General features: G+C 45.4%; 5 protein-coding genes across 6 annotated transcripts; 3 read left to right on the top strand and 2 right to left on the bottom strand.

Moving 5' to 3' along the window:
- The first annotated feature begins 28,067 nt into the window (after positions 1–28,067).
- LOC127313379 (histone H2B.1) lies at positions 28,068–28,845 on the top strand. The gene has a single exon (XM_051343893.2). It carries the CDS (start codon positions 28,150–28,152, stop codon positions 28,612–28,614), a length of 465 nt encoding a protein of 154 aa, XP_051199853.1. The 5' UTR covers positions 28,068–28,149; the 3' UTR covers positions 28,615–28,845.
- Positions 28,846–37,507: 8,662 nt separating this feature from the next.
- LOC127313366 (uncharacterized) lies at positions 37,508–43,003 on the top strand. Its single transcript, XM_051343890.1, has 16 exons — positions 37,508–37,644; positions 37,780–37,864; positions 37,969–38,109; positions 38,197–38,330; positions 38,424–38,699; positions 38,901–39,040; positions 39,526–39,572; positions 39,848–39,922; positions 39,992–40,057; positions 40,144–40,203; positions 40,288–40,407; positions 40,494–40,621; positions 40,700–40,975; positions 41,088–41,218; positions 42,520–42,552; positions 42,644–43,003. The coding sequence occupies exons 2-16, from the start codon at positions 37,789–37,791 to the stop codon at positions 42,744–42,746; spliced, it is 1,806 nt and encodes a 601-aa protein (XP_051199850.1). The 5' UTR covers positions 37,508–37,644; positions 37,780–37,788; the 3' UTR covers positions 42,747–43,003.
- A 4,174-nt stretch (positions 43,004–47,177) lies between these two features.
- On the top strand, positions 47,178–49,128 carry LOC127335199 (F-box protein At3g62230-like). The gene is made up of 3 exons (XM_051361809.1): positions 47,178–48,182; positions 48,281–48,442; positions 48,522–49,128. The coding sequence occupies exons 1-3, from the start codon at positions 47,178–47,180 to the stop codon at positions 48,888–48,890; spliced, it is 1,536 nt and encodes a 511-aa protein (XP_051217769.1). The 3' UTR covers positions 48,891–49,128.
- Positions 49,129–51,695: 2,567 nt separating this feature from the next.
- On the bottom strand, positions 51,696–58,177 carry LOC127313353 (MADS-box transcription factor 21). 2 transcript variants are annotated; one of them, XM_051343882.2, is made up of 8 exons: positions 58,001–58,177; positions 56,993–57,195; positions 53,240–53,321; positions 52,933–52,997; positions 52,721–52,820; positions 52,536–52,577; positions 52,400–52,441; positions 51,696–52,292 (listed from the first exon to the last, which is right to left on the bottom strand). In XM_051343882.2, exons 2-8 carry the CDS (start codon positions 57,172–57,174, stop codon positions 52,032–52,034), a joined length of 774 nt encoding a protein of 257 aa, XP_051199842.1. In that variant the 5' UTR covers positions 57,175–57,195; positions 58,001–58,177; the 3' UTR covers positions 51,696–52,031. The 2 variants fall into 2 exon arrangements, with proteins under 2 accessions (XP_051199842.1, XP_051199843.1); XM_051343883.2 differs by lacking the exon at positions 58,001–58,177 and adding an exon at positions 57,665–57,973.
- A 3,501-nt stretch (positions 58,178–61,678) lies between these two features.
- On the bottom strand, positions 61,679–66,353 carry LOC127313343 (uncharacterized). The gene is made up of 3 exons (XM_051343878.2): positions 66,082–66,353; positions 62,559–62,823; positions 61,679–61,990 (listed from the first exon to the last, which is right to left on the bottom strand). Exons 1-2 carry the CDS (start codon positions 66,173–66,175, stop codon positions 62,600–62,602), a joined length of 318 nt encoding a protein of 105 aa, XP_051199838.1. The 5' UTR covers positions 66,176–66,353; the 3' UTR covers positions 61,679–61,990; positions 62,559–62,599.
- Between the last annotated feature and the right edge of the window lie 4,643 nt (positions 66,354–70,996).

Raw genomic sequence — 70,996 nt, 5'->3', positions numbered from 1 at the left:
CTTCCAAGACGCAACAAAATATTAGCAAAATAAAAACATGGGTTATCTCCCAAGAAGTGCTTCCTTTATAGCCATTAAGATGGGCTCGGTGATTTTAATGATGCTCTCGCAAGAAATAAGAGTTGAAGCAAAAGAGAGCATCAAAAGCAAATAAGAAACACTTTTAAGTCTAACCCACTTCCTATAAAAAGGAATCTTGTAAATAAACAAGTCATGTAAGCATAATGCAACAAGCATAGAAAGGCAACACAAGCGCAACTTCAAGATTCTCAACATAAAGAGGGGAAACTTAATATTATTAAGATGCATATAACCATGTTTCCCTCTCTCATAATAACTTTCAGTAGCATCATTGATGAAATCCACAATATACCCATCACTTAAAACATTCTTATCATGGTTCATATGCATAAAAGTATCATTAATTTTGGCATAAGAAAAACTCTTCTCATTAATAATAATTGAAACGGGATCATTATCAAGAATTTAAACATGGTAAACAAGTTGCATACTAAGGGAATGGTTTTTGGCAATCCCAACATAACTATTACAAGTTTCATAAGGATAATTATAACCTGTGTCATAGCATTCTTTATAATAATTGTCAAAGATTGGAGGCATAGTGTCATCATAAGAAATAGAATAGTTATCTTCCACAGTATGTTCATTTGTAACCATACCATCATTGTTACTAGAAGGAGATGTATCAAACATATAATCATCAGTAGCAAAAGGATTTTCAAACACCTCATCTCCAAGCTTAGAGCTTTCTATATCATTATGGGAAGAAGCATGGATAGTACTAATACTATGGCAATTATTAACATCATCATTTTCAGAATTAGTTTCCCAGAGATTTTCAATATCAAAAGTAGTGTGCTCTTTCAAATCATGATCACTAATGTAGGTAAAGGGCATAGGAAGATCATTGTACTCAGATTCATTATAATAATAATCATTAGGAGCAACATACTTACGGTTACCTATCGTTATCTCATACACGCGGGGATATGCCGTTACCTCTTTCTTTTTATTCCCCCTCTTCTTCTTCTTCTTCGTTCCCTTCTCCTTCTTATTCTCCTTCTCCTCATTCCCTTCTTTAGGAGGGAGAGGCTTGATGGGAGGCTTCTCCACATAACCTGATTTATTTCCAGAAACAATAGAATAAACTTGGGAGGATTCCTCCTTTTCATTAATAAGTTCAAAACACACAGCGGTCCTATCATATTTTGGCAAAGTGTCATCTTCTAAATTATTTTGTACGTAAGTATTTGTATGGCAATTATCAATGCAATAAGAAAGACACCCATGCAGGACACTATTAATATCAAGATCATTCATATCTAACAAAGAAATTTTTCTTGATAACTCTTCACACCACCAAAATAAAGTAAGTTCATCATGCTGATTAGGAGTAATTTCATCATCACAATACAAATTTGCAGCACTCATGAGGTTTTAATTATCATTGGAGGAGCATTGAAAATTAAAATGGCCCACTCTATGGCAAAGTTCACAAATAAAAGGATATATGGCACAAACTTTTTCACCAAGATCATCTAGAGCCCTAGACCACTTTCTAGTTTTTTCATTCCTATGATGGATACAATATTCTTCTTCAGTTTTATTCTTTTCACAAGGTCTATGAACTCCACAAAAATTAACATGCTTATAGGAAATAGCATTTTCAGAAGTTTGAACATGTTCATTGCAATCATTAATAACAGTTTGATCCTTCTGACAAGGTATCAACTTGTCAATGCCGACGGATTGTAGACTAGGGTTTCGTTGGATGTAGAGGGCAAGTAGATCTCGAAGGTTTCAGCCGAAAAGTACTCGACGAATATGAAACTAGGGTTGTGTTGACAGTAAATTCGATCCTTTCTTTGTCCCTCGACTCCCCCTTATATAGGAGGCGGAGCCGAGGGTTTCGTAATACACAAGTTTACAGAGTCCGGGAGGGTTTCTGACCCGTCCCGCAAGATTACAAGTTATACTTCCTAATACAACTCTAACTTTCCTTATTGACATCTTGGGCTTCCGAATCTTCTTATTCTTCGAGTCGTGGGCCTTCAGTAAACCCCGGGTACCATCTTCGGCAGGCCCATTGGGGATGCCTATGTCAGTAGCCCCCGAGATTTTGCTTGAATCGCAGAATCAGGGAAAATCTCCAACTTTATATTCGTTCAATAGCTCTGAACTTTACCACATATCTTTCGATACAAAATTTTTATATTGAACAGGGATAATGGTAGTTGGGTCTAGTTCATCTGACGGATCAGGTACTAGTTAACTGCTCTAGTGGCAATCCGCAAAAACCTACTTCAAGATCACGTCCCTGGACATGATCTCGGGATACTGGTGCAAACTACGACAGGTGCCGCTTAAGGTCTTACCATTCTGTCGAGTCCCAGTCATATTTTATCGGGTACCTAACGCGTCCGTTAGGATTTTTCTTCGTATCTGTTGATACGGAAAAAAGTAGCGAACCGACGTCAGAGACGGCGCTACGCCGCTCAGAACGGATCTGGGGTCTTACCTTCGCAAAGTTTTGCGGCATTCAGAGATTATTCGCTACTTTGGCGCTCTGAGAATATATTGTCGAGTGCTTTTTCGGCTGTTGGAATAACACATGTTATTGAGTCAACAGATGACTTATTTTGCCTTCCCGATGGGAGTATATGTAGAGTTATTTGTATAACTCGAAATATGCTCACTTCTTCTTTTTTCTTCTTTTTTTTTTATAATTTCATCGGGCACGCGAACAATGTTCCCGATGGGAGTAGCCCCCGAGGCTACAGCCAAGGACTTGTGCTTGGTTGTAGGCTCAACACTTTATTGCCTCATGTCAATATATTTTCATTATTTCTGGATCTTTTTATATCTATCGGGTGCGCGACCAGCGCTCCCGATGGGAAGTAACTTGAGGCTATGAACAAATGCTTGCATTTGGTCATAGGCTCTCGACATTTCTATTTTTTCATACTCGAATTTTTATTTTTTCCAAAGTAGCCCCCGAGCATTTGGGCAAAAACTTGTATTTGATCAAAGGCTCTCGAAATAATCAACAATCTTCTGCTGTCGCCATTCTTACGAACCTTCGCAGGCGAGATTTTTTCTTGCCAAGGTGACATCATTGCTGACGATAGCCACGATCAATGTATCGAGAAAACGCGAGAACTTCCCTCCCACTGTCTTGTGGGCCCAAAATTTCTACCACGTTGACACGTCGTGCAAGTGGGGGACACACGTCCTCCGCTTTTCCTGGCGCACGCACTGTAGCGCCCGTTCGTTCTCTTCTCAGTGAATTTACAATTTTACCCCTTGTCCACGTGTCACCATCTATTCCGCATTTTCTCCATCCAACGGCTCGTCGATTCACCGCACCTCTATTTAAGGTCATCGTCTTCTTCCTTGGACACTTTCGCTCGCGCCGCTCCTCTGCTTTCCTCTGCCAAAATTCTCCCTTGCGCCCCACAGTTCTTGAGCTCAACTACACCTCGCACTTTGCTCCAGCGCCATTGTTGATGCCTCCACGCAGACTCACCAGGCACAGCACGCCCGAGTCTAAGATGGCGACCGAAGATCTGGGGAACATGGAGTGGGAGAGATCCAAAATCTCTCCTCAAGACATCAACCTGCTGAAGAAACTAGGGATCAGCAAGAAGCAAGACGCGCTTCGCTTCCCTAGTGAAGAAAGCTACCCAACCCCTCCAATGGAGTATCGGGTCAGTTTCGTCGACCACCTCATCCGTGGTCTTTCTGCCCCCATTCACAATTTCTTACGGGGGTTACTTTTTATGTACGGACTGCAACTGCACCATCTTACTCCCAACTCCATCCTCCACATCTCAATCTTCATCACACTTTGCGAAGCTTTCCTTGGAGTCCAGCCTAACTGGTCTCTATGGAAACGCATTTTCTTTTGTCGCCGTAATGGCTCTGCCAATGTTTCCTATAACATTGGCGGCGTTGTCATCTGCGTCTACCCTGACGTTGAGTACTTTGACGTCAAATTCCCTGACTCAGTACAAGGGTGGCGCAAAAAGTGGTTGTACATTCATGAGGAGAATCATGGCTCTGTTGAAGACAACATCCCTCCTTTTGATGGTACCGAGAAAATCTGTCGCCGTCGTTCCTGGGACGCAGAGGCTACCGACGAAGAAAAAGCGGCGACAGAGGCCTTGATGACACGCATCCACCAGCTCCAAAATACCCGAGGACAAGAACTATCGGGTATTCAAATCACAGCGTACTTCCTTAGGATTAGAGTGCAGCCTCTGCAAGCTCGCAAAAATCCCCTTTGGATGTATGCTGGCAATGAAGATGTAGATCGCTTGTCGACAGATTTATCGGTCAAGCACTTGGAGAAACTTGTGCGAAAAATCTCGTCGCTGAACAAAAAAGACACCGTTCCTTCATCTTGCCGCGTGACGCCATACAACGCCACCAACGCGCTCCCTCAGGTGATATATTTTTGTCATATGTTTATTCATGCACTCTTTCCTTTTCTCCTTTGGTACTGCCATTTCTTCGATTGCTATTACTGATATGAATCCATGTCGATATTTTTCTATTTTTGTGCAGAACCATGATACTGCATCTCCTCTTCCTCCCCTTCCCGAAGGTGGGGAAGTCGAAGAACGGGCCGTTGTCACCGACGACAACCAAGGTACTTCTCGCCTTGAGAGTGAAGTCGCGGGTTCTCGAAAATCCGCGGCATCCTCTGAAAAAGAGATTGAAACTGAGGCTACCGCATCGACACACTCTTCTCTCCCCGCTGCTTCCCCGAAGAACAAGCGAAAGAGGGACGAGGTTGTTGGTTCCGGCACCTCCAAAGCCGGTGCTGCTCGTGCCGGAGAAACTGCACCTAATGTTGGAAAGAGAGCTTTCAGTCCGTACGAGGATGCTCTTGTCAGCTCGTAAGTTCTTGCTGCCCTAAGTTTTTTTTCCTTCTCGCTAATTTTCTTTTTTGTTTCTTATCTTGTCTCTTTATTTGTTGTAGTGGCGATAAGGAGGAGAATGCACCTATTGACGCGACTGCTCGAACGAGCACGTCCCGTACTATAGTTGTATCCGAAGCTCAACCTGATGGAGATGAGACTTCGCCTCCTCAACAAAACACAGAGCATCCAACACCAGTTGAAAGCCCCCGAGCCTCTTCACCAAAGAGAGCTAGGGTAGAACCAGCCAAGGAACCTCTCCTACTAACTGGTAGTTCCACGACTCCTTCATTGGATGATGTAAGTTTTTGACTCTTCCTTTTCCGAACATTTCAGAATTTGTCGACTCCCCTTTGTTTCTTGCTTAAGTCCTATCGAACTTTTCCTTCCTATATTGACTCTCCTTTTTCTTTTGGTTTCTCTTCATCCTTTGATGAAGGAGTTTATTCGCCTCGGTACCCAATTCGTCGGGTACCGTGACCATGCCAAGAAGCTTGAAGGTACCTTTTTTATCTTGTTCATGCTTTTTCTGTTGCACGCCTACCATTTAAGCAAGAAATGAGAGGCAAAAGCTTTATAAAGATTTGCAACAACTTGAGAGTCAAGACCATAAGTAGCACTCATATTTCGAAATTTATCAGTATCCATAAAAGTTTCAATGCATTCATAATCATAATTTATACCTGACTCTCTACCTTTGTCGTTCTCCCATCCTTCAGTATTCTCCTGAATCCGATCAAGAAGGTCCCATTTAAACTCTTCTTTGTTGTGTGTGAATTGATCCAGAACAAGTAGTATCCAGCAAGGTTTTATCTTGAAAAGAAAGTCTTGCATAGAAATTATCAATGATGATATTACCAGGAAGCTCATGAATGGGGCATTTGAGCATTAAAGACTTCAATCTCTCCCATGCTTGGGCAATACTCTCTTCATCATGAGGCCAAAAATTATATATGCGGTTTCGGTCTTTGTGAATTTCACTTGGAGGAAAGAATTTAGAATAAAATAGAGGAACAATATCCTTCCAGTCAAGAGAATGCCCATCCTTCAGCAGTTTATACCAATGCGCCGCTTTACCAGACAATGACATAGAGAATAATTTCTTCCTAACTTCATCCATAGAAATACCTGCACACTTGAATAACCCGCATAATTCATGTAGAAATAGTAAATGATCTCCAGGATGAACAGTTCCATCCCCTTCATAGCGGTTATCCACAACAAGTTCAATAATTTTCATAGGTATCTTGAAAGGAATATTTTCAGTAGGTGGATTTAAAATATCACAAGCATCATTAGAGTCATCACATATGGGAGATAAAGTATTATCAGAGCAATTTTTCTCCCCTAAAGCTGGAAAGCTACAAAGATCATAAAAACTAGCTTCCCCAAGCTTAGACTTTTCCATAGCATTAGCAGTAATTGCGTTCATACTAATAACATTGCTACTAGCATGCAAATAAGGTTCCATAGGTTTTTTAATTTTCGCATCAAACAGTCCATGTCTCAACTCAGGAAAAAGATTAAAAAGCTCACTAAATTTTTTGTTGTTTTCCATTATGCCTAACTAGTGAAAATAAAAACAAGAAACAAAAAGATAAAATTGCAGAATCTAAAGGAGATACCTTCGAGCACTCACACACCGGCAACAGTGCTAGGAAATAGCTTAGTAGTCGGAGGATGTGAATACCTTTTACCTTACCTCCCCGGCAACGGCGCCAGAAAATAGCTTGATGTCTACGCACGCTTCTATTCCAGTAGACAGTGTTGGGCCTCCAAGAGCAGAGGTTTGTAGAACAACAGCAAGTTTCTCTTAAGTGAATCACCCAAGGTTTATCGAACTCAGGGAGGTACAGGTGTTGCTGCCAAAACCCACCGGCGGGCAGCGACGGGCAACACAGTAGAGCCGGGAACAACCTAGGGCTGCGGCTGGCCGAGGTCCCTCCGAGCGACGGCCCGCAAAGCCTTCTGGTACACACGTCCGATGCTGATGCAAGGGCGTGCCACCTGACCTATACCTGGTCAGGAAGGTGATGGAGATGCCTCGCTTAGTTTCCTGCATGGCATACACGTAAACATTAAATACGAGCCTCGATCGGCTCTCAGGTTATCCTGTGAATCGGCTCAAGGAGCCGATCCACCCATGATTCGTACGAGGTGCACGAATATATGGTGGTCCTGCTTGATCAAGATAAAGCTAATGAGATCTACGACGATTTAGGGTTTTCACCGCATAATCGGATCATCCTACTCAGGATTGGGCCTCGCGGCCACGCACGGTGATCATAAGCCGATCCTAGACAAGGCCTAAAAACCAACACGAGGTTGATCCCCGGAACATCCTGTCTAGGACTAGCGAACGACACCCTACGTGCCGCTGGATCCTCCAGCCCTTTGTAAGGCCTAACTATTGCAGATATTAAACTAATCCTTGATGAACAAGGAGCAACCGTAACGGATCAGATCTACTAAATAATGATCAAGCGGGGTGCCGCCCCTACACCTAAGATAGGTGTAAGGGCGGCTAGACATGCAAGGGTTGCACTACGATAGCATGTTACGCGAAGAACTATGCTAACCCTAACACATCTATGATAACTACGTTGCTCGCCATCAAAAAGGCTTCAGTACGAGCAACGCATGAACAACGTGGAGCTTGTGCTGCCTAGATCGCAAGATGCGATCTAGGCAGCATGTTGCTTACCGGTAGAAACCCTCGAGACGAAGGAGTTGGCGATGCGCCGAGATTGATTTGGTTGGTTGAACGTTGGTTGTTGTTTATTTCATAAACCCTAGATACATATTTATAGTCCAGGGGACTTTCTAACTTAGACGTGCACCTAACCGCGCACGGGTAAAATTCTAACTAATCGACACGTATCCTAATATGGTACAGATACAAAGGCAAACTAGCCCAAACTCAGCATAACAGGCCGATTCACGTAATTTTTCCATGTATATTCTTCAAGTCCATCTTGATCGCGGCCCACCTCTGACTCGGTCAAATTCTGGTGATAACACATGCCCCCCTGGTTTTGGAATTGGTAATTCCAAAATCACTCTGCTTTTCCTTCGTCGGGTCATGTTGTGGCAGAGCCGTTGCAGTATCATGATGCCTTGTCTCCTCAATTTCTTGTAAAATCTGATAACTTTAGCACCACTTCCTTGGAAACTGCAATGGCTTTAAATCCCCATTAGGCTCCTCCTTATTAAACTGTGCCGATTGACTAGCCTCCTTCATCCCCTTCCTCTGTTCTAGCTACCGGCACCAAAAACCCTCTTTCCCTGTAGCAATGTCTTCTTCTTCCTCCGTCTCCTCCGGCCTCTCTTTCCAATCTTCTTCCCCAAGCGAGCCAATACCGGAGCCCGAGTGGGACTTCGATCTCATGTCAGATGGCGACATGCCCCTGACCGATGAGGAGGGCGACCTCCACCTCCTCGTTGAAGGGGAACTGGAGAGCGAAAACGAGGATGACCTCCCCTCATGGAGGAAACCCACTTCCTCCGATAAGGAAGAGGAAGACAAGGATGTGGAGGAAGAAGAGGGGGAAGATGATTCCTCCTCCTCCGCTGGGTACCCGCCGGCGAAGCGCCTCCGTGCTTGGGCAGATAGTGAAGATGACGATGATGACGCAGAGGAAGAAGCTCCGGTCGAAGGCTGGGGCAGCAGTGACGAGGAGTTCTCCGGCAGTAGCGCCGGTGACAGCTACGATACCGACGACGAGGGCAGCGAGGATTAGTGACATAGGATTAGTAGTATACGAGCAATCGGCTCTCCTTTTGTTTCTTTTTGAGCAATCGGCTCTTCATTGTAAAAAACCCTCCTTTGTTAATGAAGAAGTATTTCCAGTCAACTGTCTTGCCGATAGTCAAAGTCACAAAATCTCCAAAAAGAGCCGATGGCATCGCACCGGTCTCTATCATAAAACACGAGTAAAGTCGACCTAGCCGCCCTTCCAAACGGTAACCTGCGACCTCCATCTGAAAAGGCAAACTCAGATCCCCAAATCGCCGCCTGAGCAGTTCCAACTCAAAACCATCTACACGGATCTCGACCGCGCCGCCCCCAACTCCTTCAACGCATCCCATGGCGGAATCATCCAACACCGACACCACGGCTTCTGGTCTGAAGGTAATCCTCAACCTCCTCTCGCCGTTCAGCTTGACATGGGATTAATGGCAAACACCTGGATTAATGTTTCGCTCCACTACTAATTTAGGTTTCAGACATTCTTCTGCCACATCCTTCTCTCGCAAATTCGATGTGCCTCGGTCCTCGTTCTTCCGAGAGTCCCGCCCTGTTAATTTCGTGTGAAGCTAACAGAATCCCCTTCGTGAGCCAGAACCTAGATCTGACTTCCTGGGCCGACTGCTTGCGAGCCTGGCCTAACCCTCCTGAGGGTTGGGTAGCATGGTACAATAGAGTATCAAAAACCCATTATGCCACTTGGGAAACCATAGGGATAGCCGATGCCTTGTCATTATCATTATCTCCTCTTGAGAAGAATGAGAACATCCTGAAAACCATCGGCTACTTCTGGTCTGATGCACTGAACTGCTTCATGTTTGGCCATGGCCCTATGACACCGACTCTGCTGGATGTGGCCATGATCACAGGCCTAGACATTGCATCCCCAAGCCCTTCTGCATTCAAACTGCCCAAAGTCCCTTTCACTCTTTCCTCTAAAAAAGAGTGTACCAGGTGGGGCGCCTATCTCAATCGTTATATGAAAAACAAGGGCCCCGTGACAGAGAGGGAACACACAGCCTTCCTGAATTTCTGGCTGGAACACTTCATATTCTGTGGCCCATCACTTGCTCATACCAAGAATTACCTCTCCCTGGCCTATGAACTTGCTAAAGGCACCCAACTCGGCCTAGGCAAACTGTTTCTTGGGGAGGTCTACCGATCCCTTCAACTGATGTCTGTCAAACTGTTTTCTCAAAAGACAGTTAAAACTGGCGGCCCCCGGTGGTTTATTCACCAGGGCCCAACTCTACTTCCAAAACCAAATCCCAGACTTCCCACCGCTGACCACCTGCACCTTTCCGGATGTAAATGGAAAGGAAATTCGATGCACCAGCTATGGCCAAGCCCTGTATGGTCTCCCAGGCAGCAGGCTGATCCCTAAGGAAGCAGCAGGGTGGTTTAAGATTTTCTTCCAAGGCTTGGACAACCCCTTGTTCCACCCTTATACTGAATCGGCAAATTTTGAAAACCCAGTCTCTTTCCGATTGGATGACTTTGCCGATGACGCCAAAGACTCAAAGATTTGTACTCCCTCATGATTCGTCCTTGCTTCCTCCCTGTTGGCATGAGTACCCCGAACCGGATCATCAAGCCCGGTTATGAGTGTTATCAACCGGTAGTGGCAGCCCGACAGCTTGGTCTCGGACAGGTGCCTCCACACTTCTTCTTACATCACCTGACAGCAAGTAGAGCTGAACTGCCTGACATCCTTACTGCTCAAAGGTGTTATACCTTCTTTGACGCTTTGGCCATTCCAATTCCTCGCGACCTCCGTTTCTCCTTTACTACCGATGGTTTTGAAACTTGGTGGTCCATGTGGAAGACCCACGTCTTCAGGAGGGCTCTAGGGCCGCTGCTGAGAGAGCTTGATGCCGAGTATGACATCCCTGCAGACCAGGTATCATCACTTAAACATTTCTTGCAACCGTATTATGGTGATCGTTTGTGACCTGACTCTTTCTCCTGGCAGCAACAAGATGGTCCGGCTCCCACACAAGCCGACGGTTCCCCTTTCGTATTCCTTCCTCCGGCACCCGTGGTACTCTTCTGCCAGAGCTCGCCACCCCTGAAGAAAGTCATAATGCAGAGTCAGCCGATTTCACCGAAATCGGCTCCCAAAAGTAAAGCATCTCCGAGGCCAGTTGCCCCCCGAGCCTCGACTCAGGCGAGGACAGCAGTGAGGAAGGTGGCTGCCAGGAAAACCCTGAAGCGTAAAGCTCCTGCACAAGAAAGCTTGCGTGTAAGTTGGTTCAGGCCCTGTCCACGTTTATCCACTTTCCAAATCCTTTACCATACGCTCGTATTCTTTCCTACAGCCTTCCATCGAAGAAACCTCCAGCGGGGCCGAAGAATCCAGTCAGGGGGACTCGAGCTCGGGCAATTCCGAGAGGTCTACCACCCAAAGCCAGACGGCTTCACCAGCGACGGCTTCTAAGAAAAGGTCGATCCCTGAACCTCCTGCTCCCCAAGCCCCGACCAGATCGGGGTCACGCACGAAGCGCCGCTGCGTCAAAAGGGCTCGTAAGAACCCACGAGCCTCTTCATCAAGCCAGGAGGTCTCAAATGTAATTATCTCCCTGGTCACACTTCATGCTAACCCATTGTCATTTGGATCGGCTAATCACTTCCTCCTGCAGACTGAAGAAACTTCTAGCGGGGATGTTGAGGAGGTACCGATGCCGTCCGCCACCCTGGACCTAGCCACCTCGACGATCGCGGCTGCCCAAGTGGCTGACCCATCCAAGTCCACAGAAAAGCCGATCGTAACTACATCGGCTGTTCCTCCTACCCTGGGAGAGGTATGCCCCTCCTCCTTGGCTCCATCAATTTCTTCATTGCATGCTAAACTCACTTTGTTTGCCTTATCAGGGTTGTGATCTCTCGAGCTTGCTGACGTTCGATCCAGAATCCATCGAACCAACTTCTTCCAAGGCAAGTGGAGAGCCGAGTCCTAGTACGGTCCATGGTCCACTCCAGCGTCTCAAAGACTTGCTTTCTTCCTCAACTGAGACCCTGATTGAAAATTCCGAGGAAGTCAAAGGCATCCTCGAGGATATCCAGCCCCATCTCCCTATGACACTGCAAGTGAAGCTCTGGCCCGCTGTTACCCTGTCGGTCTTTAAGTCAAGGGTGCAATCGGCTCGACAAAGGATTACTCTTCGCCACACCCAGCTTCCACTGAGAGCCGATATTGCTGAAAAGTGTCGACGGCTCAACGAGAAGAAGGCTGCTCTGGACGCCAAGACGGACACTTCTGCCAATCGCGCCGAACTCGAGACCTTGCGCAAGGAGCTGGAGAGCCTTGAAGAGAGGGTAAGGGTGACCAAGCAACTCATTCACGACAAGGAAGCCCTTATTGCCCGTTCTCAAGATGAAGCAAAAGGCCTCACAGCCGATCTGAAGACCGATCTGGCTGAAATTCGTACCCTGAGCAGCCAGCTGGTGACGGTAAAGACGAGGACGACGAGGCTGAGATCGCTGAGGTAGATCGCATCCGTGTTGACGCCCTTCACGCCCTCGACGCATTTCTTCAGTAGGGCCCCCAGAGACAAATGTTCCGTTGAACTTGAGAAGTACCGATGAATCTTCGACTGTACTTGCTACATTTTTTTTTACTGGCCGATTTTCCATCAGCTCCTAATATTTCATTGCCTATGCATTTGTCTGCCTGATCATGCCCCCCCCCCCCGAGCCGAATCTGTCAGATCACTGCAGATATCGGTTCTGCGGTTATCGGTAGGATTATTCCTGAACATCGGCTCTGCAGTCAGGACCAATGCTGATTTCCCTGAACTTGCCAGCCGATGTAACCCCCATACTCCAGTCTCCCGTCACCCGCTAGATCGACGCTGAATGCAGGCGAAGCATATGGCTCAAAAGAGGCTTACATCTCGTCGTGTCAGCCGATGTCTCATCACCGGCTTTCCTTCGTTTGGGGTGTCATACTCCCCTTTTGCGGTCGACGCTCGTATGTGACAGGAGTGCCGTCCGCCATCTCAGATGTAGATGGCGAGGTGGTTGATGTCGAAGCTGGTCCCACCGAGCGTGCCAGAATGTGTTGCTGCCAAAACCCACCGGCGGGCAGCGACGGGCAACACAGTAGAGCCGGGAACAACCTAGGGCTGCGGCTGGCCGAGGTCCCTCCGAGCGACGGCCCGCAAAGCCTTCTGGTACACACGTCCGATGCTGATGCAAGGGCGTGCCACCTGACCTATACCTGGTCAGGAAGGTGATGGAGATGCCTCGCTTAGTTTCCTGCATGGCATACACGTAAACATTAAATACGAGCCTCGATCGGCTCTCAGGTTATCCTGTCAATCGGCTCAAGGAGCCGATCCACCCATGATTCGTATGAGGTGCACGAATATATGGTGGTCCTGCTTGATCAAGATAAAGCTAATGAGATCTACGACGATTTAGGGTTTTCACCGCATAATCGGATCATCCTACTCAGGATTGGGCCTCGCGGCCACGCACGGTGATCATAAGCCGATCCTAGACAAGGCCTAAAAACCAACACGAGGTTGATCCCCGGAACATCCTGTCTAGGACTAGCGAACGACACCCTACGTGCCCCTGGATCCTCCAGCCCTTTGTAAGGCCTAACTATTGCAGATATTAAACTAATCCTTGATGAACAAGGAGCAACCGTAACGGATCAGATCTACTAAATAATGATCAAGCGGGGTGCCGCCCCTACACCTAAGATAGGTGTAAGGGCGGCTAGACATGCAAGGGTTGCACTACGATAGCATGTTACGCGAAGAACTATGTTAACCCTAACACATCTATGATAACTACGTTGCTCGCCATCAAAAAGGCTTCAGTACGAGCAACGCATGAACAACGTGGAGCTTGTGCTGCCTAGATCGCAAGATGCGATCTAGGCAGCATGTTGCTTACCGGTAGAAACCCTCGAGACGAAGGAGTTGGCGATGCGCCGAGATTGATTTGGTTGGTTGAACGTTGGTTGTTGTTTATTTCATAAACCCTAGATACATATTTATAGTCCAGGGGACTTTCTAACTTAGACGTGCACCTAACCGCACACGGGTAAAATTCTAACTAATCGACACGTATCCTAATATGGTACAGATACAAAGGCAAACTAGCCCAAACTCAGCATAACAGGCCGATTCACGTAATTTTTCCATGTATATTCTTCAAGTCCATCTTGATCGCGGCCCACCTCTGACTCGGTCAAATTCTGGTGATAACAACAGGTCAAAGATATCCCTCTCAAGCAACCCTGCAATTAAGATACAAGAAGTCCCTTGTGTCCCCAACACACCTAATACACTTGTCAGATGTATAGGTGCACTAGTTCGGCGAAGACATAGTGAAATACAAGTATAATGGATGATTGTAAGTAGCAATTGCAATCTGAAATAAAGATGGTAGCAAGCAAACATGTAACAGAACTTGTTGGAAATGGTGTTTCAATGCTTAGAAACAAGGCCTAGGGATCATACTTTCACTAGTGGACACTCTCAACATTGATCACATAATTGAATAAATAAATGCTACTTTCTACACTCTCTTGTTGGATAACAAACACCATTCATTATGTAGGGCTACAAAAGCACACCTCAAACCGGAGTAAACAAGCTCCACAACATCCGGAGTTCATATTAGAGTAACCTCTAGAGTGCACAATAGAACGTTGCAATTTAGACCAAGTACTAACATAGCATACACACTGTCAACAATAGCTATGAAAGGGGGAATAGATCGCATCAATACTATCATAGTAATAGTTAACTTCATAATCTACAAGAGATTACAATCATAACCTACGCCAAGTACTACATGATGCACACACTGTCAACATTACATCATGGAGGAGGAATAGACTACTTTAATAACATCACTAGAGTAGCACATAGATTAATAGTGATACAAAGCTCATGATCACATAAAGATCACACCATGGGAGAGAGAGATGAACCACATAGCTACCGGTAGAGCCCTCAGCCTCGGGGGAGAACTACTCCCTCCTCATCATGGGAGACAGCAACGGCGATGAAGATGGCGGTGATGTCGATGGAGATGACTCCGGGGGCAATTCCCCATCCTGGCGGCGTGCCGGAACAGAGACTTATGTCCCCCGAAACGGAGTTTCGCGATGGCGGCGGCGTCCCTGGAGTCTTTCTGGAGTTTCGTCAATTGTTGTAGGGTTTTCACGTCACGAGAGATTATATAGGCGAAGAGGTGATGTCGGTGGAGTCCCGAGGGGCCCACACCATAGGGTGGGGCGGCCCCCCTCCTGGCCGCGCCGGCTGATGGGGAGGAGGCCCTGGGCCTCCTCCTCTGGCCTGGCCCTTCTGGCTCCGTGAGTCTTCTGGCGGAATAGAATTTATGTGATTTTTCTGGATTTTTCCGAGCACTTTGGTTTTTGGGCCTTTTCTGCAATAAACAGACATAATAAACAGAAACTGGCACTGTGGCATCTTGTTAATAGGTTAGTCCAATAAATGCCATAATATGATATAAAGTGCATATAAAACATGTAGGTATTGTCATAAAACTAGCATGGAACATCAGAAATTATAGATACGTTGGAGACGTATAAGGCCCCTCCTCGCCAACAACGACGATCCAGAGGACACATCAGGGCGCGATGCGCTGTGGATGGAGTCGCTGAATGGCCACCGCGAATGGGAGGGGAACATCCGACAAGCCCCTCATTGAGCTCACATATGATGATGACAACGCTGGGCCTAGTCGCGCCGTGAAGGGCGAGCTCGCTCACGAGCCCTCCGACCCACACGGGAATAACGAGCTCACCAACAATGACTACCTCTACTTCGAGCACAACTACTGCGGTGACCGCCGCGATCGCTAGTAGATTTTAGTCTAAGTTTAGAGAAATTTCATTCAAAATCATGTAAAATATAGCAAATTTGAATAAAATTGTTAATTCTCGTTTGTAGCTTTCCCCGAACAACAATTAATATGATACTTATGTGGGAGTCATTCGAAGATACAGACGGAGATATTCTTGCCTAACCTCCTTTGTCGGCGACACGCGGGCGACCGTGGACTGTGAGTGGAAACCACCGCTGAGGTCTTGAACTCGAGCTAGTTCCTTCGATTCCCTCCAACAAATCAATCCGGCCTCCTATCGCTCTCTCTCTCTGGTGCTAATCTCTCGTGAGTTTCGGGGTGAAAAAGGGGCTTTCCTTGCATCGCTACCCACCCTTGGCTTCCGTCGAGTTGGGAGGCAATGGAGTGAGCAGATGTCTGGAGCCGGGGATCCCGTGGTGGAGGGAAGAATGGCGGCGGCTGCCCAAAGCCAGGGCGGTGGAAGCGGGGGTGCCCCAACGGAGCCCCACCGAGCGGTCACGGGGGAAGCGACGGCGGCCCAAGATTCTGCACGGGACCCAACCCCGACGCGGGCTGGGGTACTGATGGCGGAGACGATGGCCCGCCTGCGCCTCACTGCGGTGGAGGCGACGGCGGTGGTCCTGGACGACGAGGAGGACGCGGATTTGGTCGATCCAGATATTGCAATGGTGGGTAAGGTTCTTTCCCCCAATCTCCTCCACATTGAGACAATCAAGGCAGCGATGCGACCGGCGTGGGGCAATCCCAAGGGGTTGGTCTTCAACTCAGCCGGGGACAACTCGTTCTTTGCTGAATTTGGCTCCAACGCTGACCGAGAGCGGGTGATAGATGGCTCGCCGTGGAGGGTGGGCAAGCATGCTGTGTTGATGCAGAGGTATGATGGGGATATCAAGCCGCCTGATGTCAAGTTTACGAGTCTGACACTCTGGGCTAGAATTTATGCTCTGCCTCCGAGATTGATGAGGGTTCAAAGGGGAGAAGGGATTGCCAAACCTGTGGGCAGGGTGCTTCGCATCGAAGCTGATGATCTTGGTCGCTGTTGGGGTGGGTTCATGCGCCTGCGAGTGGAGGTGAACGTCACTGAACCACTGATGAGGATGGTTACTGTGCACTCATCCAAATTCAAGACGACGGAGGCGTATGAAGTGAAATATGAGCGCCTCCCTTTTTTCTGCTATTCCTGTGGGTTGCTGGGACATTCTCATTTGTTGTGTCTGAACCCAGCAGCGAGAGAGGAGGATGGGAGTCTCCCCTATGCTGCAAGCCGGCTGTGTGTCGACGAGTGTCAACACCCGGATTTTTAAGTCCAGATGCCTATTATGCCGTACATCGCAATCCCAGGAATATTGTTTTTGCGAGACATAATAGATTGATATCACAACACATCATTCATTACATACCATAATCGTCTTACAACAAAGGATTACATGATCCAGTCTTAATACAACCTAGTGGATCTAGAGATCCTATTACAAAACACATAGCGGAAGCGAAGTAGCGGTCGTGGTCCACTTGTTCCACAGGCAACTGTTGACGTTAGGAGTGGTCCTAGTTATCATAGACGTCCTGCTGTCCATCTTCACGGTACTGGTGCTCCTCTTCATAGTCTGGCCATTTGAATAGCCAGGGACAAAGCCGTGAGTACTTTAAAGTACTCGCAAACTAATACTAGTGTAAGTACTAACAAGTTTAGTAAGAGGATTCTAAGCTCTAGGTTCATTTGCATAAAGCCAATTTTATTTCGTAAGCATTTAGAAATCAACAACTCTTCATTTGCCTAACTTAACTCAAGTGGGAACATTAGTGTCATTCCCACAACTCTGTTGTGATTCAAGTCAAATTCATCTTTCAAGTACAAATCACAAGTCACCCTTCACATGTCACATTTTTGAAAATTGGTCTGATGATGGAACAGTATGGCCTTTCCAACCGTCCTTAACCGTGGATGCGACTATTCGAATAGGTTTACACTCTGCAGAGGTTGTACACTCGTGCCACAACTTTTGATTACATCCGTCAGGGATAGCCCTGAATAATCATACTCAGTATGCGGATCATCAACCATAACCTTTCACTTACATACCCTAGTATAGGCACCTCTCCCCATGAGCTTGGCCTCCCAGTGAAGACAAACCGTCAGCCTGGGAACTGCACATGGCTTGGGCCGGACATTCACCTCATCTTTAACGTCGTTTCTTTTGTTGTGGAGGCAGCTTTCGGCATAACCCGATGATGCTTGTTTAGAGGGAACCCATACTAAAGTACATAAACTTCCAGTTAAGCCCTACCCATAATCAGGTATTGTGGGGGTACTCTAAAATTGGAATGGTATCGCATCCGAACCCAACCATCAGTTTTTTTAAAGTTCACCGTGTCATTCACAAGTCATATTCACCTTCAAAATCTTTCAATAGAATGACTCATCATTCCAAGGTTTTCAAAGTCATTTCATTTCACATGTTCCCATCTAGAGTAGTCAATTTTATCTGTTAGCACTAGCAACTAGTCATGAGGGGTGCTAACTAGCTTATAGCTTTCTAGGCTAAGTGTGATGCTCTTATACTACTGATGTCTACGGGTGCTTCTATTCTTGTAGACAGTGTTGGGCCTCCAAGAGCAGAGGTTTGTAGAACAGCAGCAAGTTTTCCTCAAGTGGATCACCCAAGGTTTATCGAACTCAGGGAGGAAGAGGTCAAAGATATCCCTCTCAAGCAACCCTGCAATCACGATACAAGAAGTCTCTTGTGTCCCCAACACACCTAATACACTTGTCATATGTATAGGTGCACTAGTTCGGCGAAGAGATAGTGAAATACAAGTGGTATTAATGAATATGAGCAGTAGTAACGGCGCCAGAAAAGTGCTTGCTGGCGTGCAGTTGATGGTAGTAATATTGCAGGAAGTAAACATGCAGTAGAAAAGTAAACAAGCGGCGTTTGCAGTATTGGAAACAAGGCCTAGGGATCATACTTTCACTAGTGGACACTCTCAAAATTGATCACATAAATAAATAAGTTCTCTTCTTTTGTGCTACATATACTCTTGTTTGATAATGAACACCATTCGTTGTGTAGGGCTACTAGAGCACCTCAATGCCGGAGTTAACAAGCTCCACAACATTCGATATTCATGTTTAAGTAACCTTAGAGCATAATAGATCTTTGCAATCTAAACTGAGTACTAACATAGCATACACACTGTCACCTTTACACTATGAAGGGGGAATAAATCACATCAATACTATCATAGTAATAATTAACTCCATAACCTACAAGAGATTATGATCATAACCTACGCCAAGTACTACACGATGCACACACTGTCACCATTACACCGTGAAGGAGGAATAGACTACTTTAATAACATCACAAGAGTAGCACATAGATGAATAGTGATACAAAGCTCATCATATGGATCTCAATCATGCAAAGCAATTCATGAGATCATTGTATTGGGGTACAGAGAGAGAGATTAACCACATAGCTACCGGTACAGCCCTTAGCCTCGATGGAGAACTACTCCCTCCTCATCATAGGAGACAGCAGCGGCGATGAAGATGGCGGTGGTGTCGATGGAGGAGCCTTCCAGGGGCACTTCCCCGTCCCGGCGGAGTGCCGGAACAGAGACTCCTGTCCCCCAGATCTTGGCTTCGCGATGGCGGTGGCTCTGGAAGGTTTCTCGTACCATGGCTTTTTTGTCTCGAAGATTTAGGTCAGGGGGCTTTTTATAGGCGAAGAGGCGGAGTTGGAAGGCTGACGAGGCGGTGACACAATAGGGGGGCGCGGCCCAGGCCCTGGCCGCGCCGCCCTGTTGTCTGGTGGCCCTATGGCCCCCCTCTGCTGGCTCTCGGGTGTTCTGGAAGCTTCGTGGAAAAATAGGATGCTGGGCATTGATTTCGTCCGATTCCGAGAATATTTCCTTACTAGGATTTCTGAAACCAAAAACAGCAGAAAACAGGAACTGGCACTTTGGCATCTCGTTAATAGGTTAGTTCCGAAAAACGCATCAAAACGATATAAAGTGTGCACAAAACATGTAGGTATTGTCATAAAACAAGCATGGAACATAAGAAATTATAGATACGTTTGAGACGTATCAACTACTCCATAGCTAGACCAAGTGAATCATGAATCAAAAAGTAAACTTTGATAAACCAAAGTCAAAAACTTGTAAGGTAAAAACTTGGGATACGATCATTAAGCATAAAGGAATATGTAATGGTGCCTTGCTCTGGTAGAGCTTTGCACTAGGTCAACTTGCAAGAATATTAGCTTGCCTTGGTTGGTGTACTGAATCAAAGTGGTCTTCTTCTCCTTGGAAGTAGACCTCCTCCTCCTCCTGGTACTCCTCAGTACTAGCGTCTAAAAACGGATACGATGTACACAATCACCAAGCAAATCTTAAGAGCTAGACTAAGCACAACAATTGGTTCACACAAGCTCTTCTAGCATCTCAACATTATTAACATGTTGGTTGACTTTGTTTTCTTTTAAATAAAAATAATTTCCTCTCATTACAAATATTGATTAGGGTTGCTTTTTAAATGCTTTGGAGAAATAATTTCCTCTCATTGAATCTTGTTAAGATTTAATCTCCTCAATTAATAAGTGTGAGATCATGTTGACCAAGGTCAATACTTCACATTTATCATTTGAGAAAAATGATTTAAATGAGGTACTATACCTCGTGCAATATAAATCCTACTTTGATTTAAGATCCTCAAGTGAGCTAATATGAGACCATGCACAAGGGTCATCACAATTCTTCACACAACTTGGGAAGATGATTTAAATGAGGTGCTACACCTCATAGATTTAAAATCCTAAATTTGAAAATAATTTAGATGGGCTAGTATTGACTACATAGCCAATTTTTGATTCTAGTCCATGATCATATGAAGTAACCATGTCATATTTTTACCTAAACAAATAGAGTATTTGAAAAGTGAATTATTAGAGGTGGAAACACCTCAAAATCATTTATGGTTGATTTTATAAATTTATTTGAATTCTGAAAACTCTCTGACTTGTTATTTTTACTATTCAAAATCTACAATAGATTTTGATTTGAATCCAGTGTGGTTGGATGGAGCTTTTCACAAGCTTTCCAACAGTATCAAATTGGTCAAATTTGGTGCAGTGGATTTGAAACTATTTAAATTTGAATTGGACACCAGTATGCCATTTAACTGAAAAGATTTAAATCAAATTCAAAATCTGGGCCTAGGCGGGAAAATAAACGGGCCAGGAAGGGAGAGAGGGAGTTGGGCTGGCCCAACAGCGCTTCCCGCGCGGCAGGCCGCCTGACAAGGTGGGACCCAGCGGTCAGTGCCACTTAACAGCGAAACGGTACGCGGGGATATAGGCCGTGGGATTAAAGAGGATCGGACGTCTGTGGTTCGTCCCCATCGACGACGAGCTCCGGCGAGGGCTAACCCTAACTCCGGCGAGGTAGGGGTTGGAGGTTCACCTAGGGGCTGCTGGTTGTCGGTGAGGATGCTGAGAGGTTGAGGAAGCTCTGGCGACCTGACTGGTACCGACGGCAGGGACGGAGGTGCGCTGCAACTCTTTCTCCCCTTGCTACTGCTCCGGTGGGGCTCCGGCGACGAATTGGACTAGCTAATAGCTAAATTGGTACTGGGCGTGGCTACTGGTGCTTCTACGGAGTGAGGAGAGTGAGACTGGGTGCTTAGATCGATCGAAGAATGCCTCTATTTATAGGGCGAGGGGGTGGTCGTGGCGAGCGGGGCAGGTCATGGTGGCGACGGTGCTAGGGGTCGCGAAAGGGCAAGGTACGGGGTGCGTCGGGTTGGCGATGTCACCGCGGACCTATCGCGCGTCATGGTGAGGACAGGGGTTGACGAAGGCGGGCATGCGTCGTCATGTACTGCAGGACCCGTGGCGGATGGCGTCGACGGCGTCGTCGTCTACAGGGCGCGGGAGAGCCAGTGGCGGTGTCTGGGCGGCTGCTGGTGTCGTGGGGAGCAGGTGGGTGAGAGGAGAGAACGTGAGGTGGCCGGAGGCGTCGGGGGCAGGTGGTGCTCTGTGGTGGTCGTGGCATGTCCTGGCGTGATCTGGGCGTGGTGATCACGTCGAGGCACGTCACGTTCTGGGCTTTGGCGGCTTCTCCTTGGCCACGGACCTTGTCTGGCGTGTGCAGCAGAGTATGGTGAGGCTAGATGACATGGTGGAGAGGACCAGAGAGGGCAGGGGCAGGTGATGACTTTGTGGTGATGAAGGTTGGCCGACATGGTCTTGTCCTTGGTGTTTTGGTGCAAAAACTTTGTCTCTGGGGTCATGGCCTGCTAGAGTGAGGTGAGAGGAGTTGGTTTGGCAAGGTTAGCATAGTTGGAGAGGGCTGGTGTTGGCAGAATTAAATCAAGTCCCACATGTATGTGACACATGCCAGAATTTGGGCATGGCTTTGGTGTGAGGGTGACCATGCAATGCTAGGTGAGGTCATAGGAGTGATTGTGGTACATATTGCACTATGGATGAGCTCAAGGTTGAAAAAGGGTGGTGGTACATAGTGGTTGGAGTAGGTGTACTTCTATGTAAAAAGTGGATTCTCATGTAAAAACCTCATGTGTGGGTAAATTTTGCTAGGTTTCTTCATGGATGAGTTATAAATGATATTTGGCAGCAATGGGTGGCATTGGTTTGGGATTTGGAAATGATTTGTGAAAATTTTATAATTTGGGGGAATCTCGAATTTGTGTTAACGTGGCATTTTGGCTTGGCTATTGTGAGCAATGGTCAATGACTTGGTCAAGGTGGTCAACACGAAAAATGTTCATCTTGATGAGGTCTTGGATGAGGTGCAAAGAGTTGAGAGGGTTTGGTTTGAGAATTTCTTGATACAAGGGCTCAAAGTGGGTATGAGGTTAAAAATGGCAAATTTGACCATTACCTCATGCACTCTGGGTTTTTCATTTTTTTTTCATTTTTCTTTGATTTTATTTGAACCAAGTGGTGTTGTGTTATGTTCTTATGTACTAATTGAGTTTAGATTGGAGTTTCATCATTTCAAACCAAGAATTAGGGTTTAGGCTTAAATTGGCAATTTGGCCATTACTCTCATATACCTCTATGGATATTTTTATTTTCTTTTTATTTTCTTTTATTTCACCTTAGATTTAGTTGGTAAATGATAAGTTGGTTTTGTTGAGGTTTTGCAAACCATCTTGAAAGGTGAAACATGGCATAATTGATTATTTGCAAAAAATAGCCATAGGCTTACCTAGGCCTTTTCTTTTTATTTTGTTTTCTCTTGGATGATGAAAAGGAGCAAGGTTTAGGGTTTAAGAAACATTTGATAAGCATACCAACAATCATCATGGCAAATGCACAAGGTTTAAGTATGAGCACTATGCATAGGCATTGATTTAATAAAAGTTTTTGTTGGTTCTCATTTTTGTAAAAAGGGAAATTCATTTTCTCTTTGTTTTAAAATTTGGGATGTTACAACGAGGAAGGTAGAAAGGCCAGTGGTACCAAGTCTGGTCATGCCTCTAGCTCGGCGGGTGCGGAGCACTTCGCAAACAATTCCAAGGCTTCATCTGGGGGTTCCTCTCACCCAGTGAAGGGGAAGGCAACGACCCAAAATGGGCTCGGAACTGATGGGGAAGTGTCGTCGCCTGCAAAGGGTGGACGTGGTGCTGGCCGTGGCCGCGGGCGTTCAGCCAGGGGTCATGGCAGAGCTCAAGATGAGGCGATTGGAAGAGAGCTTTTTCCAAGCCAGAACCCCAAGCGGGGGACAGCCGGGCTGAAACGCAAATCGGCCAAGGATCCAAAAGTTAAGTTTGGTCAGCTGATGAAGGAGACTGTTCAACCAGTTCTTGCACTAATGCCATCGAAGAAGGCAGGTACATCATTTGCGATGGATATGCAAAAGGGGAGACGGATGAGGAAGTCCTTAGCAATGACTCAAACAAGAAACAAAGGACCCAGAGTGGTCGATCGGCGGATCTGGCGGAGGCTGATATGCAGCCCCGCCAAACGCAATGAGTATCTTATGCTGGAACTGTCGCGGTTTGGGGTCGAACGCGACAGTAGGTGAGTTTCGCTAGTTAGTGAAGACTTTCCGACCCTCCCTCCTTTTCCTCTCGGATATGAAGATGGGGGATAAAAAAGCAAGAATTTCATGTGGTCTCTTGGCTACTCTGGTTCTCTTGCTGTTATCTGCGAGCGCCTCAGTGGAGGTCTTGTGCTGTTCTGGTTGGGGCCATACTTTGTTTCCGTGGCTGCAATCCACATTGTATGGATGTGCTGGTCTCCACGGTTGATGAAGCACCATGGCGTGTGACCTTTGTGTATGTGGAGCCACGTCGTGAGGCTGGCCATGAATTTTGGAGTCTCCTTCGGCGGCTTCACCGTGAATGGAAGGGTCCCTGGTTATGCTGTGGTGACTTCAATGAAGCCATTAGCCAGGACGGACACTTTGGTGCTAGGGACAGGTCCGAGGCTCAAATGGAGCTATTCAGGAATTGCTTGGAGGACTGTGGCCTGACTGATCTGGGTTTTTCGGGACCAAAGTTCACTTGGACCAACAAACAGGATGCTTGGTGCAGTGTGAAGGTAAGGCTCGACAAAGCCGTGGCTAATGATGCTTTCTCTGGCAGGTTTGATGCTTGTCGGGTGGAAAATGTGATCACCACTACATCTGACCACTATGCGATCTCTATCGCACTTACTGATATACGCGCCCAAAACGGCACCACACCAGTCGAGTCAGCTTTTCGCTTTGAAGCTATGTGGCTGCGAGCTGATGATTACAAAGGGGCGGTGGAGGACGCGTGGATCTCGGGCAGGGATGGGTTTGTTTCGCTCCAAGCAACTTGGTCGAATCTGAATAGTCTTGCCACCTCTCTACGTGATTGGAGCAAGGTCTCCTTTGGCTCTGTCCGCAAAGAAGTCCTGAGACTGGAAAAGAAGTTAAAATACTTGCGCTCCTGCTCAGTTTGTGACGCGGTGATCTGTGATGAGAGAGCGACTGAAAAGCTGCTTTGTGAACTCTTTGAGAGGGAAGAAATCATGGCACGTCAAAGATCTCGAGTGGAGGTGGCTGAAGGAGGGGGATAGGAACACTGCCTTTTTTCATGCACGAGCTTCTGCTAGAAGGAAAACTAACAGAATCAAAGCGCTGGTGCGGGAGGATGGCTCGAGATGTGATGATCAAAAAGGGATGAAAGGTATGGTGGAGGTTTTTTTTGGAAGCCTTTTCTCTGCGAACCTTGTGTCTCCATGGATGAGGTCCTTGATGCTATTCCTGTTAAAGTGGATTCGCATATGAATGCAGACCTGTGCAAACTATATACGGACGAGGAGATCCGAACCGCCCTCTTCCAAATGGGCCCTACCAAGGCGCCGGGACCATATGGTTTTCCGGCTTTGTTCTACTAGACACATTGGGAACTGATCAAGGAGGAGATATGCGGGGCTGTGAGGAGCTTCCTAGGTGTAGATCCTATCCCTGATGGCCTTTGTGATTCAATTGTTGTTTTGATACCAAAAGTCTCTAACCCTGAACATCTCTCTAAGTTCAGACCTATTAGCCTCTGCAATGTTCTTTATAAGATTGCTTCGAAGGTTTTGGCTAATCGACTGAAATTTGCTGCCGGATGTTGTTTCAGAATTCCAGAGTGCCTTTGTTCCGGGGCGGTTGATCACTGACAACGCACTGGTGGCCTTTGAATGTCTGCACACTGTTCGGAAGTAGCACAACAAGAAACCTCATTTTTGCCCTGAAGATTGACATGATGAGGGCCTATGACCGCATAGAATGGTCCTATCTTCATGGTTGCTTGACTAAGCTGGGTTTCGACACAGGCTGGATCAATGTGGTGATGCGCTGTGTGACCTCTGTTCGGTATGCTGTCAGGATCAATGGTGAGCTGACAGAACCTGTTGTTCCTTCGAGAGGAATTCGTCAAGGGGACCCCATCAGTCCCTACCTGTTTGTGCTGTGCACGGAAGGTTTATCCTGTCTTCTGCAACGACAGGAGCGTCTTGGTGAGCTACAAGGTATCCATAATGGAAGGCAAGGCCCCCCGATATCCCATTTACTGTTTGCAGATGACAACATTTTCTTTGCCCGCAGCGATGAAACAAGTGTTCGTGCTTTGAAGTCTACCTTGACTTTGTATTGTGAAGCCTCTGGCCAGAAGATCAATCTCCATAAATCTTCGGTCTTCTTTGGCACTAGATGCAAAGCCAATGTGCTCCAGGAAGTGAAAGGAGTCATGGGTGTGGATACTGAGATCCTTCAAGACACCTACCTCGGTATGCCGACAGAGATCAGCAGGGCGGCTACACATTCCTTCAGATTTCTACCGGACCGCATTTAGAAGCATATCAATGGGTGGATTCGGCCTCTATCCCGGGCTGGAAAAGAAACTCTCCTGAAGTCCGTGGCACAAGCCATCCCAAACTACGTGATGAGTTGCTTCCGGATTCCTGTTGGCATCTGTGATAGGATGAAAAACAGTGTGGCCGACAATTGGTGGGGCTTCGAAAATGGCCAGAAAAAGATGCATTGGAAGGCTTGGGAGTGGATGAATGCGCCTAAATCGCTGGGTGGCATGGGCTTCCGTGACTTTGTGATCTTCAATCAGGCTATGCTTGGGCGGAAATGCTGGCGTCTGCTGACTGAGACAGACTCTCTATGTGCCTGTGTGCTCAAGGGTCGGTATTTCCCTGACTCAAATTTTCTGGTCTGCCCCTCGACCTCGCTCTGCATCCTATACATGGCGCAGTATCCTCTTCGGGAGGGAGTTGCTTGTCAAGGGGGTTCGATGGAGCATTGGAGACGGAAAAAGGTGAGAATCATGGAGGACAACTGGATTCCTGGTTTCTCTGCTGGTATGTACCGGCCTGTGGATCCTCTACCTGCCAATGCTAAGATTGAGTGCTTGTTGGATCATGATAATCAATGTTGGGATGTGAACAAGGTCCAAGGCTGCTTTGGGAGTCGGGTCCGAAGCGATTTTGCAGATTCCCATAAGCCAGATGGGTAGGGAGGATTTCGCTTTCTGGCCACATACAAAATTTGGAATTTATTCTGTGAAATCAGCCTACAACCTGGCCAGGTCTGTGAGTTTCTTTGAGGCTTGCAGTGTTAATGGTGGGGGTCTGCCCTCTGATACCAGCGCTGATGAGAAGTTTTGGAAGTCCCTTTGGGCAATCAAGGCACCAGGCAAAACGAAGATCGTCCTGTGGAGAGTTGCTCACGACTGCCTACCGACGGGCTTTCAACTTCAACACCGTCATATCCCTGCCGTGGACAGCTGTGTGTTCTGCGGAAGGAATGAGAGGGTGGAGCACGTCATCCTCTTCTGCCCTTTTTCTCATGGCGTTTGGGAGGCGGTGAAGATCTTCCCTTTGGAGCTGTGCAAAAAAGAGCTTGTCAATGCAAGACAATGGATATCTAACTTCATTGCTCGGGGCTCCAATGTGCTTTGCACTGTCCTGGCTGTGACTATCTGGCACATTTGGGATGCCAGGAATGACGCACGCAACAATGCCACTGAACCAAGTTGCCGTCGGGTGGTGGAAAAGATCAAGGCTTATGTGGAAACAATTACGCAACATCTAACCAAGGCGGGCACTGCCTCTAGGTGTGACTCCTCTTCATCAACTCTGCGATGGAGTCCACCGCCGGTGGGTTCGGTCTTGATCAACACGGATGCGGCGCTGTTCGCGAACTCTCGATGCATGGGAGTGGGGGTGGTTGTCAGGGACCATCTGGTCGCTGCCTGGCAGCGTGTAATGAGAAGCTGGAGAATGCCACAGTGCCGGAGCTGGTAGAGGCGCTGGCTTGCCGCCGGGCGCTGAATTTTGCTCGTGACGAGGGATTCTCCAAGGTTGCTCTGGTCTCCGACTGCCTATCTTTGATCCAGAGAATTCAATCAAATGAATGGGATCGATCGGGAGTTAGAGTTGTTGTTGCTGATATCAAGAATCTAGCAACTAGTTTCATTGTTTTTTTTTTCTCATGTGAAACGTTAGTTGAACATTCCTGCTCACATTCTTGCTCGTTCTTGTGAGCATTCTGTTAGCAAGGTCTACCGTGGTGTTATCCCGGAATGTATGCAGGAAAGTCTGTGTAATGACTCTAATGTCTAAATAAAGTTCAGACTTTCTCTAAAAAAAAAAACGGAGATATACTCTTACCAAAATATCCCGACGGCAATGTGGACCATATTTTTTTTGAGATGGGCAATGTGGACCATGGTATGTAGCGCACGGTGAACAGTCTTTATTTTTTGTTGGACGGGGTCGCCCGCTCTTTTTTGCGTGAACAAACTTTTCCGATCCCGCCCGCGAGATCTTTTTTCTTCGAGTTAATCCCGCCCAGAAGTTCCCCACGTCATCGATCTGGGCCGAAACGCATCCCACCCGTCCAGCGAAAGCGGCGCGAACCGCCTCATACTGCTCCACGTCACCGATCCGCGGCACCAACCCTTCAGCCAATCACCGCCGACCGCCTCACCTCTATAAATACATCGCCCCCGTCTCCTTCTTCCCCGCACCGCAACCCAAATTCCCCAATCCATCTCCTCGCACACGCAAGCCCCAAATCCAATCCCCACCACCACCACCAGCCGCTCCGATGGCACCCAAGGCCGAGAAGAAGCCGGCGGCGAAGAAGCCCGTGGAGGAGGAGCCAGCGTCTGAGCCGGCCGCGAAGGCGCCCGCCGCGAAGAAGCCCAAGGCCGGGAAGAGCCTGCCCGCCGGGAAGACCGCGGCCAAGGAGGGCGGCGGCGTGGACAAGAAGTCGAAGAAGAAGAACAAGAAGTCCGTCGAGACGTACAAGATCTACATCTTCAAGGTGCTCAAGCAGGTGCACCCCGACATCGGCATCTCCTCCAAGGCCATGTCCATCATGAACTCCTTCATCAACGACATCTTCGAGAAGTTGGCTGGGGAGTCGGCCAAGCTCGCGCGCTACAACAAGAAGCCCACCATCACCTCCAGGGAGATCCAGACCTCGGTGCGCCTCGTCCTCCCCGGGGAGCTCGCCAAGCACGCCGTCTCCGAGGGCACCAAGGCCGTCACCAAGTTCACCTCCGCTTAGGTTAGGTTAGGTTCGCCACCCCCTCCTGGAGAGTCTCTGTTATCTGGAACCACTGGTAGTAGTAGTATTAGTAATTGTTGCGATGTGTGGATGGTGCCTGTAAGAAGTAAATCCCAGGTGCTGCTTTTGCCTGATGGATCTAAAATACTAGTAGTACTTTGCTCTGTTGTGCGGTACGTTTGCAATGCTGTGCTTATATGCCTCAATTAATAGTATGATGTTCGTATGCAATTGTGGAACCATGTGATGGCGCGTGCTATATGATCATGTGCATCCATGTGAATCATATAGATCATCTGAATCGATAGGAACTGGATATATTATCTCCTGTTTGGACATCAGTGGATTTATGTGTGGTTGTAAGAGATTGTTTAGTATCATTCTTGCCTAGGGTATTGCTAAGGTTGTATTTCCTGTTGATATCTCTTTCATGTTCAAAGAATACTTGTTTTGCTCACAGTAGAATAAACTGTATTTCCAGTTCAAGCATAAGGCCATAGTATACTTGCTCGTGTTCATTCTTGCCATTGGCATCCCCTATATATTAGTGTACTAATTGCCATGTGGCCTACTGTATGGGTTACTGCTAGTTACGTAGCCTTATTTTGCTGTTGATGCTGAAGATGTAACTGTGTTTAATAATCAAGAAAACTCGCTGAATGACTTTCCTTAAGAAAACTTTATGGCTTTGGTTACCTGCACTGCAGCAGTGTAGGCATATATACATTAGAGAACATTCCAGCTGGATGTTCATCTGATGATTTTAAATGCCTCGTGTTCCATTTATATTGTGTTTGAGAGTTGAGAGTAGACATTTCCAGTCTCTTATACCTACTGCTTGTATCAGACTAGAAGTATGCAGTGGTGTATATATATGAACTCTTATTTGCAATAGGTCTTATCAGAATCAATCAGTACATTATGTCCTGTTTGATGGGTATTGGGTGTAGTGGTGCTGCTGGTTTTTTCCTGTTTATCTGAATTTTTAATAATGTATTTCAGCGTGTTGCTCTGGCTGTGCATTGTATACCTGTGATGGTTGGATTATTTCGTGGATTTCTAATTTTCTGCACCTGTTGAATTTTGTAGTAGTCTGCAAGAACCATACATGTAGATTGTAGCTGAAGTGTCTAACCTGATGCAGAATGCTGTTCAGTAGTATCAATCTTGGTCTATTGCTAGGGTTGTATTTCCTGTAAGATCTCTTTCATGTTTAAGGAACCAACATTTTGCTCACAATACAATTATGTTCTGTTTCCAGTTTAAGGAACACAATTATTTTGGACTCAGTCAACAGTATAGCTGCACATGTTCATTATTGCCACTGGCAAGCACTGATGTTTTTTCTTTTTGGGAATTTGCAGCACTGATATGTTATTGGACTAGTTGCCATGTAGCCAACTATATACCTTACTGTCATTTACCCGCACTGGAGTAACTTGTAGAGAATGGAAAACCGTCCAGCTTGATGTTTATCTTTTGATTTTGCATTCATTTTGAATGTCTTTTTTTTGCGGGAATTGTATTGCAAGTGCTGTTGTAGTATGTTGGGATTAGAATCTTAATACCTACGCTTGCTAGAAATTGTTTGCACGCCTGATGTGCCTTGTTGGAATAAAATATGCACTAGCATCCGTATCCAATGTAACCTGACAATCAGCTCTTACAAATACATGGAAACAATCTTGCAGGAAGTAAATCAATGTGCATGCAAATTCTCTGTTGAGTGATGTATAGGTCATTGTCGGTTTTTCTTGACTAGACGCATGGTAGAGTTTCAGTTCTGCATCAAGCTTGGACATGGTGAGTGCGATTTCTGTTTGTTAAGCTTGGACATGGTGAGTGCCATTTCAGTCTGTTTGTTCTTTGCATGAAGCATGCTGGCCGCAATTGTTTTGAGATGAAATGATAGGGGAAACCTGTATTGTAAAGGTAAAAAAAGGAGTCTATACTACCAGTATGTACTCCATTATTGCAAAATCTAGTATTATGCCATTTGTGTCCGCTTCGGTCTGTTTGGGTCGGGCCGTGGACACTAAAGTGGTCGTTTGGCCATGTTTATCTGTTTAGCTTGGGGTTAGCCCTAGTCGCCCCATAGAAAGGCCTGACGTTGAAAAATTAGGCCTGAGCCTGGCCGAAAGCCCGTCGGCCTGTTGGGCTGGGCCGCTTCATTAAAGACAGTTTCCGGGCTACCCAGGCCTGACCAGGCCAAGCTGTCGGGCCAAACAGTTTCAGACCCAGGCCTGGGTTTTTTGGACCGGGCCTCGGGCTGGGCTGCCCATGGCCAGGAATTATTCTCGAATGGGTGGATTATATTAGGAGTCTATTGATTGGTACATGTTTTAGAATTATTTAGAAGTAGACGTCAAGAACCATATAGGCCTTAGCTAAATGTGTCTGACCTGATGCGAACGGCTGTTGAGTAGTATCATTTTTGCCTAGGGTATTGTTAAGATAGTATTTCCTGTTGATGTCTGTTTCATGTTTAAAGAATATGGGTTTTGCTCACAGTAGAATACTGTATATTATATTTCTAGTCTAAGGATCAGACCATAGTATACTTGACTTGCTCATGTTACCTATTGCTTGCTAGAATTGGTTGCATGTAAGATGTGTAGTTGTATCAGACTAGAAGTATGCAGTGACATCTGTATCAACTCCCATTTGAATCAATGGCTCTTATCTGAATTAACCATTACATCATGTACTATTTGATGGGAATTGATGGAGGGATGATTTTTAGTATGTAGTAGTGCTGCTGGTTTTGCCATTTTGATCTGATCTTTTAATAATGCATTTCTGCTATTATATGTGACTAAAGTGTGTTGCTCTCGCTGTCCATTGTATATCTGTGATGGTTGGATCACTTCGTGGATCCCTACTTTTCTGCACCTGTTGAGTTTTGTAGTAGTCAGCACTCAGCAAGAACCATACATGTAGGCCGTAGCTGAAGTGTCTAACATGATGCATAGTGCTGTTCAGCAGTATCGATCTTACTTGGTCTATTGCTAGGGTTGTATTTCCTGTAAGATCTCTCTCATGTTTACAGAACCAATATTTTGCTCACAATACAATTATGTTCTACTTCCAGTTTAAGGTACAACCATTTTGCTCAGAATGTTTGAGCAAAATCCACAACAGTATAGCTGCACATGTTCACTATTGGCACTGGCAGCACGGATGTGAGGGAATTTGCAGCACTGATATGTTAGCGGACTACTCCCTCCGTTTTTTAATAGTACTAGTTGAATGCCCGTGCGTTGCCACGGTCACTAATTTTCTTTGTCTCGCGCGCAAGAGTAAGTATTTCATATGAAAATTTAAGGATGGCTGAATGATATCCCAAACATATTAAGATTTAAGTTAGTTTGAAATGTATTTAAATAAAAGCTTATATGCGTACAAAGAGAGGACCCATCCAATTATCTCTTATTAACAAAGAACTACTCACTTCCTTTTGACATAATAAGCATGATCACTTAATACAAAAAAGAAAGAAAACCACATGGCTTAGTGTGAGTTGGAGTTTTCTTCTAGAGGATATAGGAACTAACTTTGGTTTGGCAACTGTTCCGCTACCCTGAGCAAAACCAATATATATGAGCTACGCTGAGCAAAAGCAATATAGGCTTCCCCTATGATCAGACATCTTTATAGAACTGTAAGATCTCAAGAGATCATGTTGTGCTGACAATAATTCTCTCAAAACATGGATCGGAACCTAGTCTTATTAATGTCAACATAGACAATGAAGGTTGGCTTCTAGAACGGCAATCTTATTTTTTCCGCTTTGGTATGTAGAACTCATTATTTTCAATGGATTCAGCAGAAAGCATGTTTTATGATTCAAAAAAACATATTGTATTTATGTGTATCGCTACATCTCTTATAATCTAGGATGGGCATGCATACAAAAGGATTGCGGGTAGAAAACCGAATTTTCAAAGCTCATGCATATCACAAGTGTTGATCATAGTATCTCATTTCAAATCTGAAACTTGATCTTCCTTATCTTCTAAAACAATTTCTACGAAGCACTTGACGAACAATAATTTATCTTCCTTCTAGAGGAGAAAATTTAAAAATAAAATAGCAAGAATTATTAAAAACATATAAAATATGATTTTAGAAACCAGGAGCAATTAACTCGAATGCCTGGTGTGTCAGGAGGATGGGTAGTCACCCTCATCTCTGCCCCTAGATGGTGTTTAGTCTGCAAGAGAAGTCCACCAACATAGCATTAACCTCCTCCAGCGGTGTTGGAGAGGTAAAGGTATGTGCAAAACTTTAGGTCGATCAATAAATTAATGTCATTCCACATATCCTAGCCGTTGATGCACCAAAAATTGACAAAAGAAAATATTAAAGTCAAATCATAATAACTCTAAATCTTACTTACAAATCTTGCAACGGCTGCTATAAACTGCCGTGATTCACATGCAAACAACCCATCATATAACCCGTCAACCGAACCAAATTGATCCATTCCTGAATGTCTGTTTTGATTATGCACACCAATTAAAATATTGGCGCATTAATTCAACACATATACCTTATAAATTTAAGAGGTTACAAGCTAAATTCGAACATCTTTCAAAAGAGATGTAAAATCTGCTAAAAAATACGTATTTTAAGTTAAGGATGCCACATTTATAGAAGTAAGTTTTGGGATAATTGCATGACCACATACTCGGCTTTGGGATGACGCTCAGCAGAGCACTTTGCTTTGTCTCGGTGCCTACCAGGGAGACCTCGTGCCTCAATGCTTTTGACGTGTTCCAAAATTTTCAAGTTGTTCTTCTGCCTAAGAGAATGGCAACACATGTACAATTTAAGAACCAAACGATATGTTAAGAAAATCACCAACCAAGATGATGTAGCTCCTGAACCTTGTATTCCGTTATGAAAATCCCATTTAGGGAAAAAAAGATGATGTAGCTCCAAATCAAGCAAGTAGCTAAAGTAAAAGCTTAATGGCTGGAGAAACAAAGCTACACAAAATAAATAAACGATAGAGCAAAAATGTCATCGATATAAATCTTGATTAAAGCCCCACGAAATATGCTACATGTCAAATAACATATATTATTTCTTCAAGAATAACCAAACGGGAGGTGAATGAGAGCTCCACCTCCAGGTGATGCACGCAACTACATTTTTATGTTACCATGCAAACGGTACTGAGTAGACCTCTTGAATCATGATAACACCAAGTTAGCTACATCAGACCTTCATTAGGTAGTTATTGGAGAAATGTGTTTGTGACGTGCACGCGTGCATGTTTGTACCATTGATATCCTGCTTTCAGATTCTTGCTATCCTGTTTTACCAAGTTTCATTGAGAAACATTGTGTTTCTGTTTGAGCAAACACATTGAAACCTAATGATACCTAATGATATCGTGCACATAGTTATTGTATGAGCACACTTCATGTTACATAGAAGAACCAATAGCTCAATCCAAGCAATAATTAGTCAGTATTGTAAAACATTATTCTGCAGTAATGAAATGAATGAAGCTATAATGAATCACTTATATACCATGAATCTGCCTGTATCACAATGTCGATTTGGTATGAAAAAATCAACCCCACAAGTAGTATGATCTTACCAGAAAGTAATGCATCTTCACTATACAATATTTTCCTTTTCTTTTCTTCATGCCGTTTCATGATCTCAGCATCCAGGGACATGGATTTTTTCCCTAAAAAACCTTACATGTAGCTAGATACGGAGATAGATTGTTCCATAAATTGGTGGAGAAGTCCATATGTTTTAGGGGAGCAAACCGTTAGAGGTGAATTTGCCAGAGTCCAGTGCTTGCGGACTGGTGTTCTCGACGCTCCACATCGGCCAATGACAGCAGGGAGGAAGGTCAGGGACGTCGGAGGCGGGAGCATACCGTTCCTATTTGTGGTCGGTGCAGTAACTCCACTCCTGGTGGCAACGATTGCTGGGAAGCTGCTCATGACGCTGCTCAGGATTGTATGGCTATCGGTGACGTCTTGGTTCATTGTGAGATCAAAAGGGGAGAGCAGAGAGAAGACATATGACCTGGGCTTGTCCGATGGAATAGTTCCTGGCCGGCCAATTGGGCATCACAGGACACTGTGGTGCGGTACTTTGTTGGCGGCATGTGGTGATGCAAGAAAGCGGCGTTGGGGCGTGGTAGTGGTGCTAAGCTGTGGCCACACCTAAAAATAGGTGCGTTCGCGTCGACTCTGCCCGGTCGCCATTGCGAAACGCGGTTTGGAGCAGCTTATCCACCAGAATAAATCTGCAGAGAAGCAAAAACATCACGAACGACAAAACAATTCTTACTCCTTCGTATAGATAAGTGAGGATGAATTTTACCCAATCGGCGATTAAGATGCAATTAAGTTACTAATCGAAAAAGGAAAGTAGAAATCTCCTGATTATAGCGATTGGAGCCCGGTACATAATACTTCCGTGATACGATAGCTTTTCAAGATCACGGTAGGAGAGGATAGCCTGAGAGTTTAGGTGATCAGATAGTGTAGGTCGGTCCGCCGTTTAGCGAGTCAGGGAAATAATTAACCGTGATTACTTTTCAGTTTTTTTTACCCGAAAATTGCTTTCCAAATTAGTTCTTTCATTCTTTTCATGTTTTTTTCAAAATTCCGGCGATGGTAGAAATCCCAAGATTATTGGTACACATAATGTACTTCCATACTTGTTGGTGTGTGCTTTTCATGTTTCTCTTTGAATTGGTGTGGCAACACGCTGATTGCTTTCCAGGCATTACTAATGGTTATCTCCTGATTTCTTGTGGTCGTGCGCTGATGGACGTCATTTGTAATGTTCCTGATCCTGATTGTAGGTAGATATCAAGCACATGTTTGGAAAGTGCAAGGCGCCTAGGAGGTAGATAGAATGAATGGCTTTCGTTGTATGGGAAATAAACGTCTCCCGCTTGAATGGATTCTCAGCATATTTATGGAAAGTAAATGGATTCCCGTGATTGATTTCCTATCTTGATTCCCGTTAAATGGACCCCCGAGACGATTTCCGATCTGATTATGTCGTTTGTTTTGGTAAATATATAACGGATGGCTGGATGGCAAGCGGGAGACTTTTAGTAAGATTGGATGGTCAAGATGTCTCCAATCTTTGACATCAAACATGTTTGATGACGTACCAACTCGAATATAATAGTAAAGATAATAAGTTGGAGGATTTCACGTTCAATTTTTCGTGGACATGAAAATATCCCGGGTTTCCAAACTTACCCTCTGCCGCGTCGCATCGCGGTCTCGCTTGTCTCCCTCTCCCTTCCGCTCCGTCGCGGTCTCACTCCGACCATGTCGGTGCCTCACGCTTATGCTGTGTCACTTGTCTGATGGACCACGCCGTCAAAGGGGTGGCTCCACCTGCTCGACAGCGCCACTGCATGCACAGATTGCTTAAGGGGAGGTAGGAGAGGATGCGGCCCAACAATCAGTTGATTGCGCCAAGCGTGTGGGACAACGAAGAAGGAATGTCGCCCCACGCCTTTTCTTTGGTAAAAAAATCTAGAAAAAGTTTAAGCCTTAAGCAGTATCAAAATTTTATATTTTTTTAGATAAAGGGAATATATTAATATCAAAATATACCAATTACATCCAGCCTCTGCAACAACGACCCACCCTAATGGATGCATACAACCAAAAAAGAGTAAAGAAAACTAAGAAATAAAAGTCCCGCTACAGTCTTCTAGACCTAGCAACAACAATACAACCACCACCGTGACAACACCTGAAATACAGACTCTCCAAAAGCAACGCCTTCAAGAAGGAAATAGTGCACCAGCGCCATCATCGTTCGACCAAAGGTTTTAGGTTTTCACCCTAAAGATAGTCCCCACTCTCAAAACAATGCCTCCAACAAGAATATTGTCAGGCACAACCAGTTAAGGCGAGACCTTGGGTTTTCATCCTGAGAGGTAAGACTCTGAACTTCCCCTATGTTGCCGCCCCCACATGCATACCACTGCTGCAGAGCCCGGAACGACAAGCAGATCCCTCAACATCACGGAGACTCGAACCTCCTTTAGCCAGTCCACCAATCCGGTCTTCATGATATTCCTTTTTCTGACTTCATCATGGACCAAAAAGACACATGGTGTCAACACAGAATAGAGCTTCGCGTCGCTCCCTCCGGAACCAAACGGTCGGAATAAAAACATGGGTGCGCGCAGTCAAATACCACCCGATCCAGCAAACCGCAGGCAAAAGATACACTGTTCCATTCGCCAGTGTAGCTTTTCGGAACTCATCTTTCCAGCCAGATTAAAACAAACTGACCTCCAAAAGATCTTCACCAACATTTTATATAGATTTGAAGTAATTTTGTGCTATTTCGATGCATAATAAATGTCGGTAATTTAAAGTAAAAATTGAACACTGTTATGTATCGAAGAGATTTGTATAGTTTGCCGAGGCTAGAGAAACCGGTTAAACCGTCTAGCCGTTCCAGTCGTGTCTACCGTCCCGTCCCGTTCGTATCTTTCCTGTTCCTCTCCCAACTCCTCAGTCGACCCGCTACACCTGGGCATTCCTCGGGCCGGGCCGGGTTTCGAGCCAGGCCCGAAAAAGCCCGAACCTATATTCTCAGGCCCGAGCCCAGCCCGGCCCGACCTTCGGGATTACAAATCGGGTCCGAACCCGGCCCGAACAGAGAAAAGCCCGGCCCGGTCCGACAAAGCCCAGCCCGAACTAGGCTTAGGTTGTGTTTTCTACAATCCCGAGCCCGGCCCGGCCCGACGTTTGGGCTCCAAAATCAGGCCCGAACCCGACCCGACATGCAATCCCGACCCGGCCCGGCCCGGGATTTTCGGGCTGGATCGGGCCGGGCCGTCCGGGCCGGGCTGCCCATGCCCAGTTGTAGACCCGACCCACCGCCGCATGCCCTAGGCGGCTAGGCCTCAATTCCCCACCCCCAACCCTCAGGCGCGTCCCGGGCCATCGCCGTTCCTCGTCGCTACCCTGCTGTCCCCGCCCCGGACGCGATATTTAGCGATTTGATTTTGAGGTCCGAGCTTGTTTTTATCCTGTGATTAGTCGAGCCCCCTTTTTGGTTACGATGAATTGATTTCTGAATACCTTTTCTTGCAATGAATTGATCTTTTGATCCGCTCTGTCTCTTGATCTGTTCCTTGCGCTATAGGCTGGAAAGATGAAGATTAAGCGAGGTGGAGGCGTTCGCAAAAGAAGCTCGTATAAAAAACAAAAGACTGGCACAAGTAATGGAGGTGAGCCACCGGTTCCAGTTTCGCTCCTTCTTCCTAGTTCTGCACGCACGATCGATTTATGCAGCCAGACCAGAGTCGGATGCATAATGTTTCCTTGAACCTAGGAATTTCGCATCCCCACAACCCTTTCGAAGAGGAATTCGGCAGCTCGAGTGGTTCTGGCCAAGGTGTCTGGACGGAACTCAGTGAAGAAGTTGCGTCAAACTTAGCAAATACTGTGGTATCTCTCGCGTCATTCAGTGAAGGTGATTATACACATCACCGGCCTTGGATATTTCCATCTAATCCTCGGTAGTTCATGATTGGAAATTTGGAAATGCCATCTTATGCAGGAGACACAATGTTCTTTGCATGTTCGGGCATAATTATCAAAAATGATCCGGATACTCAGATTACGAGCTTTCTAACCTCGTTAAGTTTGGTTAGATCTACTGAAGACGACAGCAAGCTCTTTCAGAATATGAAGGTTGGTGCTGCAGTATTGCTTGCTTTTTCAGCATCATCCGTGTCTGCTAACCAGGGTGCACATATACTTGGTTGTCTTGCTTTGTCATTATAGATTCAAGTGCGCCTTCCAGATGACCAAGTTGAGCTTGGCTGGTTGAACTTCTATGATTTACAACACAATCTCGCTGTTATCAACATACCTCGCTTCCACACTCTTCGAGTGGCGCGTCTAGATAATCAGCGGCAATTTGAGTGCCATAGCAAAGTAGTTGCTGTAGGACGCTCCTTCAACTCAGGAAAATTAATGGCCACAGCTGGGATGTTAACTGACAATCCAAGCCGAGATTACCGCGAGGAGCTTGCAATCTCCACATGTGAAATTACCATGGTGCGTCCACCGTTGATTTCTCTCTGTACGTAGCGAAAATAGATAATGGTTTCATGATATGAGTGGCTTAATTTACCATTATATGCGCTACACTATTTTCTGGGGGCACTAAAAGTTCCTCCCTTTTTCAGTTATACAAATTTCCTTCAATGTCGCTAAATTTTTGTGCTTGGTTGAGCGTAACGTTATTCTATTTTTTAGACTGGAGTTGGAGGGCCCCTCATTAATTTTGATGGGGACTTCATTGGGATGAACTTTTATGCTGAGAAAGAGACTCCATTTCTAGCAAGGAATATAATTCTTGAACTCCTCAAGCAGTTTAGCGAAAGAATCCCGTCCTGGTATGTCCTCTATAGTCCTTATGAGCCAAAGGTTCTCCGATTGGCTTATGTATGTGTCTCCTTTCACTCTTCTGCCCTTGTCTCGTACTTGATCTTACTATTTTTCTGCACATGGAACACACATGCTTAGGAAAAATAGTAATGGTCTTAACAAGATCGGACTTAATAAAATAGTGCCTTTTTATGACGTTATGCTGCAGCTAACACCATGTTTGTATAATCTCATGTCGTTGAATTTTCTTTGACAAAACATTGTGTTTAAAGTTCACAAAGTGGAATATGAAATCACGCTATGTAAATTACAGCATGCACTGTAGAAGGCTAAGAACAGTTAAGGCATGATCATAAATTGCTATTTAGTGAGGAGTCTAACATGCTTAGTTAACTGTAATACTGAGGGAATCAGAGTTAGTTTGTGGATGTCCTTACATTTGCTTTTGTGGATGTCTTTATTACTCTGACGAGTTTATACCATTCTGTTGCAGGGCTAAGAAAGGACCTGGTAGTACAGTCGAAAGATTTCCCATACCTCGTAAGTCTGATTCACAAGTTGAGAAAAACACACTCACTCCTTAAGATTGCGAAAGTGTATGATATCAAGCAATTCATCAGCACCAATGTTAATTTTCAGTGATCATTTGTAGAATCTCCGTACACATTAACCTTTGTACTTTTATGCTTGTAGCTATTATCATACTAACATATACGGTGTGTTACTTAATAGATATGCTATATGAGAATATACTCCTTTCATTCATAGTGCTTTTCCATGTTCTAAAATCTGTTCATTTCTCTTCTCCATTTTAGGCAGCTTAAGGGGGGAGAAAAAAAAGGATCAGAAACCTTCCATATGTACTCTCTGTGATCCAGAATGTCAACCAGGTTAGGTCACCTTTAATGTTAGGTATTGATCATTGGTCACAGTTATTGATTTTTCACCCGTGGCACCAGGACTGAAGGATCAAATACTAAACTGTAAGTGTTTTCATGCTCGATGGCCATATTCGTCTGCTCTTGGTGAGTTATTGCTTTCAGTTTTCTTGATTATTTTTAACACACGGCGTCAACAATCTCTTTACTTTGTTGCAATGATCATTAATCAGGTATTGCTGAAAAAGAAGAGCTGAGGTCCAATGGTTATCCTTTTCCACTTTGGGAGGATAGTGAGTTTTTTCTTTGTCTTTTTATTTTTACTCTGTTCTGCTTTCTCTAGCCCTCAACTACTGAACCTTTATTGGTGTGGCCAGTCGGCAGGCGTTTGGTTAATAGTTTTGAAGAGGAATTCAGTGAAATTATCTTGAGCGAGCTCCAAAAAGAAGTTGCTTCAAATATGTCTCAAAGTGTTGTAGCACTGGCTTCATTCGTTGGTAATTGTATTTGCTATAAGCTCATTTGCTTTCGGTATTCTTTTTACAATTTCATCACTAAATTATGTGAATTATCACTCTCTTAGGAGGAAAAAGGTGTTTTGCTTGCACAGGCGTAGTTATAGAATGCAATGAGTCTACCACAAGAGTTCTGACCTCGGCAAGTTTGGTTAGAACTTCTGTCATTGAAAACAAGGTTGCTGATAACTTGAAGGTTGTTACTCTGCTAATAATTTTGTAAATACACCTTTTGCTTATTCATTGCTGGTTCTCATCATATCATTAATTGCAGATTATAGTGTGCCTTCCAGATAATCGAATTATTCGAGGGACTTTACAACATATTAGTCCAAACTATAACATTGCTGTCGTCAACATCACAGGTCTCTGCTGTACTCGGGCAGCACGAATGAGTGATCAGGTGCAACTTAAACCTCATGGGGAGGTAGTAGCTTTAGGGCGCGTCTACAGTTCAGGTAAATTAATGGCCACAAGTGGGGTAGTGACTAGCAAACCAAGTGAGCTTAATTGCAAAGATCTTGTGATCTCTACTTGCAAAATCACGAAGGTACGCTGTGTTTTTCCGTATGGCGAAAATAATAATTGCACCAGAATATGAATACTGAAATCTATCGCCACATCTGTATGGCTTACAAGCCATCTTTTTCTGTTTGTGCTAGGCTGGAATTGGAGGGCCTCTTATCGATTTTGATGGGAACTTTATTGGCATGAACTTCTATGGCTTGGAAGAAACTCCATACATACCAATGAATATAATTTTGGAACTCTTGGGGGGTTTGAGTGCACAAAGGTATGTTTTTTATACTTATGTTAAGTTCTGTACAGTACAAGTGTTTCTTCATGTGCATAATATTGAAGCTTGAGACCTCGTTTGCAAGCGGTGTAAATCTAGCCCCAAGTGGAATGGGGATGTGAGGGGATTTGGTGAATCCCTCCCCTTCACCCAATCCTCTCAATTCCACAGATATTAATGTTTTGAAATACTCTTTTACAATTACGAGATTAAAATCCAATCTCTACAGCACTCTCTAATGAATTGCGTCCATTTGTATTAGCTTGCTTCTTTAAGCAAAATACGGGTACTTGCGATTGATTATTCAACCTCATATATAGTGATTGTAACATCTCAACATGAATGCATACAAAGCAACTTGGCAATATCAGTTGACAATACTCATGTACTTAAACAGGAACATGCGAACATATTGTAAACCGTAGAGTAGTAAAGGCAATTGCCAAAAGTAGCTGAATCAGGTTTGGAGGTTGTTCAGTGTCAAGTTGATCATGGATGTGGATTCAGGTCATGACAGGGAATATGCAGTTATATTCTCAATAAACTTATCCAAAGCAAGACCTTCAATGTTGATGGCATTCCAAGTATGGTTATGCCATTGCAATGTTGAAAACAGTGGGTTGTGGCATCAACCAGAGGCATTGCAAATATTGTTATGTAGGTCAATAAAAGGTAAAGAACTAATCATGACATGATGTGCAGCTTCCGTATAAAAAGAAATTTTAAGCATGCTGGTTAAGTGAACTGACTGAACTAAAAAGATGCAATTTTTGCGTAGCTACGGATTTGATTTGATTAATAACTTATCCCATAATATCATGTCAAGTTTTAGGCCTCGCAAAATGATGCCACACATTTTCTATACACATTCAACTAACTTTGCTTGCAATGGTTACATTGGCAGCTGTAATGTACATAAAGCATGTCAGCTTGGTGAGCGGAATCTTTAGCAAAAAGATACACTGCGATAAGGGAGAATCAAAAATAGCAATTATGCAAATGTACATACATAGCAAAATGAACAGCCTACTTAATAGGGTCAAAGGTAGTAGCAGTGCAAGTATAACTAAATAGGGTCAAAATACTCTCCCTCTGCAATTCTCAAAAACCACAACCTACTTAAATCTGGGGAAAATATGAGTGAATACCTGCCAATCCACTATCAACATAGCGTTTGCATTTTTTTTTGTCTTGGATCACCAAAAATCCTTTTACCCATTTTTGCATTCCCTTGGTGGCTTGGTCTTGCGCGTGGTTACTCTTAAATGCTAAAAACTTTAATTTGGTTTTTTTTGTAGGACTATTGCTACTGACGATCATAGCCTAAACAGGTATTCTTTCTTTAGTATGCATTCAGTAGCACGTTGCAGAATTCAGATTTATATATTATCCAGTAACTTGATTGTGTTTTCCTCTTAACAGATGGCCCGTACCTAAGCCATTTTGGTGTTATCCGACATGGCATCTGTCTGAGGAAGAAATTGATGTAGACGAGTTTGTAGCCGACATGAATGTCCCCTTTTGATGAATTGTAGTTGTATTCTTTGGGTATCAAACGGAAGTTGCTAACTTAGATAAAACGGAGCTCGCTGATTCAAAATGAAGTTGAAATCAGCTGAACATTTACTGGCAGGACTAGGTTGTTCTGCACATAAGTGCAGCTAGTTTACTTCCTTTGTACTACCTCCGTTCTAGTGTAGCCTGTGCATGCACGTATCGTAACTGCTGCCGGCGTCGATTAATTCGGACCGGAGCTAATAGAAAGCAATAGTTTCTATTTCTTGCTTGGCACTTTGACCATGCACATGGTAAATGTGGTTTGTGATCACTGACAATTTCAGATGGCATTTTATCCAATCAGCAAAAACAGCAAAGGAAGTTAAATGCTCTTAAAGGTGACATGGGCAGTATATAGGACTGGGAACAAGTCCGTCTGTAAAAATACATACGGTCTGTTTCCGTGTAGATCACTGATTGTAGACGCCCTCCGTTGCCGTTGTAGAAAGACGGGAGAGACTTGTGTAGGATCTCTCCATTAGGTAGGATCATAGGATCAACCTAAAAAAAACATACTTTAAACATGCGAAAAAATCTGAAAATAATAAACGACATGCATATAGGTTGTATCTACAACTCCAAGAAATTTCAGCTTAAAATCTGATCTACACTTGTAGAAATAAAAAAAACAAATTCTGTTGTGAATAGTGTCAGATCTGATTGACTAGTATTTCACACTATTCACACTCAGATTTATCTTTTTTGTCTCTCTAAATGTATGTCGAATTTGAAGTTACAAATTTTTGGCGTTGCATATATAACATAGATGTGTGTTGTGATTTATTTTCAGAATTTTTGAACATGTTTTGTCTTTGCAATAAAATTATTCTCATAGATCCTATCTAAAACCTCATCCTACCTAAGTCTTCCCTGTAGAAAGACCATCAACTATTTTCAAAGACCGTGGTGGGACACCAGAAATATGTGCACGAGGGGCGCATTTGGTAGCCTGCATGACTGGCGCAACAGGAAGGAGTCACCTGCGCGTAGCAGACGGGCCATGGGTCATAAAAGCCACATTATTTGGTGGCCTGCATAGAGTTTTTTTAGTCTCGTGGAGATTTCGGCTCTGCCCGGTTGGTAGGTCGGTTTTCAGGCCTCGTAGAATCCCAGAACGACGCCGCTGTTGTTTAGTTGCAACCCAGAAACTGCTTCTGCTTACGTCTTACCTTCGGTGGTGAGTTTACCAGCGATCAACAGCACAAGGAAAAACACGGTTCACAGTTCAGACAAACTTAGCAGTGATAATAGTTCAAACACGTTCATAGTTGACGACAGAGGAGGATCATAGTTCAGGACACATGATGATCATAGTTCAGGACACACCATAGACGATCATAGTTGAACAAGACGACTGGAACAACAAGTACACACAGACCAGGAGCTTCAGACATAATTTTGGAAGACGACACACCTGGTGGCGTCGCCATGGTAACGTCACATGGTCATCACCTCAGTGCAGGTGTAGTCGAAGATGACCACATTGTACTGGAAGGTGGACACCTTCTTGAAAACGAGGAACTGGCCTATCTGCAGCTGATGAGCGACGGCGAAGGCCGCCCACCCCTGGTCAATGTATGCGTCATCGCCTTCTCTCATGGTAGTCATCCTCCAGTAGCAGCCTGTGTTGGTGGTGACGATGATGTTCGAAGGGATTTCTCCGAACCACCTGACGAAATCATGAGGGATCCGTAGCCGGTTGAAGGTTGGCTTGAAGACCATGCGCAGGAACTCGTCCGGCCCCACGTTCAGCTGGAAGTGGCCGACGTTAGCCGCCCTTCGCTTCTTGGACGGTCCCTCGTCGGGGGTCTCAGGTGACCCAAGCTTGAGCTTCTCAGTCTGCCACAAGAACACATTAGAGGTGTGCCTGCTCACAAGTATATAGATGAAAACGAACATTGAAAACATGTGGTGCCTCTCATACATTGGATCACAAGGCAGCTCAAGAGACTGCCCTCAAACTAAGTCTAGTGTGCAAGAAATCACACACCACGACTAAGTTTGAGGGTAGCACCTTGCCTTCCAGTGTGCCATTGTTGAATCATTGGCCAATGCACTAGACAAACCAAAACGAGGCCTCATATGTAGGATCACACGGCAGGCAAAGGGACTGTCCCCAAACTAAGTCTACTGTGCCACTAATATGGCACACATGAGTAAGTTTGAGGGCAACACCTTGCCTTCCAGTGTGCCATTGTTCAATCATTGGCCAATGCACTAGACAAACCAAAACGAGGCCTCATATATAGGATCACACGGCAGGCAAAGGGACTGCCCGCAAACTAAGTCTAGTGTGCAAGTAATATGGCACACACGACTAAGTTTGAGGGCAGCACCCTGCCTTCCGTTGTGCCATAGTTAAATCATTGGCCATTGAACAACTGAAGAAGTACAAACATGGAAAGCAAGGTAGCATAGGCCTCATAGAATGAGCACATATGGAGGAGATGTTTGATCTGAACCAATGGCATGGTGATGTTCAGTCATGCCATAGGTTCAGATCAATCATCTCCTCAGACTATGATTATCGGTTACAATCATCGGCCTAGTTCAATCAGAAACTACACAATCTACAGCAACCTACCACGACTCATTCCGCACAACAATCTCAACATGCCAAACCCAAGCACAAAAAACCCTTCCCCTCTTTGCATGCACAGTAAGATCTGCCAGTTTCAGCAATCGAAAGCACGATCTAGGAAGGATCTACCGCAATCCGACAATATAGTAACAGATCTAAGCAAATCGAGACCGTGAAATGCAAGAACTGAACAAGAACTGGAAGAAATGGGGACGGACACCTTGCAAAATGTCAATCCGACCGATATCCTAACGGAAACCCTAGCAGATCTAATGTGCATGTCCTCGGAAATGCCCGAGAATGGCATGTTTGAACAGAATGAGTACGAATGTGAGAAGGAGAGGTCGTTACCGCCATTCTTCCGACCGAGGACGAGCTCGAGGTCGCAGGCGAAGACGAGATGCCGATGAGGACTGCGGAGCAGATTGCGGCCGATGTCGAGGTCCTGGTCGCCGACGTCTCCTCCTCCGGTAGCGGTGCTCCTCCGTGCGTCCGTGCGGCAGATTGGTCGGCGGGAGGGGAACCGTCGGGTGATGTGACAGTTTGGGGGAGGTGAGAGTGCGGTCGTGACTGAGAGGAAGGAGAGGGGAGCGGTGATGCTAATTATGGCGCGTGTTCCCAAAGGGACGCGGTGTCTCCGCCCCCTTCTCCACGCGTGCAGGTTTCTGGCCGCAACGGGCCTGGCCCCGGAGAAACTGTCATTCCGGACGTTCCTCCAGGCCTGTCCCAGGGTGCTTTAAAACCCGATTCATGCAACAACGCAGTGGGTTGCAGACATCCAAACGGCCTGAAAATTACTGACCCGATGTGAGCCAAGGTGGCTGTAACCAAACGCGCCCGAGATGAACTCTCCTCCACCCTATAACCGTCCCTCGTCGCTAGCCCAGACCATCCACTGTAGAAGCTGTCTACTGTATCGTCTGCAGGTGACGTGGAAGAGAATTGCAGACGACCACCGTTGGAACCAATGCACATGTCCTAATTCTCATTTGAATATATAAATTAGCTTAATTATCATCCAAATTGCATGACCAGCATCTAAGCGAAAAGAATATTTGCAACCATAGTGTAACCAGAAAAAAAATTTGTTGCGATTATAGTGTATATAAAAAGTGTTATACAAAAATATATAGGATTCGGTTTCAGTCGGTGTGGAACTGTTAAAAAGAAAATCCCGTTGCAACTCATATCCAACCGAAAAAGTTAGTTGCAACCTAGTACTCCCTCCATTCCTTTCTATAGTGCCTATAGATTTTTGGCATTTGTTTCAGAATATAAGGTTGTAGCTTAGCTTTTTTTCAATTACCCCCTCCCCGTTCAGCTCCCAAATCGTCCAGCTCCCAAAATTGTTATGATAAGTTAGGAAGATATGGATTTCCCAAATTTTACGTTGATCTTAAATCGTTCACCTAGGGGTCTTGTGTACAAAATACTCTTGCGCTAATTTCCGTGCCAAAAAACAATAGGCACTATAGAATGGAACAGAGGGAGTATATTAGAACTCACATGCCATATAAATATAACCGCTCTGAAGTTAGAATGAGTAAGTGAATTCTTATTCCAGTGAGAATTGCAAAACCAAGAAAAAAATAGATTGCTTGATGTTTGCCCAAAATTGACCCGCTGACCGGGCGCCTCCTTGTCTAGCAAGAAGCCGCGATATGTCACTGTCACTTGCGCATGTGCCTGATTTCACACTTGTTACAAATCTTGCGAGGGAAGGCCAGGCGATTGAACATTTCCACGCGACACTGCTATGTACATATATAAAACTCAGACAGTTCAACAAGTTACACTACCACAGCAATTTGCAATATAATGGAGATAGAATCCAGCACAAAGAAGCGCGCCAAGGCCACGGGAGAATCATCATCGGAGGACCGGCTGAGCGGCCTCCCCGACGACGTCCTCCACTCCATCCTCGGCGGGCTCTCCCTCAAGAGCGCTGTCCGCACCGGCGCCCTCTCCACGAGGTGGGCACGCCTGTGGATCCACGCGATCGCCGCCTCCGCCGTCCTCGACTTCACCGACCGCGACTTCGTCCGCGGCCAGTCGCCGGCGCAGATCGCAGCCACGGTGGCCCGCTGTATCGCGATACACGGCGCAGCGCCCATCGACGTGTTCCGCGTTGCGCTGTCCCCGGTCGGCGCGCTCGGGCAGGACGTCCTCGAGTGGATCGCGGCCGCCCTGGGGAGAGGCGCCCGGGAGGTTCGTGTAGACCTGGCGCGGCCGGGCATCCTGCACAACGACGACGCATCCCTGCTTCAGCTTCCAGATGACTTGTTCCAGGTCGAGAACTCCCTGGCGGTGCTCAGCTTGGGCAGGTGCAGCCTCCGTGCCGTCCGGCCCGGCGCCGCGGGGCTCGCCGGCCTGACGTCGCTCTCCCTCGACCGCGTCGACGTCACCGACGATGCCCTCCGGGACGTGGTCTCGGGGTGCCGGCTGCTCGAGTTCCTGAGCCTGAGGAGCTGCCACCTGCTCCGGTCGGTGAGGGTCAACGGCGAGAGGCTGCGGGGCCTGGAAATCGTGTGCTGCCTGGCCATGCGCGACCTGCATGTGGCCGCGCCCGCGCTCGAGTCCTTCGCGCTCCACGGCGACATCCTCTATTCTAGGGACGACTACTTGACCGAGCCCATCGTGTTCGTCGGCAAGGGCAACTCAAGGTCGACGTGGAACGCCGACACGCCGGAGCTGCGGGACGCGTACCTGTCCCACCTCGGCTTCGGCGAATACGACCCAGTGATTCACGACTTCGCGTACTCGTGCGCCTTGCTCAAGGTCGCGCACGCTAGGATCTTGACACTCTGCTCCAAGGGCCTGCTGGTACGATACCCAAACCTGTTCCTGCGCTGATTAATTGTTATGATTTTTGCCTAGGTAATTAGCATCCTAAATTGATGCAATTGATTTTCATCCGTCAGCACATCGATGTGGAGCGTAATTGTCTTGAGCTCGATGTGGATACCCCGAACCTTGAAGAACTGCAGCTGCTCATGGGTTCCATGGGCGACGATGATCTCGCTCTTTTTGCTGGCTTCTTCGAGCTCACCGTTCCACCGCTTCTCGAGCGACTCTTCGTCCAGGTAAACATCCAGCAGATATATTTCCATCTCACGCAAACCGCGTACGAATTCTTGCAGCTTACTTAGCGAATTATTGCAGCTCCCGGCAGCTTGCAACGGCACGACGACCGGCGAAGACGAGGATATCGTTCTCGACGAGGAGATCGTTCTCGACCACCTGACGTTCGTCAAGATGATGAACTTCCGCGGGACGACGCACGAGCTGATGCTGCTCAGGTTCGTCCTGCGCAGGGCTCCTGTCCTCGAGCAGCTGGTGCTCGTCACACCAGAAGAAGAGGGAACCCCGACAAACCATGGCAAGCTCCTTAAGATCGTTCAAGAGCACGTGTCACAGATCCGGAAGGCGTCTCCGGACGCCCATATCACCGTGTGCCGGCCGCAGGAGGACGACAGCCGGAGCCCTGCGCACACCAAGTACTACCACGATGACCAGGAAAACTCCAGTTAGAGCGTTAATTTAATTCCACTTGTCACCAAGATCGTTACTTGCACAACTGCGTCTATGTTGTGGCTCGAACGATACCTCGGCCTCGGCACGTTTGCGTGTTATATGAACGAGGGAATAACCCATCGCTAAGTCGATTACATCGAGTACATTGAGGGAGGGGTAGAAAGGGTGGTACCTATTGGAGTACTACTACATACCGGATACATACCAAAGAAATACAAGAGAGTATAAACCCTGATACCTATCTTGTTAACAACCCCCTTTAATCACAACCTTATGAAAGTTTGCGACTACGTTTGAACTCATCAAGATCTAAGTCTTTGTGAAGCCATCTGCAACTTGATCCTTGCTAGAGATAAATTTGATATCGAACATTTTGCTCGCAACTCTCTCTCTATTAAAATAAACGTGGATTTTGATATGCTTGTCCTTGCATGAAAAACATGATTTGCAGATAAATATGTTGCCCAAATTATAACACCGTAAAAGCTTCAACCCATATTAATTAAGCTATGGCATTAGCTAGAGCTTTGTATTCATCGACCTTAATACTGTTGCTTGTTTTCTGGCACTCCATTAAATTAAATTTGGTCCAAAAAAATATAGCAAAACCTCTTGTAGACCTCATATGAGGAAGAAACATGTCCAGTTTGCATCAGAAAAAGCACTAAGCAGACTAGAGGAAGATTTTTGAACAATAAGAACTACTTTCAAAGTACCCTAGACATATCTCAAAATTCTCTTAGCAACCGTCCACTGAGAGGTTGTTGGAGCATGTAAATATTGACAAAATTTATTAAGTGAGAAAGAGACATCAGTTCTTGTCAATGTCAAGTATTGCAAGGCACCTACAATGATTCTGTATTCTGTAATGTTTTCGGGACTAAGAGGAGTAACCTCAGCAAGAGATAACCTCAATGGATGATAATGGTGTATGAGATGAAGTGCACTTTTTCATGCCAAACTTTCTAAGAAAATCTATATCATACTTTCCCGCCTCCACGAGACAGAAATCACCAAGCAAAGTACTCATCGCCTTGAAGACTAGGTGTGCCATTACTAGGCTTCACACCTCAAGAGCCATGACATTCTCTGCCACTGTCTTCACGACGTAATCCGAAACACCGACATGTCTCATAATGTCAACAAACAACGAAACTTCTTTTCTCGCCCTGTTGAAGACGCATGGGTTGAAATAGGGGCGCACACGACCGAATTCCAACCGATCTAGCAATCTACAAGCATCAAAAGCCAATGAAGATCTCTGGCGGAGCCTTTCAGAACTCGTCCGGTCAGATCAATGAGATCATACGTCAAGCAGAACACCATCTTCCCGCGAGAAGAATCCTAAGACCGCCTCCTTTATTAGGAAGATCGGTAGGCTCCCACGTCGCCGCCCAAAGGTACACCAGAGATTGCAGTGCGCATCACCATCACCAGTCGCACCATGCGGAGATGATGAGCCGAACCACACTGAGCCCCCCGTACCAGCCGCCGTGCCGCTCACAGGGCTACACCGGCTGCCAAAGACGCCTAGGAAGTTTGGGGCCACCGTCCCGACGTCCATCTCCGCCGGAAGAACCACGTCTTCCATGACCACCACAAGGCTCCGGCCGAAGATCCCGCCATGCGAGAATGAGGGGGGGCCATCGCCACCATTCACATGAGATGATGAGAGCCTGCCACCGCATGCAGTCGCACAACCTTTGACCAATGGCGCCCTTTGGCGGCAGCAGGGGTAGAGGCGGAGGGGAGGTGGGTGTCGGTGGCTCTAGGGTTTCACTCGAGCCTCCCCACATGGGAGCGTCACGAGCCAGAATGACACTCTCTATGAAATTTACTGGCAGATACCCAATTTTAAGGATATGACTAAGATAATAAGGAGAGTTCTTTTGGCAAGGATCTGGGCATAAGAAAAGGTATTACGTGGTCAAGGGGCTATGAGATATGCAAGCCAAAAAACAGAAGGGGGTAGTGAATAGACTACAAGGGAAATGATATTCAGTGACATACCACCTTTGTCACCTAATATGTTGTTTTTATTACTGAATATACGATGGTGGCAACAATGGGCCATCACTAGGACCGTCATAGAAGTTTCTTCATAGATTCGTTCTGGGTGACAATTTTTCGTCACTGGAAATCGTATATTTGGTGTCGTTACTGAATGTGTCATCGAATGGGAGTTGCCTTTTCACCTTATGTATGATAATTTGTCATTGTCTAATCGATTAGTTGACAAATGGACCGTCACTATCACGTAGTAGGTGAGATTAGGAACGGTTAATGTTGCTGACATGTGGGTCTCATGATGATGATGTGTCTATTGACATGTGGGTCCAACCCTAGTGATGTGGATGCTTTCATGTGGGTCCAAGCGGTAGTGACGTGGCATTAGGTCAGGTGGATCCATACGAAGTTGAAATTAGGGACCCACATGATGATGGAGGTGACACTGTCACAATTTCCGTCATAGTTGGAAGATGATAGTCTCATCACTCTCATGGAGTGGCGGAGCTAGAACTTCCGACACCAGGGTGCCTACGAGTGCCACACCAGATATATAACTTTTTTTTATAGGGGGCATACATGTGAAAAGTTGCCATTTTACAAAGGAAAACAATTTTACCCGGTGTCCAGTGCACCCTCTTAGCCTCAAGTAGATCCGCCACTAGTCTCATGTCGTTATTACGTTGCCGGCTAAGAGTCTTGTAAGTTGATAACTCTTGTTTCACTTTCTTAATCAATGAAAACAATAAAGCTTTCGCCTGTTACAAGACATAAAATGTTATTGATAAGCACTAATTTACTGTAAGTTGTACCAAATTTCATGTGATCAGTTGACCCAGCACCATAATGCGTATAGATAGCAGTACATATATGCTTCAAATACATAAAAAGCCAAATCACTATTGATAACATTCGCTCGCGTACTCACTAGGTGCCTTATGCAGCAGCAATATCACACATACAGTACTAGGAAATATGTAAATGTAATTATTTAGGTGTAGCAATAATGCAATATATACTAGCTTGAAGTCTAGAACCGATCGCGCACAGTAAACTTCTAGAAGAGATCTGGATACATGAATGCATCGACGACGGAACGCGCGCTGAGCCGCCAAGTCGGGGTAGATCAGTTTAGTTGGGCCCCCTCATCTGGTAGCCGAGGTGGAGAGCGGTGGTCGCCGGCGCCGCGTCCTGATCCTGGCGTAGCCTCGCCTGGTCCTGCGGCTGGGAGTAGCGCGAGGAGGAGGCCGCCGCGGCCTCCTGCAGCATGGTCACCTGGTGGTGGTAGTAGCTCCTCGCGTCGAACGTCGGGAGCGCCTCCAGCTCCGCCCCGCCCGACACCGGCGCCGGCGTAGGCGCCGGCGCGAGGGCCAGCCGTTCCACGTCCGCCACCTGCATGCGTACATGGAAGTGAGACATGTAGCGAGGAGGTCGAGACACCAAAAGATCTCCGATTACAGTACTGCGAAGCACGGAAATGCGCGAGCCGGCGTACGTACCTTGGCTCTGAGATACATGTTCTCGCTCTGGAGATCAGCCTCCTGCGTGGACCGACAAGAAGAGGAACGAATCAGCCAACAACAAAAGGCACGAGAAATTGTATCGATCGATATGTATTAGTGATTAGTTGATTACCAGTTTCTGCATGTATTCGATCTCGGCGAACAGCAGCTCATGCTGGCAATACAGGTGCACAAAACATATATAAATGGAGCGATTAGATGATATATTTTTACTATGTGTGCTGAGGACAGCTGAACTAATAATTGATCGGAACTCTGCGAAAAGTAGATGAAACTAACTAATCAGAAGCGATTCACCTTCTTTGATCGGATACGGCCGATGCCCTTCTCGAGCCTGCTCTCGAGGTTCTTGAGCTCCTTCAAGGTCAAATTGCCAACGGATTCGCCCATCAGGTTCCTGAAGAAAAAATATTTTAGCAGATTTGGGTAAAGCATACATAGAAATTCAGTCAAATGAGAAAGTTAACTCGGGTGATCAGCTGATGGATAGCTAGACCTAGAACACGTACCTGTTTGCGTTCTGCAGGGACTGTATCTGATGGCGCAGCTTTGCTGATTCTTGCTGAAAGTATTGCTGTTGCAAAATGAAGTAAACACGGACGGAACGAGTTAGCAGTAGATAACTAGCTCCATAACTCATCAGATATCTAGTCTCTTTGCAATGTTCGTATTAAGATTCAGGTTGGGCCGAGAGCCGCTGCTCGTACACGTCGTTCAGTCAAATTTAATGATGTGAGCATGATGCGCGTGCTGCTTAATCAGAGGGAAGCGAGGAAGGACGATATGTTGCATGGCACCAGAGACAAGATGTTTTACCTGAGAATTGACGTCTATAGCTGGAGCTGAGCCAGATGCGCTAGCACATGCCTTCTTGTACCTGTCGATCGTCGATCTCGCGCTAAACCAAATGTTCAGAAACGGAAAAAGGGTTAGCTAGCCTCATATCGTTTTTTAATTTTCATTTTGTCTCTTATTTGACACATCCATGCATGTAATACTCGTCGAGCTCATTAAATCTACAAAGCTGCACTCCACATTCGGCAAATGTAAAGAGAGATAGAGACGGAAAGACTAGAGAGGGGGAGAGATTCATACATGTGAGTGGTCATACATTCATGTTACTCGCATCTCGACTTCTCGAGTGGGAGTTCGGTAGTGCTAGCTCTTACACCCTTAGCACGGCAGAGGAAAGGGGGCAGGGAGAAACCTGGGCTTTCGTTCACCATTCAACATACGCGCGCATGCGTTGAGAACACACGTGTACACATCCACTTCGATCACACACTCTGCCCAGTGCACATGCATGAATGAATGAATGAAAGATGGAACCACCTTTCATTTCAGGGGCGTGCCATGCCCTGCATATAGTTGAGGCATGCACGCGCGCAGTGACAGTCGACTGAGGTGGATCACAAGACCCTGCTGCACCGGGCGCCTCGGTCGCTCCCCGCGGGCGACCTAGGCGCTAACCGCATCCGTCGGGAACAGCTCCGCCTCCACCCTCCTCCCCCGCTGCCGCCGGCAAGCGTCGCCGGGCAAAGCCCGTGCGGCGTGGGCGGCGGCGGGATCTCCCTTCCTCGCTCCTGAGGTGGGCTGCGCAGGGCAGCTTCGTCGACGGAGGCGCGGGCTGGCGCTGGCTTTGGCGGAGGGCGGCGTGGAGGTGGAGCTCCTGCTGCTGCGTCATGGACGTCCGTGCTCAAGCGAGCGTCGGTGCGGTTGAGGCCGACGGCGCTCAAGCGAGCACCGTGGCGGGTCGGCCGTGCTCAAACGAGCAGGCGGCTTCAGATCCGTTGCCGGGGATGCGACCTCGTGATGCGGCGGCTGCGGCCGGCGGTGGTTGTGCGCGGCTCTGGCCCCGCGCGTAGTTGCGCAAGCGCGCTGGTGGCGCGGTGGAGGCGTCGGGGTTGCTGCAGGCAGGGCCGATCTGGGCCTCTGCGGGCCCATGGTGCGGTTCCTCGACGACACGACGGCGGGTGACCCGCTCTTCGACGGCTCCCGTCCCGATCTGGTGCTCCGGCAGTTGTTGGATGCGGAGGGAGGTGCTGATTTTGGCTGCTGCATCGGCTGTGGAGTTTGGCGGTCGGCGGCAAGGTTTCATGCTCTGTTGGCAGCGCTCCTTCTACCGAGCTTCAAGTGGGCTCGATGGCAGAGATGGCATGCCAAGCGAAAGCTTTGCACCTGTTAGTAGGTGCCGATGACGACGGTGCCCATGGGAGCCGTGCTCCTTCTTGAAGGCGTCTTCGTGAGCTACATTTCCTGCCGTCACGAGTGTCTGGTGTTCTCCTGGTGAAAACCAAAGCTCCCCGGGAGCGGGCGACGGCGACATATATGCCGCTACCTTCTTGAAGGCGCCGCCTTTGGAGGCATCAACACTTGTGGTGTGGCATGTCTGCGTTAACTAGGCATGACTGCCTTGCGGCTGAAGATGGTGGACGCCGGGGCAGCGGCTCCGGACGGTGGATGGTGCGTCGAGGCGGCGGCCTCGTATGGCCTTGCAACTACTGGCATATGGAGTGTGGTCGTGGTCTGCAAGGCAAGGGTGGCGTGCTTGTGCTACGTGGGTAGCGAGTCCGTCGGCCCGGTCGGCGCGATCAGATGGTCAGTCTGGCTGGCACGTCGGGGTGGCGGCCCCGGATCTTTTGGCGCGATGTCCGTGGTCTGCGGATGGTCGTCTAGTGTAGCATGGGCTACGAGGCGTCTAGTCCGTGCGGCGTTGCGGCTCGTAACCGAGCAGGGGAAGCCGGAGCGGCGGCTCCGGGCACGGATGTGTTTGTTTTGTGCAATGGTGGTTTTGTGTCGTGTGGGCGATGAGGCTCTGTTATTTGTGCGGTTTTCTGCCCCTTTTTCCTCAAAAACGGGGTCGTTTTGTATGGTTTTTTTGGCCTGGTTTTCCTCATAAACTGGGTCAACCGGTCGTCTTGACCTTCTCCTCTATTGCGATGAATATAACAGTTCTCCTGTTGTTATTCAAAAAAAAAAAAAAACAGTCGACTGAAGTCAAAGCTACGGCCCGCTCTCGATCAGGAACACTCAAAACAACAGTACCTACTCATGGAACTGAAAACATATGCAAAAAAACATCTTTTTGCAAAAAATTGCACCACGTAATCAAATGATGTACATCCCAAAATTATCCTGGATTCTCTCCAAACTTGTAGACGCACAGGGCTCACCCGGCACACGGGCACCCGGGTGCCCCGGCCCTAGATTTTTCAATCCATGCACCAACTAATCAAATTTTGCCTGATGGGTGATGTTTGTGGGTGAATTTCCCTAGTTGTGTTTCTGTGTATGGAGTTTGACTTGCTTGCATTATCATGTTCCATGATAGCTGGTGAGGTCATTATATATTTTATTTTGTTTTTTGGACGATTGTTTTTTTTTGGGGGGATGGTTTTTGCCTCGTCTCTGAGAAATAGGGTATGTTTGGTTCACATGATTTTAAAAACACATAGAATATGTGAATATGATAGGAATGCATGTACAAAACAGAGGATTGAAAAATGTTGTAAGCTTGGACATTTTGTTTAGAGGAATGTGTAAAACACAGAATCCTAATAAACATGCTAAAAAGCAAAATCCACCACATAAAAGGTAGAATTGGGATGTTATTATGCCACTTAAGGCCCCGATCTCGTTCTTGGCGTGCATGAACTAGAAAAGGAGGTCCAAGTGGATTGTGAAATTTCCTCCTTTTTTCCTCTGAGACTAAGATCAAATGATCTTTTCTTATGTTATTTCCATTCCTTTAGACCAAACTGAAGAGTGACACTTCATGAAAAATCCTATTCCTAACCAAGGAGACCCTACCCTTTAGAGGGTAACAATATTTTAAATTGATGAGGTGAGGGAAAGTTTTTTTCTCAATTTTAATAATTAACAGTTTAATAACTATAATTTATTTGATGAGATGGAGAGAAAAAAAATCCGCCGGTTTGTAAAAACAATTACTAGATCCTTACAGTCCTACTCGATAGGGGTGTGCAAATCTCACACCGGTGAAAACCATTTTAAACCGGTTAGTGAAAGTAGTTCATTTCCCTTCACAAATCAAATCTTCATTTCTAGTTTAGTGCAAAAAAATAAACTAAGCTAAAACCGGCAAAACCATAAAACCACATTTGCCCACCGCGCTACCTACCGATTTGCGCCCTCAAACAAAAGCATATGTGATTTTTTTCGCAATGGGGGATATGGCTTCTGCAAAAAAAAAATGCTATGCATGTACTCCCTCCAGGTACAATCCCACATCGGTTAAATCCAATAGGCGGTGGTACTATGTTTCATCTTTATTTATAAAGCCGGGCCGTGAGGCCTTCTGTTTAAAAAATCTATTCTTAACTCATGCCGAGCTAATATAAGTTGTAAATATCTGTTGTGATTGCAAATCCATAGGACCATTCCCATGCATATCACCGAATCTTACCAAATGGAAAATGGAAGAAACCAATAACGACCCTAATCTAGCACGTTACTTCACGGGAGAAAAATAACATGGTAGCTTGAAGGAGCACATTAACTCATGCATACACAACAGTACTGCTACTCAGAAGTGATCAAGTATTATACCTGTTACTAGCATATTCGTAGAGACGTCCACGGCTGGAGAAGACGATCAAGGCGATCTCGGCTTCGCATAGGACGGAGAGCTCATAGGCCTTCTTGAGCAGCCCGTTCCTGCGCTTGCAGAAGGTCACCTGGCGGCTCGTCGTGTTCTCAATCCTCTTGATCTCGATCTTTCCCCTCCCCATGGTGCCAAACACAATCCCAACCTTAAGAGAACAGTGATATGGGGTAAGTACATGCATGTATATGCATGTTATTATGAATTAACTACAAGAGATCTAGTCCCTGTTAGAAATTAAGTGGTTGATGCAACGTGTGTAAATCTGTACATATATGACGAACTTAATTAGGCAGCGGTTAGCATGAACTAATAGATCAAAAGCTATGTAAATCTATTTACAAGTTCAAATTAAGGTTAGTAGTAGCTACATGACTAGATCTAGCTAGTAGCCGCAAAAATAAAGGACTGCAATAAATCAAGAAAAGAAGATAGTGCAAAGAAATGAACAAGGATAAAAGAGGTTCTAGTAAAGAGGCTAGATCTGGAACATCTTCAGAAACCTTGTGCTTCGATAGAGTAGTACAAGGAGAACAGCTAACACGTTATGAGAAAACCAAGCCAGGCCGGCGACATCATTCCAAAAGAAAGAGGAAATCAAACCCAAAGGAGGCAACCTCTCCTTGCAGCAAAAATCACCAAAGCACCAGTGAGAAGGCCGGCCGGAACCGGCAGGAAGATCTATCTGTTCATGCCGGACTCTTTTCCAGTCTCGAAGCAAGCCCTAGGTCGAACTGATAAAACCCCAAATTATCTACATGCATGCATCGTAACGAGGGCTGGGAGAGGGTGAAAATAAGGGCTTGACGGAGGTTGCGGCTTGATCTCGCATGGCTCCCTTTGAAGGCAGGCATGAAAGCAAGAAAATAGCCAGGAGCACAAGAAGCCCAGCAAATTAAGCTAGCTAGAGCCACTTTAGGATGAAGCTCTGATGTTTTCTCGAACGAGCATACCGAAAAAAACACTAGGGTGAAGTGGAGATCTCTCTGGTGTCCAGAAATCCAATCCCGAAGCGGAGGGATGGACACAGCGAGAGTGAAATCAGGAAGCTGCAGCGCAGAAGGGCAAGTGGAATGGATTGGCCTCGCTTCAGCTAGCTAGGTTTCCTTTTAAAGAAGGAAGGAGGAGAGTGGTACGGTGCTGTGTGCACCTGCAGGCTAGGATAGTACTATTGACTTTTCTTGACGACCTCTTTTACGGCAGTCACATATCTAATTAAATAATTAAGATGATATGTGTGTCGGACTCGAGAGAAATTCCTTGATTTGAAGACACCTTAATCTTCACAAAAGATGTGTCTACTTACAGCTAGGCTTAACCGTGCATGAATGGGCAAACTCGTAACCATGCCAGGGAAATGATGATCATCTCTGGTTTACTTGACTTGATCAGCGTTTTCAAGTGAAGATGTTACATTCATAATTGGGCAAACATTGCATTTTTAGATAGTTAGGCATTTGTCGATTCTTTGCAACCACACCCACGGTCTTTGAATGTAGCACACAACTTCTATATCAATACCAACACACATCCTATGGAAAGACACCCTGAAAAGTAAAGTAAAAAAAGAAAGAAAAACATGTCTCAATGCACCGCAATCCTTAGATTAGACCGCCACCGATGTTGGTAAGGAGCTCCCTATCGGCCATCTCTGACCCGAGCAGGGCCACCCGCAGAACCTATTTGTCTCTCTCCAATTGTTGAAATTTTAAGATGTTAGTGTGCCAAGGGAAATCTCCACCATGATTTGACCAATACATGGTCTTTACAAAAGATGTGTCTACTCACGGATAAGCTTAACCGTGCATGCATGGACAAACTCTCGTAACCATATTGGGGAAATAGTGTTCATCTTTTTTGGATTACTTAACTCGGTAAATGCTTTCAACTGAGGATACTACAATCATAATTGGACAAACATTGCTCTCTTAGACAACTCAAGCTTTTATCGATTTTAGATGCATAAAGATGACCCAGCTAGATAAGATGTGAAATCCCCGCATCCGATCAAGAATGCACACAACCACTTGGTACATAGAAGAAACATGTGACAACGCAACACACACAATCCTAGGGTTAGACCGCCACCGGTGCTCGGTAAAAGATTTCCACGAACAACCACCTCCGGCCGCCTGATCACAAGCCGCCAACACCACGTCGCGATCCCTGGTTCCGAATTGCGCAGGTAAATGGCCTGAAGATGAGAAGTGATTATTTGTATATATTTTATCTCTTATCAAAGAAAACAACACATTTTCCTCCAAACCATAGTGGCCAAAACAAGGACGCTGCCCTAACTAGGATTAGATAGACAAATCTAACTACTTCCCCTTAAAGAAGATGGAAAACTCACACTACCCACGGTCTCCTCTGCATCAAAGATGCATATATATGACCAAGCTATCTATCTACATAGTAATTGCGCTAAAAAAAACTAGCCTCTTTGTCTTAGAAAGTCAATCAAACACAACTACCGTTCGTGAAAGGTACCTAGCTAACCCTGCGTACATATAGATCATCTAGCTTTGACATATGGAGCTAAAATTCCTGCATGCAGGGTCGATGTCGATCTCATCGGTTCACTGCTTATAGTAGTGATTCACTGGACAGGTTTATCGACTTAAGCGACCTACACGCTACAACCATAAGCGGTCAGTTTTATTTCCGTGTACATGCATACATCTCGACAGGATAGAAACAAGGTTATCAACAAATTGGTGTAGCAAGTCACAACTAATCATCTTACTAACTCTCAGAGGTTCTACAATAGCTAACCTGTTCCGGCTGCACACCATGCATGAACGACGACAGCACGATCCAAAGTGAAAGGGTACTAGCTAGCCAGCACGCGCGGTAAGTTGTGTCACTCTCCCAGTTTCCATTCTGCAGGGCAAGGACCACCGTGTGGCACCTTAGATTCACGTTTCCCGTCTCGGCACAAAGCAGCTAGCTGCAGGCCAGAGGAGCGTGCATACACTGGTGCACGAACTAATTTCCAATCTCTCCCTCAGCAGGGAGCTTTGCTTGCGTTGTAAGGCCTCTCCGTTTCGGGAGCCCGTGTTCCAGGCTTGGAAACGTCGGGACCAACCATTTATACTCGCTTCAAGAGCGCGAAAACGACTCGCACTTACCACTACGCAAAGATGGGGTGGTGGTGGTGGCCATTGGTGCAGTGCCACTACGCAAAGATGGGGAGGCGAAAGAGGAAACAAAGCAGTTAAACGCCATCCACCAGCTGCGTGCCGATAGATTGTGTTTGGAACGCTCTCTAGTCCTCTAGTCAAGACACAGAAATTGTGCTTGGATTGCTGGAATCATTCATGGTGGATTTCCCCTGCTCCTTGCTCATCTTTCTCTCAGTGCCAGCGTGCAGGCAATGGACCACAAACGTGGTTCTGGTCTTTTATATGTGGAGGCACCCTTGCATTTAGCCATCCTTGCCGATGTTGAGAAACGAGGTTTGCTAGTTGCCTCGCAAAGAGTCCATGGCTCAGAACGAGCATCTGCCCTATTTCCGGGAAGAAACATCTATCATGATTTGTCTTGGCTTGTGTATCAGCAAGCATGGGGCATATTGCATATTTTGTTTTGGGGAGAAGACAGCAAATCATCAAGCTCAGGTTACGAGTTATGCCTTCCTGTAACATAGCTGAACCATGCAAAGCATGTAAAATTAGACGTGCATTTCACTCCTGGCACCTATACTTTTTTTTTCTAGGTTTGTAGGTTTTCATCTAGCATTCACATTTCACATGATATAGCAGCAAAAGTAACTACGATTAGGAAAATAATTGAGATGAATCAAGCGGAAATAGGAATTGGGAAAGGGATGGGGACCTATCTGAGAGCGAGAGGGCCGAGGGAGTCAAGCGACCATGGGAGGTGACGAACGACCCTGTCCGGAGCTGCGGCCGCAGCTCCGGCGCCGTCTGCTCCACGAGGCTTCAACGCGTCATCTCGTTTGCCGGTGCTTCGAGGTTAAGGCCGTGGGGGCGGCGGTGGGCTGCCGTGCCCGTGTGGTGCAGTGCTGTCGTGCCCATCGATCTCTCCTCTTGTCTACTTACTAAAACCGACATTGGTTGGATCAACGTGTCATAACTCGGTTGGATCGGCCATAGCATCGGCATACGGGAGCCACGTCAAGATGAACCATACGCTCGATCCTACGGATAACCAATCACAACTCGCGTACCTAGTGGGCCCATCGAAAGCGACACCCAAATCAAGCAAAAGGGCGCAGAACCCTGGGAGCTTAGTGCTCTTAGAAGATGTCCAAATTTGAACAGTCATAGCACAGGTCAAACCAGTTTTGAAGCAGACATAATTCAAAATAAACCAGATACTCTTCAACTTGGAGTACTAAATTTGAAGGATGTCCCCTTCAACTTCGAGTCAGGGAATTTATTACTAGGCTCTCTTGATGGTGCTGACTACAAAACCTGACGCCATGTTGACTCTGCACAACTCTGGTGCTGACTACCAAAAATTGTCACATGTTAAAAGATTCAAGACGAGACAAACAGACCCAAACACCACATAATGACCATTACCCTTGCGAGAATGGTTTAATTACAAGAGACTCAGCAAGACTACTAAGAAAAAAAGCGACATGGCAGCAGAAAGCATCCGCAGAAGAGAAGGTAAGATAAATCATAAATAGAGGCCAGAATTCGAGCTCTCCACCCACTGCAGATTGGCATTGATGCAATACAGACAGGAGGCACAGCGCAGTAAGTGTATATATGCAGAAATTTCTTGTAAGGAAAGAATATTACAAAAACCTTGACACTTCCTAAGAACTATTCTCATGGACCATGCATGCCAAGATATTCATCATATAATACTAAGGTACAGTAGACCTTCCTCGGCAGGTCTGTCTAAGTTTAAATACAACAAATTCTTTACATTAACATGAAACTGAAGTGCTGATCTGCCAGGAAAACCTGTGAACAAAGATAATTTTTGTATTAAAAACGGTCCAAAAAAGCTTCCATAGTGTTAAAGAAATGTGTTATTGAAGCCTGGTTTGGTGCGAACAGAGGATAAGTTTACAGAATTTAACTAATTCTATGATGTCTTGCCATAAATTTTTTGACTAACCAAACCCATGATGCATTGACAAGACAGAAATGCAGGTTTATGTGCCAAAGTATACCCATCTATTTTATAATTTCAAATGTATTCATGCACGAGAAAGAACATTGCTCTGAATAATAATAGGTAATCTACGAAACATAAGATCTATTATAGTTCAATAACGTAACATTTCTCATCCACTCAAACTTTCACAAGTGATCTAATGTACAAGGCTACAAGCAGTGCCAAACATCTCAGCATTTAACCAAGATCTTACAGAGTCATCACAAGAGTCAATGTAGCAAAACTATTGCAGCCATTAACAAAAATTCCAATCAAATCTATGTTCAATGTAATATGTAAGCTCAAGGTACCATAAAAAATTACAAATATACATTACACATCCTATATGCTACCATAGATGATAGAGGTTACCTTGTCAGCCAAGATACTCTTGCTGTACAAATAAGATTTTTTCAATCTCTAAGACCAAGCTCCATCTCAATGTCATCATCCTCTTCAAATAGCTTCAGCAGCCGTGCATGTTGTTCCTCTCTCTTCTTCTTCTGCCAATACTTGAAAAGGAAGAATGATAACAGAATGGCTGCCCCAATTCCTATCAGCACAAACAGAACTGTTTGGCCAGTATGACCTTTTGACTGAGCTTTGTCATCATCCTTGGACGGATCAGCAGCTAGTCCTGCAAACATCATATGCATGTTTCATTGATCTAAATTCATGATTCCGAACTGGAGCACATGGATAACATAATGCCCTGTTTGGTTGCACAGAATTGACCTCCGTATTGAATTGGCAATGGAAAACCAAATCAACCAATTCAATGGAATACCACAAATCCTGTTTGGATGCGCGTGGTATTCAGCTATAGATTTTTGGTTTCAATGGAATACCAAATCCTGTTTGGATGTCACATGTGTGGAAATAAATTAGAAAACGAAAAAAGGCAGGTACTGCCCTAGTAACCGGCGGCGGTTGCAGAGCTGCTGCGTGCCGGCCCTCCTATCGGCGGCGCGGGATCCCTCCAGGCGGCGGCGGGTGGCCCATCGGTCGGAGGCAGGGAGGGAGACGACGGGGAGGGAGGGTCGGGGTAGGGCAGCCCCAGGCGATGCGGCGCCGGAGAGGGCCGGCCAGGAGCGAGGCGGCGTCGGAATCCAGGTTGGTGGAGGAGAGGGGAGCCGGAGCGAGGAGGCGCCGCCATCGCGCGGGGAGTAGGCAGACAGGGGGAAGGGGACCAAGGGGGAGAGGGATGGGAGGGGCGGAGGAGGGCGGCCGGAGTGGGGACGGAGGGAGAGAGGGTGGGCGGCGAGGTACCTGACGGCGACGACGGGAACGGGGCAGGGCCAGAAGCTCGTACTTTTTTCGGGAGAGGAGAGAAGGAGAGCGACCCGTCTCGATTCAGAGCGAATACGGAGGTGGAGAGCTCCGAATTGGGCCACAGCTAAAGTTGCCCCGCGCGGGGCTGTGCTTAGAATTGGGCAACAATTCCACACACCAATATCTAGCACATCCAAACAGCAGAATTGGGCCCTCAATTCTAGATTCCCCAATTCAGAGCCCAATTCATTGCAACCAAACACTGCCTAAGTGATTTGTTCAATCTACATGTGTCCCAAGGTTACCGGAGAGGTTTTAGCCTTCAAATCCAAAAATAATAAAGCTAACCGCATCGTCCGATCAATGAATCCCCCACTATAACCTCCAACTGAACTCGTACAAATTTTTGGGGAAAACTTTTAACTCATACAATTTTGCTATCCCATGCTATCATACTCCCTCTGTTCTCAATACATCACATACAAGTTTTGGTCAAAGTCAAACTTTGGCCAAGTATATAGAAAGAAATATTAACATTTTCAATAACAAATGCATATTTATATGAGAAAAGAAATCATGACGATTCTACTAATTTCGATTTGATATTGTAGATATTGATATTTTTTCCTACAAACTTGGTCAAACATTACAAAATTTGACTTGACTAAAACTTATATGCTCTGTATTGAGAAATAGAGGGAATACATAACAATCACCATCACTACAAAAACTTGCACAGAGGCGTTTGCAACTGGTTCCTGCTATAGCTAGGCACCACAAACCTTTTTTCACCTGGTTCCTAGTGGTATGCAATACATACAAGATCTTAGCTTGCTAGCTACAAATCCAATTATCACCTGGGTAACATTGGCCATATTTCATAAAACTAGCAAAACTGGGGTACTAACTCATCATGTGCTTCAATAGAATTGTATGAATATTACACCAAAGAACAAGGGATTGACTTTGGAGTAAACATTTACCAGTTCTTAACTAGTAAATGCGCGGCAAAGTAAAATAGTACATTAAATTGAAACATACGATGTAGTAGAAACACACGATGCAGTTGAAAAAAATGAAGTAGAAACAACTACATCGCCGTTGAACACACTCGATTCTTATGGGGTAAACATGCACTAACTGGTTAGCAAAACGCAAGAACTAAACTGGAATTGTTCGAACAAGATTTAACTTGGTCATTAGTTATACTATAATGCTGATTCAGCTGCTTCTATACCATCTGGGATAAATAAACTCAGCCTGGAAATGATTTGCAGCAACAAGATGCTTATGACCAGTTTACTTACGTTTATTTTTGGAATTTAAATAACAAACTAGACAAAAAGATCTTGGTAATCAAGTGAAAAGAGTAAGAGATAGGGGCATGTGGTCATATGAATAACAACTCTATAACCACAGTTTCAAGCTACTAGGAATTAATGGCAAGAAATATTAATCTGTAACACATCAGTGTAACTGCTTTGCTTTAGTTTATAAACATTATAATAAAATGGCAAACCAAAGCTAGGCCAAAACAAGTCTTCTGATACAGGCTTCCATGTTAATTATTTGTTTTATCTTGTGAGTCAGCATCCGCACCTATAGACTAGAAAACTAGGAAGATTATACAAGGTTTTTGAGTCGCCGAATTAAAATGAGTCACCAACCCTGCGACTGGGTGATTAGTTGACAAAAGTTGCTGTACAGTCGCTATAAGTCTATATATAATCAAGAGTGAACCTGATTTTGGAAAAAAAAAAGACTTGTCGATTAGTCGGTGACTATACAGTGACTCAAAAACCTTGAGAATATATGACTATCTCCTACACTTCTAGCATAAAAGAAGGAAGGTTCGTAAAAGTGTGTTGCAAGACAATGAAGTCTGATTTTGTAACATTCCTAACAAAATAAATCATATTATTGGCAGGCGTAGGCAACATAAACGTAGTAGAAGTGAAGCATGATCACTCGCGCTTCGAGGCTCATTCATTTTCTATTTCCAGGAAGAGGCCACACGAGAGTAACCCCGTAACAGATTTTGCTTTTGCAATTCCTATACTATGCACTTGTTTAACCATTTTGCTAGTGTTCGGACATCATTTGAGCTCGTGAGTTGAGAACTTGAGACTCCTAAAACAGGAATGCAAATTGCAGAGAAATACAAATATTTTGGGGAACATTTTCCGTGTATTTGGCAAATCTCAAATATGTTTCAGGCATACGTCGGAGAGCTGGGTCTAGCACATTTGCATATTCGTCACATGGAGTAGTTCCTTATTTTGAATACACCTGTTCCAAGAGATGGAAAGCACTCCTGATTCTGGTACGGTATCCTGATTCTTCTAAGCTGGTTGATCGTTCATGGAAAGCAGTGAAATTACCGCGGGATTTCGCTAGTTCCTCGGCCCCGATCCCAAGCTGGCCAATTAGCCGACTCTCAAACCATAATAATTGCGGGAGCGGATACGAATAAACGGAGCCCTCAATCCGCACGCCCCGACAGGCCGCGATGTTTGGACAATCCCACGCCACGCCCCGCTCACAACCAGATCCCGGCGTACCACTCGCAGATCTCGGCGGCTTATATTACAGCAGATCGAGCGGGGCGAGAAGGAGCACGCACCTGTCGCGAACTGGGCGCAGATCGCGGCGGCGGCAAGGAAGAAAGCGGCGGCCGGGCTGGATCTGCTGGCGCATGCGCCGTGCGGCCGTCTCATCTCCCCCTCTCGTCTAAGTCGCGCGCGCGTCCCTGGCGACGTCGACGAGGGAGCTGCCGCCTCCTCCGAGTGCTGGTGTCGTGTTGGTGGTGGTGGATCGGAGGTCGGAAGCTTCCGTGTTGGGTGCGGTGTTTTTGCTTTATGGCTCTCTCTGGTGGTGGTGGGTGTGGGTGGGCATCGACCGGACCGGATGCGGTGCGGATGCCCTCGATGGCTCCGTTGCCATTGCAGACAACAGCTGGGCGGTCCTTCTCGGCGTCTACGTGGCGCCGGTGGTGGGCCCGCACTGTCCGTCTAACTACAGGTTATTCAGACAAGCTGAAAAACTTTAGAGGAAATTGCAAAGACCAGCAACTCTTGGGGAGGATGTTGCACATACAAGTGACTCAAAATTTTCGTTGCATAAACCAGTAACTCTATAAGTAGTATGGTGCAAAAAGCTTTAATAATTTCCCTAAAAAAAAGCTTTAATAATCAATATTAGACAGTTGTAGAGTCCACTTTATGGCCGACCTTATAGCCACCATGTTATTTGTACCGCTGCAAAAAACTGGCTGGTGAAAACACAAGTCTACGTATTCATGACTCCCAAACTCTCATGCTTAATCAAAATACAAAAATAATTTTATGAGTTTCAAAGTTGTAAAAAAATATTCTTGATGTACCCAACATCTAAAATATTAATTTAAAATACTTTGTAATTTGAGCTACATGAAAATATTGCTCCATTTTGGTGTACCCAATAATGCATCCTACAAACATCTAAAATCTTAATTTAAAATACTGCGTGATTTTTTGATGTCATATTGCTCCATTTTTGGAGGGACGCCAATTCACAGAGGCGGGAGGCGTATGTGGTGGCGCAGTGCTAGAGGAGGGCACCGATGCGGATGGTGGGCGAGGCGGCCTATATGTTGGGTTTTTGTCGCGATAGTTTGAACTCGATCGCCAGCCAGAGGAAGGTTGCACCGGCGGTGGTGGAGGCACTGCAGGGGGGCAGTGGGCGTGGAGCAGCGATGAACGCGTGAGGGAGCGACTCCTTGGTGGCGATGGTGCGGTCAGCCCACTGCAACATGGAGCGGACCTCATCGAAGGAGGGAGGTGGCCGCATCATGGGGATGTAGGACGCCTGCTTGTCGAAGCGTTCGCTGAGCCCGACGAGGAGGACCTTGATGAATTGTCGGTCGTTGATAAGGTCCCCAAGCTCGCGAAGCTCATCGGCGATGATCTGCAGCCGTTGGCAGTAGATGCCGACCTGAGATTATCTGATACCATGTAGAATTATAATGAAACTCAACTTGTATTATTTGCGGAGATTACAAGAAGTATATATAGGCCTAAGACCACCGACTTAGCCTAAAACCCTAATCGCCATCTACTTATATTACAAGCATAAATATAATCTAACACCTTGTAATTCTTACAGATATAGACGTGGAAAAATATGTAAGCAACGCCCACTCTGGCCGGCTGCCATCTGCAGGCAACGTGGCTATCAAGTGTTTCTTAATTGTGTAGCCTGATCATTAGAGCTCTTTGCAAGGAAATACTATAGTCACTGGTTTGTGCAACGGAAACTTTAAGTAGCTGGTTTGTGCAAAATCCTCTCCAAGAATTGTTGGTCTGTGCAATTTCCTCAAAACTTTATGGACGTAGTCAAGGAATATCTATCTAATCTGATGATTGTGATTTCACCTTCGTGACGAGCACTGGCTACTCTTGGATCGTCGATGTGATATTGCGGCCATATGGCTACTCTTGGATCGTCGATGTGATATTGCTGTCGCTCAGAGGAGCAGCTGCAGCTCGCACCGTAAAAGGTTACAATCTGATTGATCGATTCTCTAAGTACATTAAACCAGGTTATGTGTCCAATAGATAACAAATGATATGATACTAAGAATTTTAATACTCTACTTTAAAAAGAATAACCATAACTAAAAAACAATGATTACTGTAGAGAAGAAAAAAATAGACACGCGTCTTAAAAATAGTGTCTTGCAAGCCATTATTCCCTTTATTTCCGGGTATATATATAGGCATAAATGTGCGTTGCTACAAGTTAATTTTTACTAAACATATTTTAGACCACGGAACGATTTTTTTTAGAAGAAAAACACCATTTCAACAAGAAATACATGACACAATAACTTCAAACAAACACAAGAAACTTTGATGCTATAATCCAGAAAAGGTATCGTGTTAGACACTCTAATTAAAGTATGTTTGAGCTATGAAGTTTTAATTTGGATTGCAAATTCAGTCCTTCATCGAACAAAATCTTGGTGCAAACTAGTCAATCTACAAAATCAATAAGTTAACAATATATTTTATTTAATTGAATAAGTATAAATACGATGATGATGCACTTACAAAGACCCAACAATATAGCTCAGCAAAAGGAAAAGCTAGTACTATTCTGCAGGTTATTTTTCCTGAAAATTTTGGTTGTTATCTCGCCGATCAACGCCATAGCTTCTGCATGTGTAGGCACACTCTCCGGTCGACGTTCCAAGCAGCAGCACACGCAATTTCTCCGTCTGAATTCGTGGCAGTACCTTCTCGACAATCACAGCCTTTTTCCTCAAAGAAAGCTGCATTAAAATTGTTCTTTGTGAACTTCTGTTGGGGTGCTTGCTATCACTGAACTTAACAGTCATCTGAATAAGTAAGGAGAAATTGAAATATACAATGAGTTTAGAGAGTACAGATAAAACATAATGGACTCTAAAGTAGAAAGATAGCATTCATCAACCACGGCTAACCTTTTGATGTTGCCGTCGACTGAAGTAAAAAGCCTGCTAGGCCCCAGGCTTATGAATTCAGAGGGCATCAGCAGCGGCCCTGGAGATGGAGAGCAGCCTCTGACAAGCATACGGACAGCCCTGAATCTGGTATGTTGTTCATACCTTCATTGTAGCCGATCCTGAATCTCTGCATGACCACGTTGGAAGCAAGCAAGGACCACTTTCGCCATGCACCATGCCTCTCACTTGCTCTTCTCGCTCAGATCTAGCCTGATCCGTTCATCCTCTCGCCGCCACGGCAGGTGTCTGCTGTCCCCGACACGCCAATGTCCAGCTCCGCCGTCAACTTGGCCACTATCATGCCACCACCTATTGCCGCCGAATTGTAAAAAATGCAAAAATTGGAATATAATTGGTTAATCATTATTATGAGTGAATTCTTTAAATATTTTTACAATTTGCACAATTGATTTAAGGTTAAAGTATAAAAACCATAATTCAATCTAGATGAATAACGGACAAAATATGCTGGAGATGTTCCTTGAATAAACCTTGTGTTTACGTTGTAGTTACAAATTCATGAGCCTTTTTACTCCAACAACATATTATTGCATTTAAGGTTTGATATTCTACATATTTGCGACCCATGGGACTGTATCGTATGTTTAGGAATAATTACTTCATAATATCATAAGTTGAAGTTTACTATCGTGACACATTTGTATTCCAACTCTGTAGAATCGGGACTTCATCTCCTGGTACCCTTTGAAATTTTACTGTAAGAAGTTCCTATAAGCTATAGTTGTTTAGCAACATACTAGAGAAGATCACAAAATATGAGAAGATCAAATAAAACTAACTTATTAATTACCATCGCATCAACCGCTAGATGCACTATTTGTGTGTGTGCGGGGGGAGGCTCCACCGTTGACTGAAGAACTGAAGATGGGCATCATGCATGTTTAGGACCTTCCTAGCGAAGAACGATTTGCTAAAACAGGGCATCAACGTCGTTTGTGGTATTTACATCTAAATGTGGACCGAATTTCTCTTTTCTATATAAATAAAACTAAAATAAGGAAACTTATATGTGGCAAGACTCGCACCATCAGCGTTACATTACTACTCCTTCCGTTCTAATGAATAAGGCTTACACTTTTTTCTTAAAAGTCAAGCTAAGTAAACTTAAATCAAAAGTTCAGTAAAAAATATAAAACTCTTTATTTGTCATAAGAAAATACATTTCATGATGTATCTGCCAATATTAATTTCGTATTGTGCATATGAATAATTTATTGTTAAAAACTTTGCTAAAAAAAATGTATATAACTTGACTTAAAAATAAGTCTTTATAATTGGAATGGAGATATATACCTCCGTTCCAAAATGTAAGCATTTTCAGAAACCTAATTTAACTGTCGAAAAAGGCTTTTTTTTGGAATGGGGTACTAGTATATTAGTTAGACTGATGATCAACGGTACTTCCTCCGGTATAGTCTCATAAGAAAAAATTGACCATCAGTGAATTTTGTACACACACTCATGGGTGTGGGTGTGTTCGCGATCGTCGATTTATTCTTCGAGCTTCATGCTCGCTTTGGTAGATGGAAAGATTTCTTTCTCTCTCCTCCTTTATCTGAATCTCAAAGCTAAATGAACGGTGACAAAAACACCCACGTCCATGTGTGTAAGTACAAAAGTATTTTCGTACAAGGTATATGCTATAAAAATTTGTACCGATATTAAAAATAAGTTTTCATTGGTATAATTTTTTGACATATAAATTATATTTTCTTGACCATATTAATGATTATTAAAAAAACCACGTGCATGCCTACCAGAGGAAGTATGATTATTTTGTGGGTTTACGGATCCTTTTATCACTCAATCAACTCTAGTACAATGGAACTATACAAGGAATTTAGTAACCACATATGGCGAACCTTGATCTAGAGAAGGAAAAGTACAAGCTAAATTATGAACATGCTTATTTGATGTTCTTTGTTCATGAGTAACGGTGACTGGAGTGTGAATGCCGCCTTCCGATGGTCTATCTCTCGCAGAGTAGTAGCTG

Source organism: Lolium perenne, chromosome 1 (assembly GCF_019359855.2).
Source record: "Lolium perenne isolate Kyuss_39 chromosome 1, Kyuss_2.0, whole genome shotgun sequence".
Taxonomy (NCBI): Eukaryota; Viridiplantae; Streptophyta; class Magnoliopsida; order Poales; family Poaceae; genus Lolium; species Lolium perenne.
The sequence above is the reverse complement of the archived record's forward strand: the minus strand, read 5'-3'. Positions and strand labels throughout refer to the sequence as shown.

Coding starts and splice junctions, on each gene's coding strand:
- LOC127313379 (XM_051343893.2), top strand. CDS start 28,150: ATGGCACCCAAGGCCGAGAAGAAGCCGGCGGCGAAGAAGCCCGTGGAG.
- LOC127313366 (XM_051343890.1), top strand. CDS start 37,789: ATGAAGATTAAGCGAGGTGGAGGCGTTCGCAAAAGAAGCTCGTATAAA. Junction 37,865..37,968: donor GACTGGCACAAGTAATGGAG/GTGAGCCACCGG, acceptor CCTTGAACCTAG/GAATTTCGCATCCCCACAAC. Junction 41,219..42,519: donor GGGGGTTTGAGTGCACAAAG/GTATGTTTTTTA, acceptor TTTTTTTTGTAG/GACTATTGCTACTGACGATC.
- LOC127335199 (XM_051361809.1), top strand. CDS start 47,178: ATGGAGATAGAATCCAGCACAAAGAAGCGCGCCAAGGCCACGGGAGAA. Junction 48,183..48,280: donor TCTGCTCCAAGGGCCTGCTG/GTACGATACCCA, acceptor TTCATCCGTCAG/CACATCGATGTGGAGCGTAA. Junction 48,443..48,521: donor TCGAGCGACTCTTCGTCCAG/GTAAACATCCAG, acceptor GAATTATTGCAG/CTCCCGGCAGCTTGCAACGG.
- LOC127313353 (XM_051343882.2), bottom strand. CDS start 57,174: ATGGGGAGGGGAAAGATCGAGATCAAGAGGATTGAGAACACGACGAGC. Junction 52,442..52,535: donor TCGAATACATGCAGAAACTG/GTAATCAACTAA, acceptor CGGTCCACGCAG/GAGGCTGATCTCCAGAGCGA. Junction 52,293..52,399: donor ACATGTATCTCAGAGCCAAG/GTACGTACGCCG, acceptor GTACGCATGCAG/GTGGCGGACGTGGAACGGCT.
- LOC127313343 (XM_051343878.2), bottom strand. CDS start 66,175: ATGAGACGGCCGCACGGCGCATGCGCCAGCAGATCCAGCCCGGCCGCC. Junction 62,824..66,081: donor CTGCGCCCAGTTCGCGACAG/GTGCGTGCTCCT, acceptor TGATGTTTGCAG/GACTAGCTGCTGATCCGTCC.